General features: G+C 39.8%; 1 protein-coding gene across 1 annotated transcript; it reads left to right on the top strand.

Annotated features, from left to right (window-relative positions):
* The first annotated feature begins 22759 nt into the window (after nt 1–22759).
* LOC137280783 (E3 ubiquitin-protein ligase Midline-1-like) lies at nt 22760–48717 on the top strand. Its single transcript, XM_067811990.1, has 10 exons — nt 22760–23055; nt 24456–24553; nt 24757–24886; nt 25392–25462; nt 25591–25684; nt 25823–26905; nt 28011–28096; nt 28451–28508; nt 29263–29316; nt 46280–48717. Exons 1-10 carry the CDS (start codon nt 22782–22784, stop codon nt 46972–46974), a joined length of 2643 nt encoding a protein of 880 aa, XP_067668091.1. The 5' UTR covers nt 22760–22781; the 3' UTR covers nt 46975–48717.
* The last annotated feature ends 23372 nt before the right edge of the window (nt 48718–72089 follow it).

The raw sequence follows: 72089 nt of genomic DNA, 5'->3' as shown, positions 1-72089 counted from the left end.
TGTAGACTGACCCACTACGTCATGTATGTATGTGTGTACTGTAGACTGACCCACTACGTCATGTATGTAAGTATGTACTGTAGACTGACCCACTACGTCAAGTATGTAAGTGTGTACTGTAGACTATCCCACTACGTCAAGTATGTAAGTGTGTACTGTAGACTGACCCACTACGTCAAGTATGTAAGTGTGTACTGTAGACTGACCCACTACGTCATGTATGTAAGTGTGTACTGTAGACTGACCCACTACGTCAAGTATGTATGTGTGTACAGTAAACTGATCCACTACGTCATGTATGTAAGTATGTACAGTAAACTGATCCACTACGTCATGTATGTAAGTGTGTACTGTAGACTGATCCACTACATCATGTATGTAAGTGTGTACAGTAAACTGATCCACTACGTCATGTATGTAAGTGTGTACTGTAGACTGATCCACTACATCATGTATGTAAGTGTGTACAGTAAACTGATCCACTACGTCATGTATGTAAGTGTGTACTGTAGACTGATCCACTACGTCATGTATGTAAGTATGTAATGTAGACTGATCCACTCCGTCATGTATGTAAGTGTGTACTGTAGACTGATCCACTACATCATGTATGTAAATGTGTACAGTAAACTGATCCACAACGTCATGTATGTAAGTTTGTACTGTAGACTATCCCACTACGTCATGTATATATGTGTACTGTAGACTGATCCACTACATCATGTATGTAAGTGTGTACAGTAGACTGATCCACTACGTCATGTATGTAAGTTTGTACTGTAGACTGACCCACTACGTCATGTATGTAAGTGTACTGTAGACTATCCCACTACGTCATGTATGTAAGTGTGTACTGTAGACTGACCCACTACGTCAAGTATGTAAGTGTGTACTGTAGACTGACCCACTACGTCATGTATGTAAGTATGTACTGTAGACTGACCCACTACGTCATGTATGTAAGTTTGTACTGTAGACTGATCCACTATGTCAAGTATGTAAGTATGTACTGTAGATTGACCCACTACGTCATGTATGTAAGTGTGTACTGTAGACTGACCCACTACGTCAAGTATGTAAGTTTGTACTGTAGACTGACCCACTACGTCATGTATGTAAGTGTACTGTAGACTATCCCACTACGTCATGTATGTAAGTGTGTACTGTAGACTGACCCACTACGTCAAGTATGTAAGTGTGTACTGTAGACTGACCCACTACGTCATGTATGTAAGTATGTACTGTAGACTGACCCACTACGTCATGTATGTAAGTTTGTACTGTAGACTGATCCACTACGTCAAGTATGTAAGTATGTACTGTAGACTGACCCACTACGTCATGTATGTAAGTATGTACTGTAGACTGACCCACTACGTCAAGTATGTAAGTTTCTACTGTAGACTGACCCACTACGTCATGTATGTATGTGTGTACTGTAGACTGACCCACTACGTCATGTATGTAAGTATGTACTGTAGACTGACCCACTACGTCATGTATGTAAGTGTGTACTGTAGACTGATCCACTACGTGATGTATGTAAGTGTGTACTGTAGACTGACCCACTACGTCATGTATGTAAGTTTGTACTGTAGACTGACCCACTACGTCATGTATGTAAGTGTGTACTGTAGACTATCCCACTACGTCAAGTATGTAAGTGTGTACTGTAGACTGATCCACTACGTCATGTATGTAAGTGTGTACTGTAGACTGATCCACTACGTCATGTATGTAAGTGTGTACTGTAGACTGATCCACTACGTCATGTATGTAAGTGTGCACTGTAGACTGATCCACTACGTCATGTATGTAAGTGTGTACTGTAGACTGACCCACTACGTCAAGTATGTAAGTGTGTACTGTAGACTGACCCACTACGTCATGTATGTAAGTGTGTACTGTAGACTGACCCACTACGTCATGTATGTAAGTGTGTACTGTAGACTATCCCACTACGTCAAGTATGTAAGTGTGTACTGTAGACTGATCCACTACGTCATGTATGTAAGTGTGTACTGTAGACTGACCCACTACGTCATGTATGTAAGTATGTACTGTAGACTGATCCACTACGTCATGTGTGTAAGTGTGTACTGTAGACTATCCCACTCCGTCATGTATGTAAGTGTGTACTGTAGACTGATCCACTACGTCAAGTATGTAAGTGTGTCCAGTAGACTAATTCAGTACGTCATGTATGTAAGTGTGTACTGTAGACTGACCCACCACGTCATGTATGTAAGTGTGTACAGTAAACTGATCCACAACGTCATGTGTGCAAGTGTGTACTGTGCACTGATCCACTACGTCATGTATGTAAGTGTGTACTGTAGACTGACCCACTACGTCATGTAAGTGTGTACTCTAGACTGACCCACCACGTCATGTATGTGTGTACAGTAAACTGATCCACTACGTCATGTATGTAAGTGTGTACTGTAGACTGACCCACTACGTCATGTATGTAAGTGTGTACTGTAGACTGACCCACCACGTCATGTATGTGTGTACAGTAAACTGATCCACTACGTCATGTATGTAAGTGTGTACTGTAGACTGACCCACTACGTCAAGTATGTAAGTGTGTACTGTAGACTGATCCACTACGTCATGTATGTAAGTGTGTACTGTAGACTGATCCACTACGTCATGTATGTATGTGTACTGTAGACAGATCCACTACATCATGTATGTAAATGTGTACAGTAAACTGATCCACAACGTCATGTATGTAAGTTTGTACTGTAGACTATCCCACTACGTCATGTATGTATGTGTACTGTAGACTGATCCACTACATCATGTATGTAAGTGTGTACAGTAGACTGATCCACTACGTCATGTATGTAAGTTTGTACTGTAGACTATCCCACTACGTCAAGTATGTAAGTGTGTACTGTAGACTGACCCACTACGTCAAGTATGTAAGTGTGTACTGTAGACTGACCCACTACGTCATGTATGTAAGTGTGTACTGTAGACTGACCCACTACGTCATGTATGTAAGTGTGTACTGTAGACTGATCCACTACGTCATGTGTGTAAGTGTGTACTGTAGACTGATCCACTACGTCATGTATGTTAGTGTGTACTGTAGACTGATCCACTACGTCAAGTATGTAAGTGTGTACTGTAGACTGATCCACTACGTCATGTATATTAGTGTGTACTGTAGACTGATCCACTACGTCATGTACCTATTCATGACGTTGTGGAGCAGTCTACTGTACACACTTTCGTACATGACGTAGTCGATCAGTCTAGTGCACACACTTACATAGAAGACATAGTGGATTAGTCCACAGTACACACTTACATACATTGCTCCGTATCGGAGAAAGGGACATAATGCTAAACAAAAATTTCATGCATCATTTTCCGTCAGTTGTGACAAGTATCCGTCAAGAAGAAATGCAATCTTTTATTCATTGAACTGTGGTAGTTTTTAGAAAAAAATAATTGCCACTGTTTCGTGCAGTAAGAAAAATACGGCACCTAAATTTTAAAAATTACTTTGAGACACCGATTTACGATCGTGACGAGTATCAGCAGTGTGTTAGTTTCAGTTTTGTTTTCAAAGCGTGATGGGATATAAGAAAATATCAACATTTGTTCAGTTGTGCTTTCATGCGATCCTGATGTTAATGGTAATGTATTTTACGGTCAGTTTCGACCACTGACCTTATGACAGACACTTCAAATCCAATTAACTATACAGGTTTTTGACTGAGAGCAAATAAATACAGCAAACACTAGTACATTCCTTAACCAATTGAAATTTTCGTTAGCAGTGAATTAAATCATTGACTGATTGCCACTATAAAAGATTTTGCCTGTTTGATTTAACAGTGTCATTTGAAACGAGTCTGCTGGTTGAGGTTAAACCTCATTTCATGTATATTTTTGCTAGAAAGGGGGATACTGATCAGACTGTTTGCATTTTGGGTGAGTTTCTCATCCCCTGACAAGAGAGACGACGGCCAAAAAATATAGATAGAAATGTAACAAGAAGACAACGTCATCAAGCGAATACCTTTACTTTGATCTGATGAGATCAAGTAGTGCTTTCATGGTTTAATATACGTCAGGTATCTTGATGCTGGATATAGACCTTTACAGCTGATGTATGTAATGCTTGAATTCTTAAAGTAGAAGGAGAACATTAAAAGGTTTTAATACAAAGCAAAACAGAAACACAACAACAGCAAAAACAAACAAAAAAAGACTCATTTTATGCAGAAATCGAAAAACTACCAAGAGGCACCATTTTACCACCAGACCTTTCTAACAAAATATACATCTGGTCGACCCTACGGGTTGTGTCGCTTGACCTGATCAAGCGAATAGTAAAGCCTTGAGCGCAGGGGCTGCTGGAAATAATACGTCCTGGATCCAACAAGCGTACACGGGTGTCCATAGACATATAAAGAAGGATAAATGGACATCAGTGTCCGCTTGTTGAACCACAGGCAAACTGTAGCCCAAATGGGTTGAGCTGCACAGAGAAAATGACCAGTCTTCTCATATACGATCGAAGCGAGCAAAGGTTGGCAACGTATTTTCATGTCAAAATAAAATATCGCCACCATCAAAAGTATATAATACTAACGACAATAGATAAGACAAATAAACCCTAACCGGTTCATTATCAAATTAGGCAATATGGTATTTCTTTTTAATTTCTGCTTATTCTTGTTCCGTCACTCCGTTCACCCGGAAGCTGGCAAGGGTAAAGGAGGCGAAGAACGACCTGAATACCACGAGTGCCGCTTAAAATGTTGAATAACATATTTCACGTGAGTAATTATTAAACATGGAGTAGGAAATGTGAGAGTACAACCAAGTGAGGAAATGGAAGTGTACCTTTGATAGTGGCGATATTTTATCTTGAGCTGAAAAAGATTTTTTGATCCGAAGCGAGGAAAGTACTTTACCATCCTTGGCTCTCTTCGTTCGCATATATGAAGACTTGTGATATTCTCCATGCTGCGAAACCCCATTTGCGTTACTGTTTTCCCTGTGGTTGAATCCAGGACGAATTAGTTTAGGCAATATAAGCTCCAGTGGCACTGCGTGACCGTGTCACAGCTGGTAGAGTCTATAAGTGTGAAGGGGTGCGCCTTGGTCAGCTGATTGCCAACATGTCCGAACAGCCGACACAAGGTCCTTTGGCATCTCAGTGTCGACAACATCTCAGTGATGTCCATACTTTCTCTGAACAAGTACCTACAGATGGCTTCATCTGTCCTATTCAGGTTTTTAGACAGCGAGCAGCAGCAGTCAATCGGATTCTGAAAGCAGCTGACTAAAGTTTGTAAACCAAACTAGAGAACTTATGACTGTAAAATCAATTCATTTAAAAGATGAAATAACTGTGTCTTTTCAGAAGAGTTGTTTTCTGGACAAGTTCGGTAATAAATCCATGTATGCATGTTTCACACGAACGCGACAATTAGAACATTCTCTGCTCCCCTATTTAATGAAGATGACTCGGCCAGCCTTTTTGGTCATTTGACCTCCGGGTTCATGCATATGTAGAGTAGCTAAGGTCAAGCTGAACAACCTGTAGTACAGGTTGCTGTAAAATTAAAACACGAGGACAAAATACATGTATCCAAGGTTACAGCACAATCAAAACGAAATGGTATCAGCCATGTAACTAATTGTTCTCTTTGTTCGTTTCAGCCTGGCTTGTGATCCAAACTTTTGTGTTCACCGGGTTCATGAAGAGACGTACTGTGACCCTGCAGATAACACCTCGTACTACGTGTGCGACAATGGCGTTGTAAAACACTCCATATGTCAACCCGGTCTTGTGTACCGCATAGACTACTGCGCCTGGCCTAATGAAGGAGCCTGTGTCCCAAATTCCGTGCCAGATGCGTCGCAGGGAACAGTGCTAAATGGCGTGTGTCAAGCTTCCGTTTCAACCGGAAACAGCGCAACTACGTCACAAAACAAGGAAAGTAAGAACAATGAATCTATGGGCGTCACATTCAATTCGAGCTAATCCTGTTCTCAATTTCGTTGTTTTCTAATGCAAGTATATCCGGGCGCGCTATAATTTTAGCATCGTTATTCACATGTTGTTTATTGACACCGTATAAAGAAATACCCGTGCGATAGAACGGCTGCCTGTAAACAATCAAGTCAGGATCATATCTGCTGATTAACATCATGAACATCGTCCTACGCAATTTGAAGTGAGTGAGTAAGTTTAGTTTTACGCCGCACTCAGCAATATTCCAACTATATGGCGGCGGTCTGAAGATAATCGAGTCTGGACCAGACAATCCAGTGATCAACAACATGAGCATCGATCTCAGCGGTTCGAAACCAATGACATGTGTCAAGCATGTCAGTGAGCCCAACCACCGTTAGTCACCTCTTACGACAAGAATAGTCGCTTTTTATGGCAAGCTTGGGTTGCTGAAGGCCTATTCTACCCCGGGACCCTCACGGGTCACGCAATTTGGATGAGATTAAGACATCAAAATACTCGTAGGACCTAACGACCAGATTTCGTTATTTGCCTCTTAGGACAAGCATGTGTCGGTGAAGATCAGTTCAAACCACATGCATGTGGGGTAGCCTAGTCGTGGAAGCGTTCCTTCGAGACCTGGGTTCCATTCTCTACATGGTAGTTTGCGCGAATATTGCTAAAAGCGTCGTGAAATTGTACTCACTCTAACCATTCACTGTAACCATGTGTACAAGAGAAGGACTTTTCATTGAGATTAACAGCCCGTTCCACTGAGTCTTACTTTTAAGTCCTACTTGTGTATAAGGTCTTCTGTTACAAAACCGGGTTTCTGTATTGCGACTTGGGAAAACTAACCTGAACTGACGCGTGCATAATCAATCTCAGACGTAAAATATCAACACATACGAATGCACTTGAATCCTTCATGTTTACCGGAAAGGCCTTAGTGGGTTCGACTAGGCAGTGTTCCCTGGAGAAGTCCCACTCGCTGTCTGGGCTGCTTGTAGATGGGTAATTCCAATTACACAGATCATCACTGGATTGCTTGGTCCAGACTCGAATACTTACAGACCGCCCCCATGTAGCAGCAGCGTTAGGAAAAATCTCACTCATTCTTGGAACATGTGTCATAACTATTTGAAACCTTAACAAAACAAAATCAAACCTAATTGTGTCAAACGAAATGATGTCTTGATGAAAAGGACAAAATGGAAGATGATGATGATGATGATGATGATGATGATGATGATGACGACGACGACGACGACAGAGAAAATTGTATTTGTAACCATGGTAATCCTCAAGTTTCAGGTGCATTTCGTTAGGATCAGTACAGAAGACATTCTCATCAGAGGAGTTCCTGTACAGTCCTCCAGACGCTAAATACTGCCACGGCCACACACTGTGTGGATCAATCTGTTCACTGTAGCTGTACAACATCATGAGCATCGATCAGTGCATACACACACACACACACACACACACACACACACACACACACATACATACGTGTAGTCTCAGGGGAAAACGATGAATTTCCCTTTAAACAAAAAAGTAAATCCTATGAAGTGAAATTAAAATTGAGAATCCTCACAATCCTTGGATAAAGAAAAGTTGATTAACAAACGATCAAAGTTTCAAATTGCTGTATTTGTTTGTATTACATGGGGGTATATACGTTACATGAAACACCGAGAACAAGAAGGGTTGGGCTAAATTGACGCTCATCATGTACCGTACGTGCATTTGTTTCACTGTTGCCACTGCAGCTTACCCCGGAGTGTGATGTACTCCAACGCAATATCCCAGAAATATTGCGAAAACAGTCGTAAAAGCACATTCACTCACTCACTGTACTGACTAAGAGATACATTTGTTGAATTTGTATTGATGTGTGAACTCGGTTAATTGTTAAATACAACACGATTCATGGCATAGTATACATATATACTAGTGCCTAAATATCGGTATATCCCTCGCTCTCGCTCGGGAAATACCAACATTTAGGCACTCGTGTGGTAAACATAGTATGCCATGGGCACGAATGTGATATTCTGTTTATTACCGAAGTCGTTAAATCGAGGAAAATAGACGAAAACACTACTTTCAAACTTAGTCTGGCTCCCCGTCGTCGCCGCATATAGAACGCAACGTCACAGAAAAACCGTGACGTCGTGGCATTGTTCATGACGTCACCTTACCATGACAAAGTGATATTTTGCCCTAGCTCTCTGGATGCCGTGGGGTTTTTTGGGGTTTTTTCAGGCGCACATTTTCGCAAGGTTTGAAAATTGAACGTTGTGCGTGGTCTATGAAATTACACAGAAATGTAGAATATTTGATATCCTATTTATATTTAATTCCTATCCGTTGGTATAAATATAACTGCGACTGCCTCAAGGGTTTGAGAAATAGACACTGCTAAATGTTGTCCAAAACCTTTGTGTGCGTTGAAAAGAGTAATTTCTCCGTTTTCTATCGTGCATCAATAAAGACAACTCTGCTACGATTTTTTTGTAATTTGTCATCTTTACGGAAAGTGTGAGGGAAGAAAATACAGCCTAATGTCTGAACGACATAAGTGTACATGAAATGGATTCATGTGCTAATGAACAACGTTATACGCTCAACATTAAAATGTCACCGGTTCCCAATTGCACAGAGCGATGCACATGATGTTGATCACTGGATTGTCTGGTCCAGACTCGATTATTTACAGACCGCCGCCATATAGCTGGAATATTGCTGAGTGCAGAGTAAAACTCAACTCACTCACTCAACATTAAATGTAGTCCGCAATAAATGTAAAAAAATCGATTTTCTTCTAAGATGTCAAACGTCGACAGAGTTGTCATGCACGCATAAAGATAAGGGGACATAACTCCGCTATGCTTTACATTAGTTCAATGCATCTAAGATCACATGGAGAGAATTAGCTGTGGATACAGACAGTACATTTTCGTTATGAATTGCTCACAGTGAACCAAACTATTCCAATACAAAGTTCCCCAATGTGAGCGGATACCTTTTGGTAGGTTCACAATTTATAAGAAAAGATGCCAATTTACTACATGTGAAAGCTGGTTTTGATGGCCCTATCCGATACATAAATTAGTTCATAGATTCCCATATTCTCCTGTTTTTGTAGATGCATTTTGATTAATTTTGAACCATCATTAACGGAGTAACAGACACATCATCAAATGTTATGACATAACTGAAAATAATGCGACCTTTTAGTTGACGTCATGGCATGTTTTGTGCATTTTGTGACGTCGGAAAAAAAGACGACACTGGTTTCCTGATTAGTATACATCTCACCGAATTTCCTCTGAATATGTAAAATGTATGTTAGAATTTAGCACTCTTTAGACAAAACATAAAATGAATGGTTTTACCATTGAAATAGTGTGGTGAATATACCAACAATTAGATGGTTTTACTTTCATAACGTATTGTGAGCAACACGCGCACCTGTCTGGCATCAATTTAGCGTGAATGAAAATTTCACAACACCTGAATATTCATTGACTATTGAATACATTTATGATATACCTCTGTCATCTTATGATTATGTAATTATTTCTCTTTATGAGTATGAATGAAAAGTACAAAGAGATTGCTTTTTAGTATGGAACTTAGAATATGGACGTAAGGTTTGTCCAAATTACGACATGACCTGGTTTAAACAATATTTTAAAACAATTTTCGTATAAATATTGTTTGAATTACATATCCTGCCATCCAAATATATTTTAATTGAATTTGAATTGACTTTTTTATCGAAAAGAGTTACAATGAATCATTAAACGTGTTTTGACAAACGCGTACGTGGTCAATCAATTTTCATAATTGTTTTGTCTATTAAAACGACACAAACAAATGCAATGAACAAGACAATTCCTTTAAATACGTGTGCCTATACATTTCACAAAATGTAAATTTCAGCAAATCATTTTCATCAATATTATCACTTTTACTTATAAGCTTGACTTAAATGTTTATTAACCTGTTCATATAAAACTGCAATATTAGTCCCAACGCAATGAATATTGTCCGTCAGAGGAACTAAAGCACATGTTGCAGTAATATCTAAGTGTGATCTTCTAACACTTGTGTAGAGGCTTAAAATGTGGTACAGTACACTTACCCAGTCAGTTTCCCATGTAACTATTATTCAAACAATCAAAAGCTTTCAAAGTATGAAAACGCACATCCTATATCCATATACGATATTTTGTTGAACAAGGATATATGTAGGTACGGAAATTAGTTTCATGACAAAATATCTGAACGAAACCGAAAATATGCATCATAATACTGAAAGTGTAACCGGAAGGATATGGTCATATGTGTACTCTCGTTCAAACGACCTTCACCTCAAAGAAATTATCTAATATGGACAACACTGTTGACGTGTGACATCAGTACTGATGACCAATTTCTTTCAAAATGGCGGCTTCGCTCACAAGAGTACGTAGGATTTTGCGAGGATTCTTTCCTTGATTCTGGGATCTTTTGTACATACATGTGAGAGGTAAGTAGTCAGAATTACTCTGACCATCAGTATATTGTTATATGTATTTATCGTTTACATTGTAAATGACGGAAGAAGCCGGAAATGCCGATAAGTACCGTTGTCGTGGCAATACTAGCGCGATTTTGCGTCAGTCATGGCGTCACGCTACACGGAAACTTTAACAGTTTCCTATGTATTATCAAATGATTTCAGTGTATCTACATTTAATTTTCTGTTTCTTGCTACGGTATTCTTCCCCTGAATATTCTAAGCGTATTGAGGCATTGTAAGCAATGATTAGACGGCTGGATGTCGGAAAACATCAGGAAATGCTAAGCCCTGTAAAATCGGAATTTTTAGTTCTTAAATTTCAAACAAACGCATGCGCAGTTTTTTTCTGGCACAACGTTCGTTCTCATGCCCAGTTTCGTTCGTTTCGTTTTATCTAGACAGTTGGTATTGGTGACAAAGACCATGTGTAATTTGACTCTACGATGTGTGGGGAATTCAATGATGCATTTGTCGCAGCTAACGATAAAGTATACGTGATGTAATGGACGTCTCAATACCGGCCTTCTCGAAACGTGATTTTGTAAACACTATCCCATATGGCGGAAAGCGTACTTCGTCGTTCGTGTAAATGTATCCTGCGTTGACTGGCGACGTTTCAAAATTATCATTACTGGCTACATGAAAACTTGATATCAGTGATCATTAATATGCTATTTTTGAAACTCAATGTTCACAGTATTTATCCGATTTTTAATTTCAAAGCATACAGCAAATAACGCTCTGAATCGCAATTTTGTATAGGGTGAAAAATGGCGACATTTGCGATGAATCCTATTTTGAAAGGTAATCTTAAGCACTTTAGCTTGGTCTGAGATAATAGTGGATAGTATCATAAAATAGGGAATTTCTTGCAGAATCCCAAACTGTGAAGTATTATGTGTTTGGTCTATTTAGAATTTTATTGGACTTCAAAGTGAGGGTTGAAGAGAAAAGACATTTATTACTCGCCCGTTGAAGATACTGCAGTGTAATATTTTCACTTCAGTATTACACTAATGTGATAGCGCTTGACGTATGACGTCAAAATGGTTTAAAGTTCTGACGTCACAATGCTAATGTTGATGTCGCGATTTTACTAGACCTTGCTTGACTCTCGGAAAGCTGAGAGTCCTCAGACTGTAGGCAATTGTCAATTTATGTTGGTGATTAATAAACAGAATACTACACTGGCTTCCGTGAAATACCATTTTTATGAAACTCGTTAGGATTTAGTATCAAACTTTCGCTCGTTTGATACCAAATCATTCGTTGGTATTACACGGAAGGTCGTTTAGTATCCTTTATATATGTCCCTGTGGCATCCAGGGGTTAGGGCATCGTATGGAAAATATTATTCCCGATATGTTCGCTCTCGCAGGTACTAAAATAACATTGTACATGTGGAATGCAGTGTTAAACTGACCCTTCCACTAGACATTGTAACAAAGCAAGCCGTGTATCGGGATGTATACTCAGTTGCAAAAGTAACGACGTAGTGTATAACTCACAGAGGATTACGAATACCTGTCACCTCATCATATTGACTGCAGACATGCATTGATTCACACCTGTCAATAACTGGAGAACTGGTACAAATTATCTGTATTTATTCTACACTTATTGATTTCATCATAAACCAGTTGAGGTGCAAACGAAATAGTTCCAGATATTTGTGTGTTGTGTGTTGATAGATAACTTGCTTGGGCTGCTCACAATGAGCTTTTTGATGGCGTACCAACAGTTCAGAATACAACGGTTGGTTTAGTGGAAACACATTAGATCGTGGAGTTGCCTGTACGTAGAGCCCAGGTTACAACAAGTTCTGAGACTATGAAGATTCTAGCGCTTGGGTTATCCGAGTAATGATGATCAGACTGCGTGCTTTGAGCACAAGCTAGCCTGGGAAAGGCGCGTTACAAATCTTCTCGTTACCCTCATTACATTTTGGGAAACAGTTCAGAGATACCAATTGGATGAAGCTAATAGTGCTTAGGAACTCTGAAAGACAAAACTACAATATGATGAAAAACGTGTGACCTATGCTCTTTCTTGTCAGAAAAATCATGTAAATTTCAAACATTGTGGGCGAGGTGGGTGAGCTGGCTAAAGCGCCAGGCTTGTCATCCACAACCCCTAGTGTGCACTACAAAACCCTCTGCACAAAAAAGAACCCACGCGTCCGTTAGTATATGACCAGATGGTGGCCACATGAATACGTGCATACACCTAGTTGCGGGTATAGCAACGTATAGTAAACTTGGACAAAGTACTGTCACTATGTGTCCCAGTCCACCCAGCTGTGAATTGGGTACCTCGTTATAGGATGAGACAGCCACAATAAACTCGGTGCGCCTAGAGGCAGCCATTCTCTCCCCACAGAGGTTACTTGTCATATCTTCCTACGAACATCTGTTCTAATACGGCCATATGTCGCGGTTCTCATAAAATCCCCTAGCGGTAAAAAATGTCAGCAGATTTATCTCCCTTTTTTCTGTCCAATCAGAACACGTGTTACATCGACTTAGATTCAACTTGACAAATGCAAGCAATGTGGAGAAACAAAAATGACATGACGGAGTTCTGTCTAGAAGAAACGTTTGAGTATCGCGATCGGGAAGAGGTTCTATTTTTCACGATGCATTAAGAAATTACCGAGATCTTTTGAACGATCACTTTTGAAACAAAGTTGCTGATTGCACTACTAAATCTGATTGCCTCCAATCACGAGTCTTGAACACTCGCACCATGAAAGGGTCGTATTAGAACAGAGGTTACGTAGGAAGATATGACAAGTAACCACTGTGGGAAGAGAATGAGAGGCAGCAAGAGTTGTATACTCCCCGGTGAGTTGAGAAGTTGGGGATATTCCATTTTCCGAGCATTCCTCCTTCCAGTACGAATTCATATGAGAAAAGGTAAATGATAAATATATATCCACACAGATGAAACATTTCCAAAGGAATGGAATAAACTGTCACATTAATATTGCCATTAATTTTTCATCATCGTCTGTTTCCCACTTGTATTCATAATCTGCACTTTGTCGATGTTGTAAATCCAGTATCCCTTACAACCACTGGATGCGAGTAGAAGAGTTCGAATCCAGAGTGAGGCTGTCACAGAAAAGAGTTGATATCTTCCTGTCAGCAGCGCGCATGTCAGTGGGTGCAATGTCTTCCTCGTAAGGTCCAAAATACCCAGAGCACACACAGCCGCCCCAATGGCTGCCAGGAGAAAACAATATATCCATAAAATCTGCGCACGTTTAGCACGTGTCATTGGTCGTACGCAGAACACGTAACCATGGAAATAACACGCTCCGCACCAGCACTTCAAACAACACTCGTCACATTCCTCGGGGCTGCTGGTTGACCACTGCCGCCTTGGAGTGAAGATAGCGTTGTACTCACCACTGAAGGTCGCGCTGCTTCCGAGAAACACGGAACTGTCCGAGGCGAGTCCGCCAGGTTCATTTGAGCTGTTTGTCATGATGGGAAGTTTCACATCTCCGTATTTTGACACTGAAATGATAAGAGGGAATATCGAATAATCAGTGAAACATATTCCACTGACTTTAACCTATTTCATTTTGTCCATACACTACCCGTGGAGATCCTGGTTAGAATTGGTCTTCAGTAAACCATGTTTGTCATAGGAGGCGACTAAGGGGATCGGGTGGTCAGGTTCGCTGACACATGTCATCGTTTTCAGGTAGTAGATCGATGCTTATGATACTGATCATGAGATTGTCTGGTCCAGACTCTACTATTCATCCGCCACCATATAGTTGAATTATTGCCGACTGCGACGTAAAACTAAATTTACTCACTAACTCATACTCCGTTCATTTCATGAGGATTATAGTCTAGTGCGGATCTTCTGCAAACTGGGGATTGGGTGGTCAAGCTGGGTGTCTTTTGGATTGATCCAGAAGGCGCCCGTCACAATATCAGTCGCATTGTCTCGTACACTCCATTATTTTAAAGGACGTTATAATGAAGACTACTGTAAGGGACATGTGCGATAAATACCCGACATACTTTGTATCCAGAGGAGAGCAGATGAACCTCGTTATACAGTGTTACCACAGTATAGAATCGGCCCATGTGTTAGACGCGGTACAAATATTTGCATGCCCCACATGTACAGCTGAAGAGGCGGTGAAGGCCCGACATTGTTAACCGTTTCACTGTACAGCGGAAGCTGGACAATATCACCCCTGGGTGTACTTTCACAAAGCACTAAGGTAATCGTAAGTCACTAGGGTATCCTTGGGGGAACCATAGTAAAATATTTCTTCGTGAAATGAGCCCCATGACTGATGTATTTGAAATTTGTTCTTGGCTGCACAAGACGCATCGAAAATACAACATGATACACATAAAACCGCGTATATCGCATATTTGAAATAAAACACACACGGACGGCATGAGAACACACCTGTACCCCACTGAAAACAGGTACCAAATCCAAAAACACATAAACCGCACTCTATCACCCGTGCCTCTCTCAACTGCACATCTACCGATTTGATACAACTTGTACCGCGATGTATACTGTGTCAAAACACAATCTGTAATAAAATAAAACCCGTGCCACGATACAAAATGTAACATAGTTCAACATGTGCCACGATACAACCTGTTAGATAGTATAACATGTGACACGATAACACCAGTCCACAGCAGAAACAGTAACAAAAATTCAACATATACTACGACTGAACCTGCAACACAGTACAACAGGTGATACAATACAACCATTGCCACGGCACAAACTGAAATAGATTTCAAAATATACTACAGTACAACTTGCACCGTGGTACAAGTGGAACATAATGTCAAAGCTTCACTAAGTGACAAAACATAAACCTCGGCAACACATGCCTCATCACACCCATTGTAAAACACAAACATACCAGCACTAATGTACGCTAAAGATCCGCTTGTGAACCACAATACGTCAGTCCCTTCGCGTAACACGAAACGATCTGTAATTGTCCTCAAATAGGCCGACGGTTTGATGTACCGAGTGAGTAAATGAGTTTTAAACCGCACTCGCCAATATTCCAGCTATATGGCGGCGCTCTGTAAATAATCGAGACTGGACGAAACAATCCAGTGATCAACTGCATGAGCATCGATCTGCGCATTTGAGAATCGATTACATGTGTCAACCAAGTCAGCAAGCCTGACCACCCGATTTCGATAGTCGCCTCTTACAACTAGCATAGTTGCCTTTTCTGGCAAGCATGGATTGCTGAAGGCCTATTCTACCCCGGGACCTTCATTGGTACGAGACATGGGTTTCACGCGCTGTACCCATGTGCGGAATGTACCCGGTGCGAAGATATCCGTGTGTTGAGTGTCCTCGACAGCCAAACGGAACTTTCACAACGAACTTGATTATATTTCACGTTTTTAAAATTTGTCAGTAGAACTGAAACCGCGATACATACATTTCACCATCTAGCGTCTACCAGGATGAGGTTCATAGTAGACTAAGTTCCTGTCTCCTCCAGCGTGATTAGTGCGTTCCGGTTTCTGTCGCTTGGTGATAACTCCAGAAGGACTAACACTAGTACTGTTATTCAAAAGCTGTTATTAATTCTATGCAGTGATCACGAGAGATTATTCACGAGGACCGATAGACTCAGCTGATATATACACGTGATCAACTCCCTCTACTACTGATATGACAACCACTGAGCTTAATCGTGATACGAACCCCTTGATAACATGGTGTTCTGAGGGCATGAATGCATGATTTAAAAAACAGATTAAAAAAACATTTTTTACATTGCTTCAAGTAGGCAAGCCCATCTATGACCTGTGTCATGTTATGTACCTCTGTTAAAAACTGACTAAATACTGCTAAACGTTACCAATGTAATGGCCACTAAGAAACGAAATTTGTTATACCGCAACGAGCAAACCGACTGCATGAAATCAAGCACACCCTACCCTTTGCCTATGTCAGTTTTCGGTATGCCTTTGTACACGCATACGCTGTTGATTGAGAGGAGTGTTTGCATCTAAAAACACACCTCCGACGTGAATATTGAGGACACGGTGAACGCTCAACTGCTAAATAACGAACTGGAATCCCCTAGTTCTCAGAAGTGAACAGTTCGCGGAAGGGATTTGTGTGTTTGAGGGTCTATTTACGTGAGCAATGGCCCACTTATCGACACAGCGCGTTCTGTGGCGGAAATCTGAAACGATTATTGCGCAGCACTATAAACTCTTGAAAAAATGGGGAACCAGAACTTTCAGTTTGAATTTGAAGTATAAACTTTGACAAGCTTTTCAAGGACAGACATTTTATGAAGTCACCACCAGTTCTCTACAAACAACGCTTGTGATATACGTGCACAACACAGTATTCTCATACACGTGCACATGATATCATGCTTGATAAGGACGATAAATCACCAGATACTGCATCACACAGTTGTTCGTGTCTTGTTTCTGTCCTTTTTTATGTCTAAATTTAAAAGTGCTACACATGCAAATTTCACGTCATATGGCAATTATCTTTCAAGAGCGATTGCTGTACAATCAACTAGGGTCATAAGGAAGTGCAAGTGGTGATGCACTCTCAAAACATTCACTGATTGATTTCGATATATCTTCCGTTTTTTCAGTCGTAAATTAATGATATGGTGACACAAATATCTCAGGTTGTAAAATTGAATTCTTTATCTTAGTATTATTGTATTCTATAGTAATTATGGATTTCTGACAAAGTGAGTGTAATAACACAGAACTATTATCTTTTTAGCCTTCTGTAGCGCCTCTGTCAGCAATATACAATTTCTGTGGCTGTATTAAAGTATTCCATTCCAGACAATCTCTCACGGTCGTGCCGGCCTGTATATGGACCGTATACAATGAACTATCGGTATAACGGTCTCAAGGTGACCACTTAGTGCTCGATATAGACGTAGTGCCGTACACAGTTCGACCAAAGTACACATCAAGTGACCGGTACAACATAACCCCCCCACCCCCCACCCCCCGCAAAAAACAAACAAACAAAAAACAACAACAAAAAAACAGTTGCATTGTGACGTTACAGTAGGGGAATCCCCGTGGCCGAACTCGGGTCAACATTGGACAGGGAGCACTGATTCACTCGACTGTTGGTTGTTATTCAGACCGTAATTCGTTAATAATTCATGCTGTTTTGTCTTCAACACTTGCTTTTATAGAATGGTTCAGATACCAGGGTAATTGTTAAATCATAGACTCTGTTCAACTTAAAATTCATTAAATTCACTGATCATCATGTAATTGTGCAGAAGGTGTCAGATTCCCTTTACATCTGCAACTGATGTACCTGTTGTCCAATATTGATGTACATTGACTATACTTCCAATTCATGGGGTCAGTGGGGTACAGTGAGTGAGTGAGTTAAGTTTTACGCCGCACTCAGCAATATTCCAACTATATGGCTGCGGTCTGAAGATAACCGAGTCTGGGCCAGACAATCCAGGGATCAACAGCATGAGCATCAATGTGCTGAATTGGGAACCGATGACATGTTTCAACCAAGTCAGCAAGCCTAACCACCCGATTACGTTAGTCGCCTCGCCAATGGGGTAGACTAGTGGTTAAAGCTTTCACGTATCATGCTGAAGACCCGAGTTCGACTCCCTCATGAGTAAAACGGGTTCATGGCTGATGGTGGTTTATAAGAGGAAGTAAGTTGAAGTTAAAGTATAAAGTTCTAAAGAAGCGAAGATTATAATTGTTTTGAAAAGAATTCTCTCTACTCCCGACATGGATTAAGCTTCCCCGTCTCACCCCACATTACAGGCCACAATGTCAGATTTACATCATGCTCATACTTCTAGCCAGTAGTGGACGCACAGAACTGATATCCACGTTGACAAAAGATTGTGTTTGCCTATGACAAGATGTCGACTATGTAAATATGTTTATGAGGTTGTTTGAAGAAAGGTAGCCTCGTATTTTTCAACAGTCATGACATTCCTCTGAAACTCAAAATTAGAATATTCGAAACGTCATTGTCATAAAGAGGGATGTGGTAGGCTAGTGGTTAAAGCGTTTGCTTGCCTCGCCGCACATACACGTTCGGTTCTCAACATGGGTACATTTCTGGTGCTCACCTGAGTGAATTTGCTGGAATAGTGTGGCGTTCAGCTATTCTCACTAGCCCACGTTATTGAATGCATTTGAGGAACGTTTTGATGTTTGTAGAAATATTTGGCTCGGGATGTATCTGGCCATTTCAGAGCAATTCATTCACAGCTTAGATGTTTAAGTTGAGGCTAGTCGTTATAATGACATCGCGTGTAGACAGAGGATGTGTGTGGTTCGCTATGGGATGTATCTGGCCATTTCAGAGCAATTTATTCACAGCTTAGATGTTTCAGTTGAAGCTAGTCGTTATAATGACATCGTGTGTAGACAGAGGATGTGTATGGTTCGCTATGGGATGTATCTGGCCATTTCAGAGCAATTCATTCACAGCTTAGATGTTTCAGTTGAAGATATAATGACATCGCATGTAGACGGAGGATGTGTATGGTTGTTAAGGGATGTATCTGGACATTTAAGGGCAATTCATTCACAGCTTAGATGTTTCAGTTGAAGCTAGTCGTTATAATGACATCGTATATAGACAGAAAATGAAAATTTGCACGCATACATACATACACACACGCACGCACACACACACACACACACACACACACACACACACACACACACATACATACATACATACATACATACATACATACATACATACATACATACATACATACATACATACATACATACATACATACATACATACATGTATGTCGATGAAAGGGATCGGATGACCAGGCTTACAGTCTTGGTTGACACCTTTTATCGTTTCCATACAGCCCAGATCTATGCCCATGCTAGTGGATTGTCTGGTCCAGACTCAAGTATTTACAGACCACCGCCATATAGCTGGAATATAGCTGTTTTAACTGTTCACCTATGAGGGTATTTGATGTGAAGAGTTGACGGGGGAATGAAGTGTCAGGAACTGATTGATAGAATAGCTTCAAAATACTTGGTCTAAAAACAGTATCAAGGTTCGTGCAGTCATGTAACCGATGTACCCGCCATGACGCAATGCCCTCGTTGTTAATACAAGAACCTGTTTCTCTAAACCTTAGATTTTACGACACGTCTTCTCCTGCCAGGGGGTACACAACTTCCCCGTCGTCACAAATAACTCATCTCAGCTCATCGTATTCTTTCTCATCGTTTCATATCGTTTTCCATTGCAGTGTTTCTTTTCGGTTTCTTATTCGTTTTGCATCAGAATGTAAATACATTAAATTTTGTATTCCACTATTACTTCAGTACAACTGATCGCTTGTCCCTTTACTAGTCTTATACAAAAGGCAGAATCACCTACAGTGGGGTACATATATTGTTTTGATTAAAGCGTCAACATTGAATGTTGTTATCATGATAACCAAATGTCTCCTTCACAATTTTAATAGAAAAATGACTAAACCAAGCTTTTGAACCTTCCAAAAAGACTTAGTAACATTTTATGAAATGCCAACGTTTATTACATATTCATATTGTAATTTTGCAAGTTTTCATGCCTGTTGGTATTCTTTTCATGTATTGTTAAGAAACCCTCTACAGTGATTCCTGAAAATTGAGTACATTATATATGTGAGTGAGTGAGTTTAGCTTTACGCCGATTTCAGCAATATGCCAGCTATGTGCCGGTGGTCTGTACATAATCGAGTCTGGACCAGACAATCTAGTGATCAACAACATGAGAATCGATCTGCGCAATTGGGAACCGATGAAATGTGTGAAACAAGTCAGCGAACCTGACCCCCCCCCCCCCCCCCCCCCTCCCACCCCCGATCCCGTTAGTCGCCTCTTACGACAAACATAGTCACCTTTTATGGCAAGCATGGGTTGCTGAAGGCATATTCTACCCTGGGACCTTCACGGGTTACATTATACATGTATGTGTATGCAATGTATATGTATGTATATGTATGTGTATGTATGTGTATGTAAGTATGCGTGTATATGACATGTGTTTGTGTCTGCGTATTGAGCCAAAAAGATACTTCACATTCTTTCTTCAGGGCACTATAAAAGAACAAGAGATGGTAAGATGGTTAAATTGTTATTTCATTGCTGAGATCTGTGTGATGTACTCGATACACTGACAGTGCTACAATCAGTTCCATTAGGCTACACCGCCGTTCCAAAACATGGGTTGTCTAGAATGTCAAGTCACAAGAATAAAAAATCGAAATGCGTATGGCCGCTCCGCGCATTCACCACTGCCAAACACCGTCTTCTCATCGACTGCCTGATGCTTGTGAACACGTGGTTGGGGATTCTGCGCCATTGCTCTTGCAAGGCAGCGCCAAGTTCCTGCAAATTCTGAGGTTGGTTCCTAAGACCACGAAGCCTTCTCCCAAGTGCATCCCAAACGTACTCTATTGGATTAAGGTCAGGGGACCTCGATGGCCAGTCCATGACGTTGTTTCCACCGTTTTGAGGGAAATTTCGTGTCAACATCGCGGTATGCGGCCGAGTATTATCATGCTGGAACAGTAGACCTGGGCCATGAGCCGCCATGAGAGGAACGAGTTCAGGGGTGAGCACCTGGTCGTAGTAAGCAGCAGCTGTGAGATTTCCATGGATGACCAGAACTTGGGAACGGTTGTTCCCGCAGAAAGCACCAGACACCATGCAAATTCTGACCCTAATCTCTCGACTTCCTGTACACAACATTGGGCATACCGTTCACGACGTCGTCTTCAGACTCTATGCCTGAAGTCTGCGAATCTGAGGGTAAACCTGGAGGTGACGTTGGGCTCACAGCAGACGTTGACGTTGATGAAACGGCGTCAGTATTGGTCCACGATATGGACGTCGAGAATGGAGATTAGTAGCCCGCAACCGATTTCGAATGGTCTGTGAGGACAGTCGGCCTCTAAACATCTCAGCCCTGGTTCGTGTAGCCGGCAGAAATCTGTCATGTAGGTGCCGTAGGAAGATTTAACGGTCTTCTGCTCGTGACGTCAGACGTGGACGACCAGACCTTGGGAGACCAGAAGTGCTGCCAGTTTGTTGTAGACGACCTCGCAAGTCATACACAGTGCGACGGCTGCATACCATTGCTCTTGCGACGTCATTAACTGACCTTCCCGCTTGGACCATGCCAACGACACGTTCACGTTGCGCATTTGACACTCGTGGCATTTAAAGTAGTACCGTTAGAACTGTGGTTTAAAAGTGATTTTTAAAAAATTCTTGAGGCCAGTGCAAACACATGCACATGAAGGAAACTTCGATGTAAAGGTCACGTGATCGACTGCTCGTGCAAAACCGGATTTGGCACTAACATCATTTGCACGACGAATGGATGGGTTTGAGTGGGTTTTGCCAACGGTTTTCTTCAGTCGAAACATAGGGATCCCATTTCGGATACATAGATGTTGCATCAGAGAAAAAAATATTCATTATTTTTTTCAATTACAGTTTGTGAAGTTTCTTTTTTGACTCAGTATATTTCGTAGGTATGCATATGTTACACATTAGATATATTATACAAAATCTATGCATGTGTATTTATGTATCTGTTGCTAGTACATTAACTACAGTAGCACAGCAATAGCTTCTGATGCACAGTTGATCTATGACAATTCACACAAGATGGCAAATGTAACTTCAAATGATGGAGATAAAAAATGAAAAGAAAAACATTTCCTTTGCCAAAATTCTGCACAAGATCGGATGTATGATGGAAACTACATGTCGTCATAGGCGACAGAAAATAGGAATCACGTTATCTTCATTTCTATATTTGATGTTTGTACGTCTGCAGAAATCAGTTTTTGTGTGGTTAATGGGCACTATCAGCGACTTGTTGGAACATGTATTGAAGGAACTGCTTTAATAGTCTTTGACTTGAAATGAAACAATGTCAAAAACAGCGAAAAGCAAACGCACAATGTTAGATTCAGATCTTCAACGCAACTTGTGGCAACGTTTGAATAAAACAGTGTCCTGGAGTGTTTCAGCACCCATGTTTCTCGCTGTTTTCAATTCAAACTCAACCCCAAGGAATACTGAAACGGTTGCTTCACTGCATGATCCACATATGCATGTTATTGATAAGATGTGATTTTCTTGTTACAGATATATACAGACCACCTTGGATAACACAATGGACCTTCCCCAGGTCCTCACCCTGCAGAAGAATCATCTGTATCTGAAGGAGAACCTGCAGGTTGACCCTGTGCTGGATGCCTTGTATCAGGAATGTATCTTCACACAGGCAGACTATGATAGGTGTCGACAAGCTGGGACAGAGAAATGTCAGTTGGTGTTGGAAACGCTGAAAAAGAAGGGAGTAGAAGGTTACAAGACACTCTGTGCTGTCCTCGACACCACACAGCATTTCATCAAGGAAAGACTTGATAATACCTCAACTGAAGCAGGTAGGCAAACCTTCCACGGGTTTCTCGATGAACGTACAAGTATTGCTAATCATCTAATCAGTAAGGAAGCGGAATTGTGAGCATATCAAGTGAAGTAACACGTGGAAACGGTCAAATATGTATCATGTGATATGCATACAATGGATGATTTAGGTATGTCAGTCCGCAAATTTAGAGCTGTACTAATGGATACCGCTCTGTCTTGAATACAAACGTTTTGGCGACACTTGGCTGGTACGTCCATATATTTGAGCATTTGGGCACCTTCAGCGTGACCCACCAGCGTCTCCCATCGTCTTTTGTCGAATCATCTGCCTTCTATACGAATGCTGGTGAAATCCTAAATGCAACAATCTGCTTGTGACCAACGAACCGCCAACGATTACCACTCCACTGTTGATCAGCATGTTCCCTGGGACAGGTTATTCCTCATATTTATTGACTGACATTGCTGATGTGCTTTGAACTAGCGCTTCACTCTATAATGTCTGCCATCAGCTCCCTGATGTGCCTGTACTCGTGCTTCACACTGCATGACTATAATGTCTACCAGCAGCTCCTTGTTGTGCCTGTACTCCTACTTCACCCCGCATGACTATAACGTCGCCCATCCGCTCCCAGATGTGCATGTACAAGGTGCTTCACACTGCATGACTATAATGTCCACCAGTAGCCCCTTGATGTGCCTGGACTGTTTCTTCACACTGCGTGACCGTAATGTCTACCATCCGCTCCCTGATGTGCCTATACAGGTGCTTCACTCTCCAAGACTATAATGTCTACCATCCGCCCTTCATTTCTTCCTGCAATTGTCGAGGAAGGAGGGAGAGCGCATCAGTAGTCCTAAAATGATGGCTGTCGCTGGTTATTTTAGCGACGCTTCACAAAAAGATTACAAATGACTCAGGTCTCGAACAACTTCCACAATTTCTGCAACAAGCAGTATTCCAGTTCTTGACTAAAGTTTTTGCTTCCAAAAGTTGCGATAACGGGATAACGGATTGAAGATGTCTTCTCCCAGGCAGAACCTGTTTCTCTCTTTCAGGCTGTCTGTTTCAGTTGGCAACAGCATACAACGTACTGAAATGTTCCAAACACACCCAATAAGATTCAGGTCTTGACTTTTTGTCGGCCAAGTGTTCTCATGTAAACCGCCCTTGTGATCATAAGATGATTGTCAAAATGGGGTACTACAATTGTCAATCGTCTCTAACATGTCTCTTCGATATCTATGGCAATCATGAATGCCTTTCACATTTCACAAATTTCCGTTTTCAGTCATATGATAACCGATACACTAAAACCGAAACACACATGTAACCAAATGCAAAATGCCCCAGAATATTCCCGGCTACGTTTCATTTGATAAATCACGTGACACAATCTCTTATATTTTTCAGGTAACACAAATCTTGTCTTTGTTCAGAAGGACAAACTGGAAGCTATGTACACAAATGAACTTGCTGAAAAAGAGGGAGAGATAGCTGACTTGAAATCTGTAAGTTAAATGCTCGCTGTCTTGTGAATAGTTGAAAAGTGATTACACACCTTTAGTCTTTCCCAAAGATAATGAAACACGAAACATACTCTGTCAATAACTTTGAATGTCATATAAGACTTGCAGCCGGATAAAATATCCGGTAGTTTGTTCACAAGAAGTCGGTATTTATTTGTTTTCTGGGCTCTCACGTCTGTTTTCAGGCGATAGAAGGACTTGAACAACAAGTTGAACAAAACAACGTTGATCATGCTGAACTGGCGGAAAGAATGAAGAATGAAAGTGATGAACACATGTCAGAGATAGTAAAGAAGAACGAGGAAATTGAAACACGTAAGTTGATGCTTATGTATTACAATATATATATTACTAACAAACAAATGTGATAACTATTGTCCTGAGTGTATTGCATGTGAAGGCAACAATAGAAGCATGTGACAGTCAAACTGGTTTTGTTTTTTTGTGAATAGAGATTTGTCAAAAATATAAATCGATGTCGATGTCAAGCCTAATTGTTCCTATGTTGATAATGACTATCCTTTACAAAATTGGACACTGATATGCGAGTGTGATCCTCGTGATATCATCTGTATTATAATGTCATCATTTATTTATTGTGTCAATAAAATATAGTGAATAATGTAGTAAGTAATGCTTAACATGTATTCGCCATTTCGATAATATAGTTCATATTGTCAGTTTTGATGGTGATATGCGCAATATTGCAGGTTGTAATATTTCTGAAAAGAAAGGAAGCTTTTTGCATAAAAGTGACCATAAATATCTCGAAGGTGACAAACTGCTATTTGGTTGAATCCTATCACTTTTGTCGTTTCAGTGAAGACAGCATTGTCAAAGTTAAATCGTGAGTTGCAGCAGTCTCGTGCAAAATCTGACAATGTTGAGAAGGTGGGTAGATGATAATTTAATGCACTTTAGGTCGTAATCTGGACAAAGTCTGAAATAAAAAGAAACCAGTACATGCATAACAGAATAAAACAAGGACAAATGAGATGCAGCGATATCTGTCTTTTCAGGCACTGAGGGAAGAACAGGAGGCATATGATGCTCTAGTGGGTGTTCCAAGGTCACCAGACAGGGTGGACAATACAGAGCAAGTCCAACATGCAGGTACATTAGACAGATCAATAATCGGTCATGTATATGTGTAGTCTGGCAGGAAACCAAACACCACCACGAACAGCTGACTGCCAGACAATAAAATGAATATGTGTCTAACTACGGTTCGTGTCATTTGTATGGTTCTAGGTTCCCCTGAGACAATGTGCCTGTTTTCGGCTGTGTCCTGTTGTGATGAGAGACAGCTTCGCCTTCTGCCATGCCTTCATTCTGCCTGCAAGCCATGCCTTGATCACCAAGCTACACAGACGGAAGAGAAGTGCATACACTGTCCTTCCTGTGGCCGTCAGTTCACGGTGGAGCAGACAACAATAGATCATGTCAGACGCAATGAAGCTGCCTATAAAGTCAACGCTGATGGTGAGATGAAATGCAGCTACATCGATGAAGATCATGATGCAAAGGCTGTGGTGTACTGTCACCAATGTGATGACAAGCTCTGCTCTGAGTGCCATAAACACCACGACACGCCGAAACGGAATCGAAATCACAGCGTAACGGCGATCAACCAGGCAGAGAATATCCTTATGAGGCCGTGGCTGAAAGAACCTTATTGTAACGATCACCCTGACAACAAACTACAGCTGTATGACCACACGTGTAAGAAGGCAGTCTGTCTTATATGTGTGCATGGGGCCCACAAGAAGCACGAGAAGGAAGACCTGGATCAGGCATATGACGTAGCGAAGAGTCAGCTGGAGGAGCAAGTGAAAAAACAAGAAGATAAACTGCGATATGTCGCTAAAGGTGTGAAAACTGTCAGGGGTCACCAAACTGAGTTGGTAGCGACACAAAAAAGACTGGAGCAAGCTGTAACTAAAGTTTGTAAAGCTGTCGCTGTAAAGTTTCTTCATCGACAGAGACAACTCATGCGGGAAATTCAAATGAGTCTCCAAGCCCCAAACGAAACGGTTGAAGAGAAACTTGACTCTTTACATAACGTTCATACGTCAATAGTATCAGCGATAGACTACACCCAGAGAACACTTGAATCTACAAGACGAGAAGAGCTCATTACTCTAACAGATGTACTGCAGACGAAATGTGATGAAAATCTGAAGTGGATGCTTCCAGAAGATGACACACAAGACACGAGAATCATCCTTTCCTTTCAAGGACAGAAAGCTCTTGAGGAACTTATTGCCACATTTGGTACTCTCGTCACAAGTCTAAACATGGATCATATTCCAGATTCTCAACCTACCTTACAAGGTAAATACATAATCAAAACGATTTACTCTCACGAAGCATGGACCAGTGTCTCACTTGACTAACTGAACAATTCCTTAGAAGATTCATCCCATTTGAAAAGTCTTACTTAAAACATACTGCTTGTTAATCAGCTATATTACTGCTCCACATATGCAAAGAAATGTAATACTTTCAACCGATTGAATAATTATGCTGAATATTACTTGCAAAGTGACAATCAGTTATGGATTGCGTTTTACATTGGTCTAGTCTGTATTCTATTATATTTACATAATACTCATGAGGACGAGTTAATCGTTTGACTAATAGAACTGAAAATTTGTTTTTATCATTCATTCATATAAATAGTTTATACAGAAATCAGAATTCTTGTAAATCAACTATATAAATGTTGCAAGCATGCAAACCATTATAATACTTTCAACTGATTTCATTTTTAATATAAGTTGTTAAGAGAGAAAATCATTTACCAAATGCTTTTGTAAATTGTTCTGGTCTGCATTCGATTTCAGATTTACTGACGATGATAAGGAATGAACGAGAAACTATCATGGTATGATGTCATCACACAGTAAATGTAGTCTCCAAAATACGCACGTTTGAATAGATGTGTGTGTATGTTTATGTATGTTTGTGCGTGCGTGCGTGTGTGCTTACGTGTGTGTATGCAAATAGGGTGGGTGGGAGTGTGGGGTGATTATTGTGTGTGTGTGTGTGTGTGTGTGTGTGTGTGTGTGTGTTTAGGTCTGGTGAATGAATAGACGAATGCATGTGGACACACACATCTTATGCCCCAAAAGTGATCTGTTTAATGCACGTGTTGTTGTTTCAGGTGCATGAAGAGAGGTGGCAACAGCTTCAACAGATGATATGTTGCATCATCCCAGGTACATAGCCACACGATGATGCAGAATGGCAAAGCTACATAGCAAATAACACAACTAACGTTCAAACTTTACAGGATATAATAGCCCATGTGATTAAATCGTAAATATATGGAAATATAAACGTGTTTTCTATCGACTTAATCTTGCGTCATATTATGGTATTCTTTTGTAAACACCATACTATCAAAGGCAATATGAATAATTTTGTCTGTGAACAGAACTCAAAGGACTAGACAGCAGAATGGCGAGATTACAGAAACCTGAACAACTGACATCAGAGGAAGTATATAGCATTGTCACAAAAGTAAGTCCAATCTTCCTACGAGGATTCTGGATAACAGGTCTTCAGTATACACTTCTTGTCGCAAGGGACGTTTCCGTGAATTGAGGGGGGGTGGGGGGTGTAGGGAGTGGGGGGGGGGGGGGGGTGTTGTTCCACCTTTCAACTTGTGTGCATGTTCTTGTAACATGGTGGTATTTACGTGAACACTTTCAAACTCACCCAGGCATGGACCTGGATAAACCGGCTAACCCTTTCAATAATGCATGGATATGCATTCTCTGATTTTAAACTACATGACATGGATGAATAGCAAGTGAATATTGTCACATATAGGGAGTTTCCGTGTATTAACGAATCAATATCAATTACTTTCAGCTCATAGTCGGAGCATGCAACCCTGGTGAGGGAATTCCTCATGGTATCACCTTGCAAGGTATGTGCACTCTGATGTATTTTCGTACTACCAGTAAGGCGTGACATGCTTTCTCTGTTCGCAAGCAACAGGTACCCTCATTAATCTTCAACAAGTCGTTCCTTAAGTTTCTCTGCTGTTGTGTCTTGAGGACCCAATGAAATCTCAAGACTACATTTCAAGACTACAAAGACTCTTGATGTTCCAAGACTGTGAAATGTGTAGCAGCTTGAAAGGAAAACTGCGCTTTCTGCAACTGTATGATTAAAGTGTTTCGTTAATTTACGCTGACGATTCCAGCGTGTGCATCACACCATTGTTTATGGTGCAACTGTTATCTCTGACGACTTGCAACCCGTAAAGGTCCGAGATAGAATAGGCCTAAAGCAACCCAGGCTTGCCATTAAAGGTGACTATGTTTCTCGTAAGAGACGACTAACGGGATCGGGTGGTCAGGTTCTCTGACTTGGCTGACACGTCATCTTCGCAGATCAGTGCAACTTGGGAGATCAGTGCTCATGCTGCTGACCACTGGATTGTGTGGTCCAGACTCCAATATTTACAGACCGCCGCCATATAGTGTGGCGTAAAACTAAACTCACTCACTCACTGACGACATGGATCAACTTGTGGCATGTCCATATCACCCTGGCACCCCCTGATATGAATTACATTATGTAAAGGTGGTTTAACCACAATACATAGACGAGGTATCTTGTTGCAATTGCTTTATATCTTATCAATGTGTCATTGTGATATAACTTTTCTGTAACAGGCGATGCAACATTGCACAACATAAGAGAGGATCGCAGTATCAAATTTGTCATCTGTAAGTAAATCCTAATCATCAGGAGTTTGCTGTGAAAAGGAAAGTGAGTGAGTGAGTTAAAATTTAAAGTCACTTTGGCATTATTTCAGCCACATCGTGACTAAAACAATAATAGTCAAGTAATTAGATGCATTGAATAATACTGATTCATATATGTATATATATATATATATATATATGTGTGTGTGTGTGTGTGTGTGTGTGTGTGTGTGTGTGTGTGTGTGTGTGTGTGTGTGTAAGCTTTACAGTACCTCACCCATACAGCATATAATACAAAATATAAATGAAGCATGTGTCGTCATCCATATGAACTATCATATAATAACATATGCATACATATCATTACATCAAATACAACTATCATATAAGTAAACATGAAAAATAGAGTTATGGTTTGTTGTGTCTGACTAGCTCTTTGTAGAAACACTGAACATTTGTGAGAAGGTTTTTGACAGGTTAATTACTTTCTGTTAAAAAATTAAAAATCAAGCTTTGTGTTTTATGATAAAATCGTGGACGGATTCAACTATTTTCTGGTTTTCACAGTGAATAAGTTATTTTCCGTTCACCGAAGTCATCATAGACCACACTGAGAAAAGGTCGATCTTCAAGCAGTAAGGAATACCATGATAGCGTATGGAGTACGTGTGTCTTGGTCATCTCCTCCGTTACCCCCTCCCCCGAATCAACACCCCACCAGGGCGTGTAGGGCTTGTCTCGGTGGATAAAAAGGGACTCCTGTAACCCCATATACTCCTAATCACAATGCTATAATTTGTCGTTTTTGTGTATCCGGTTTTGTGTATTCTGTAATATTGTATAGTACTGGTGAAGTGTTAATCAAAGCAATATTTTACTTGCTAAACGAACCACATTCTTTGAGAATCAAAATGTGTTTTAGGCACATTTCCAAAATTGAAATGCAGCATGCACACAATAACTAAATTGGAAGGAATATCGTGCCGGACAATGTTTTCCAGAGCACACGCACTTAAATGTCAATGTCTTTCAAACACTAATATGTGCAGGTCTTGCAAAAGGACAAAGCAGGTATGCTTGACAAAGTTCTTGCAAAGGAGGTTTATACACAACACCAAAACCAACTGGTCAGCTCGACGCCTTATAAAACAATCAATTCGAGATTTCCTTTGAATGTGAGATATTTGGCTGCGCGTCTTGCGCAATCTGTCTTTTTCATCCATATACACTCACGAACACCTGTTCATTTCAAAGCTGGTGTCCCCTAATGACCTAATGTGATCCATGGATGAATTTTGTATATGACAAGTAAAATACACTTGAAAGCGGCAGCTGTTTTACTCCAAGAAACAAACCAGCGGACGAGACATGACTTTTTCGGCGCAAATTGTCGTAGGCGCTTTGCGGAAATTACGTAAGTGAACGCGGAAGAAACAGAAAGCGTCATCGTTCCGCTCAGTTTCCATTGTCTTTGCCAGTTATGCTGAGATACTCAACAAACTGAGATAAAAGTCAAAATGATGAAAAAGTGGAAATCTGTGTGTGGATTAGAACTTGAAAATCACTCATGAAGTCTTTGACAAAGTAATATCTGTTCAGGTCATGATCATTTGGACAAAAACCACGAAAGTTCTATATACAACTTCTTATAAGGTAAGCAGCATTTCGGCGTAGCTGTTAAACTCGTTATCAAGAAAGGGATATCTTACAGGTGGTCCTGTAAGTTAAACCTTTGTTTTAGGTCGAGGTCAAACTCGTTTGGTGTAGTGACAACGGTGTTGTTTTATGGGATTAGACACGGATTTTCTATAAAAAATGTAAAATGTGTGTCCTCAGGAAACGACATAAGACACGTGTACCAGAATGTAAGTGAATCGATGTTAGCGAGTTCAATCAGTGACTTCAGTTAATAAAATGGGCTTTCAATTCACTCCTTCCATTAGTAAAATAGTTATTTAGTTTCTTGATAAAATTGCTTGCAAGGTGAATGTTGAAAATGACAGTTTTCAGGATCATTTTAACAATTTCAGTTATGGCAAATGCGCTGCTATACTTCACTTTTCGTCCTACTTATTTTACGGGAAGATACCTTTGTGTAAACGGTTATATGTTCATTTTGAGAACTGGTAAAAAGGGAGAATATATCTCGTGAAAATGAATTTTGAAAGATTGCAGATCAACAGTTCTAGTTGTCTCAACAACATAATTTCTAAAATACTTAGAGACCACAATCACGAAAGGCAAAGTAAATCTTTTCGAGTGTAGCAAAAATAGTGAAAATTTATTTAAAAAATAGAAAAGTAAACGCAAAGTCAATCTTGATTACATTACGTATTCCTCATAGCCCGATATAATGATTACACATTAATAGTATGGATACGTTAATCTATAGTTTAAACTAATCTCCTCAAGTAATCGGGACTGGATTGGCAAGCATAAACATACCTATCACATGCATATCAAAGCCACTCCATACCAATAATATAATTACATAACATATATGATAACAACACTTCATGTTCCGCTCGTCAAACTTCAGAATAAATTTACAGTTATCAAAGAAGACTAACAGACCCACTAGCAGTAAAAAGCAAAACAAAACAAAACAAAAACAAATAAATTAATGAATCCAAATGAATAGATGGAATACTAAAAACCACCAAAATATGCACGCCCCCTTTAAAAGGGCAGAGTGCAAAAGTGGCAAACCGGTAAAATATGCCAAGATTCAAACTCAAAACTATACAATCGTATTTTACTCGATAAATCAGAATGGTCTCAATGTCATAATGTGGGTAGTTACAGAATCGAAGCAAAATATTGTGCATATATGTATCATGAAATAATAATTTATCAACTGAATAATACATAAAAATACTCTTATGATATGTATAACATCACATTTGAGTAAAAAAATGCATGCGTTGAGCTTGTTAGATGTTTTAAAGATTAATGGAATAGGTAGAGAAGGACACCCCCACTTGGGAACTTGGGAGCAGAGAGACGTCACGGTTCAGTGGTTACAGCTATAGGGCCTTCTGTACTCTCTGCTCAATATATTAAGGGTGGTGATGTAGATGAAGGTTACGCAGGAAAAGTAGGTGATGTGGGTATACTACGTCAACAGGCAGCTGTGCAGTCAACCAGATAGTTTGTTGTTTTAACCTGTCTGACAATTGTTACGTCTGACCAGGGAGACAACAACAAGCTGATGTTAACACATGTGATCTAACGATAGTTTTGCGTTCTTTAGCATGTTTTTATTCTTTCATTCATTCACATATGTACTTCTTTCTTTTATTATTCCTTTCTCATTCATTCACATATGCACGTCTTTCTTTTATCATTTCTTTCATTCATTCACATATACTTCTTGCTCTTCATTCATTCATTCATTCATTGTAAGATTTCGACTGATGCAGTAAACTGGCTGAAGTACTGTTAAACGCAGCCTAAGTTGCGATGGAGACGAATCAGGTCACTGTGTGCATTGGAGCATGAGGAGGCGCATACTAATTAGTACAAATGGTGAAGAAAACAAGGGAGTGACCTACCCCTGTTGTAGGTTATTTCTGGTCTGCCACATAGGAGAATACCCCATAAAACCTCGGACGAAGAAAAGCCGGGACGGGCAAACGGGAATGACTAAAAATGGAGACCACACTATTAAAACGAAACATGCTAAACTGGGTAGGTACACTTAAAACTACTAGGTAGGTACATTTGGCGAATGTCAGTTGAATTGGCAAGACATATTTCAATACAGTTTAAAGATCTCACAACACCGTTTATTAGTGTGTCCCAGCATAGTCACTGGAGTTTGGTCACTCTTGATTAGGGCTTTCACAAATAACTTCAACTTCATAGATATAGGTTGAATTTTGTTATATTTATAGAATACCTAAATTCAAAGGAATCTCAAGGCTTAGTATTCTAAGTGTACTGTATATGTTGCTGGAAGTAAAGCTCTGTGTTCGGGACCCGTGAAGATCTGGTGTAGAAGAGGGCTTCAACAACCCATGCTTGCCATAAAATGCGACTATGCTTGTCGTAAGAGGTAACTAACGGGATGGGGTGGTCAGGCTCGCTGACTTTTGCTGACACATGTCATCAGTTCCCAATTGTGCAGGTAGATGCTCATGCTGTTGATCACTGGATTGTCTGATCCAAACTCGATTATCTACAAACCGCCGCCATATTGCTGGGATATTGCTGAGTGCGACATAAAACTAAACTCACGAAATTAAACTGAATTGTCATTAGAATTTCATCTATTTTTAAACCACATGTTTGCAAAATAAAGAAAACGAGCAAACGAAAATATTTTCGTCCACGAGCGAGATTAGTCTAATTAAGACCGGAATGATTTCATTTTTTTTGTCGTGATACTTATAAACACACTTTCATTTATAAATTTACAACCCCCAAGACAATAAAAAAAAACTATGAAAATTTATGTGGAAGTCCAGATTTTTGTACTTGTTACAAATTAGCAGAATTAAGTCAAAATGAGTTGAATTTTGTGCCATGATACTTACAAATATATCCTCATTCATTTACAACCTCCAAAACACAGGGAAAGATGTATTTTGAGTAAAAGTGATTATTCTGGCATATTTTTAAAAATGTTCCTGAACTCGCAAAATTAAGTCAAAATGAGTTGAATTTTGTGTCATGATACTCATAATGGCACTTTCATTCATTTACATCCTCCAAAACATTAGAAAAGATGTATTTGAAGTGAAAAGGAAATATTCTCGCTCATGGGCCCAATGTTTTTCGCCCATGGGCGAGATGTTTTTGAAAATCGGTCTCAATTAGCAGAATTAAGTCATAATGAGTTGGATTTTGTGCCATGATACTCATAAATATATCCTAATTCATTTACACCCCCAAGCCACAGGAAAAGATGTATTTTGAGTGAAGGCAAATATTCTCGCCCATGGGCCAAAATGTCTTTCTCCCATGGGCGAGAGTTTTCAAAATTGTTCTCATTTAGAGGAATTAAGTCAAAATGAGTTGAAATTTCTGTCCTGATACTCATAAATGTACTTTCATTCATTTACATCCTCCAAAAATTGGAAAAGATGTGTTTGGGGTAAAAGGAAATATTCTTGCCCATGGGCCAAAATGTTTTTCGCCCATGGGTGAGATTTTGTTAAATAGCTCTAAATTAACGGAATTAATTGAAAATGAGTTGAATTTTTTGACATGATACTTACGAACATACTTTCATCCATTCACAACCTCCAAAACATGGGAAAAGGTGTATTTTGAGTAAAAGTAAATATTCTCACCCATGGGCCAAATGGTTTTCGCCCATGGGCGAAGCGTTTTGAAAAATCACTCTTAATTAGCCGAATTAAGTCAAACTAAACTTAATTTCGTGTCAAGACAATAATAAATACAAGTTCATTCATTGAAAAGCTGCAAAGCCTGGAAAAAAACATGTAGTTTCAATGAAATTAATTATTCTCGTCCATGGGCCAATATGTTTTTCACCCATGGGCGAGATTGTTTAAAATCGCTGTCAGTTAGCAGAGTCAAGTCACAACAAGCTGAAATTTGTGTCATGATACTTATTAACATTTTTTCATTCATTTACAACCTCCAAAACATTTATTCTGGATGAAATTAAACACTTTCGCCCATGGGCCTACCCATTGGCCACTGTTCGCCCATGGACGTGCCAATGGGCGAGCGAGTTTAAATTTTGAGTTTTCGAAAAAAATTTTTTTCATTTGTTCATCCTTAGCACATATACATAACAGCTGCCTGTTTAATTTTGCGAAATCCCTTGTGAGAGAGTGGCCACAGTGCTGAGAGTTTCTGGACTTTTGTGAGTCCAGAATTAAATTGTGACGTGTTATATATAGAGTAATAATAATGAAAGATTGATTATATAATCCTGTCAACAAAGTACAGTAAAATGACTAGAATATCACAGATATACAAGTAAAACTAGAAATGAATTCTAAAATATTTAGCGATAGGGGATAACACAATATAAAAATAGGCTATAGATCGCCAACAACTGAAGGTAGATCGCCACACTAGGGACCAAGGGGACTTACAGTACATTTGCTACCTGCATGGACCCTAGTTGGATTTACATCATCCCTTCAGCTGATGGCGATTGTAGGAAATTTTAGCCAAAATTAAAAGAACAAGAATACTACATTTAAAAATCCTGGTACGTTTACACTGACTTTGAACGATGTGGGACTTACGTACTCTCTCAGGAGGACAATAATTTTACAATACTTCAACCCCCTTCGAGGGTACAGCCACAAACAGCTCAACTTCCTAGGCTAACTACCAAACATTAAAATACATCTATCTACAGAACATATTATTCAGAATTCAACTAATAAATCAATTTCCTTTAAAAATCCAATACTTAAATGAGAACTAACTGTGTTAAAAAGATCTTTAACTGTTTTAACAGTAAAATATTTCTCCCTTGTGATGGAAAACTCAACACAGTCAAGCAGTATATGCTTGACCGTGACTCTCTCATCACAAGGGATACAGAACGGAGGATTTGTGAGTATATCTAGTATGGCCAATGCGACATCGTCGCATGATGACCTCCTCAGATCTGGACTGACAACCCAAGTAAGTATAATCGATGTAAGGTTTTATTTCATGTAATTTATTGATACCTACTTGAGTGTCCCACCTCTTCTGCATCGGATCACGGATGTAAGTTCCAATGCTAGCTTTGTAATCCGAGTAAGGAACAAGAAGTGGTGTCACAGATTTGTTGAGTGCTGCCTTGGCAGCAAAATCGGCCATTGTGTTCCCAGAAATTCCTATGTGGCTGGTAACCAGCAGAGGATGATGTCGTATTGGCCAGTAGCAAGACCATTATATATTTCAATAATTTCTATTAAAAGTGGATGTTTACACGATAGGTTTTTAATAGCCTGAAGGCAAGAAAGAGAGTCTGAATAAATTATATACTGTTTATGTTTAGGGTGTCTTTCAATATGTTTAAGAGCCGTTAATATGGCATTAGCTTCAGCTGTGAAAATAGAGGCATTGCCCGGTATTCTAGACGATATTGTTGTAGAACCAATGACAGTGGCACAGGCCACAGCGCCACCGTCCTTGGACCCGTCTGTTTACAAGGATTTACCATTTACGTTTTAACTGATTATATCCTTGTTTGTATTGTAATTCATTTGTTTCGGATTTCTTAAACATTGTCAGGGTGAGATCAAACTCTGGCCTAACCAATTGCCAAGGAGGAGACGAAAGAAGACGGGAAGGAGCTAAATTTTATAGCTTAATGCCAGCAGCAGAAAGGAAAGGTTTAATTCGTATTCCAAGAGGCGGAATAAGAGAAGTTTTTTCCCACACAAATCCTCGAAGAGAGGATTAAAAACGCAGTTGTATGCAGGGTTGGATTCATTAGAAAACAGCTTTGTAAAACACTGCAAAGAGAGCTTAATACGCCGATGGTTCAAAGAAGGCTCATCGGCTTCAACATAAAGGCTGTCAACGGGAGATGTTCGAAAGGATCCAAGACAAAGTCTTAGACCGTGAATAGAATCTAAAAGTTTCAGGCTGCTTTTGCAGGCTCCGCCATACACAACGGAGCCGTAATCAAGTTTGGATCGTATAAGAGCTCGGTATAGTTGGAGGAGGGTTTTCTAGTCTGCACCCCACTTTGTATTAGATACAACCTTCAGCAAATCAAGGGCCTTCAGGCATTTATTTTTTAAATATTTAATGTGTGGTCGAAATGTTAAATGTTCATCAAATATTATGCCCAAGAATTTTGCTTCTTTAACAACTGTAATAGGTGTGTTATCTAGATATAGTTCGGGGTCTTTATGAGGTTTATACTTTCGGCAAAAGTGGATGCAATTTGTTTTGGATTTTGAAAATTTAAATCCATTTTCCATACACCATTTATCAATCTTATTTAAACAAAGCTGGAGTTGTCTTTCAATTGTTAGAAATATTAAAATAATCCACGAAAAGTGATCCATCAATTGAATCATTTAAAACCTTTGCTAAACTGTTGATTTTAATGCTAAATATAGTGACAGACAAAATACTGCCTTGTGGGACACCCTGATCTTGAGCATAATAATCAGACAAGGTATAAGCCACGCGGACTTGAAATTGCCTGTCAGCTAAAAATTCGGATATAAGTTGAGGCAGATGGCCTCGCAATCCAAAGCCATGAATATCTTTTAAAATACCGTGCTTCCATGTAGTGTCATAAGCCTTTTCTAAATCGAAACAGATTGACACTGCATGCTGTTTGGATACAATGGCATTCTTAACGAATGATTCCAATCAAACCAAATGGTCAATGGTACTTCGTTTTTCGCGAAAACCACATTGAATATCTGTGATTAAGTTGTTTGATTCTAAGTACCATATCAATCTGTTATTGACCATGCGTTCCATGGTTTTGCAAACGCAGCTAGTCAGTGAAATAGGTCTATAATTAGATGGATCAGTATGATCACGTCCAGGTTTAGGTATGGGAACAACTATGGCATCACGCCAGGATGAAGGAAATTTACCTGACGTCCAAATTTCATCAAAGATATTCAACAGAGTCTCTTACATGATCCTGGTAAGTGTTTCAGGAGTTGATAATGTATACCATCAGCTCCTGTTGTGGTATTATTAGCTTGTTCAAGAGCATTATAAAGCTCATGGATAGAAAAGAGTTCGTTATAATCTTCCCCGTCAAAAAGAATATTGAAAATTGATGGGTTTCTTCTCCTGTTGTTCTTGGTATTTTTGAAATTTTTGAACATAATTAGACGAGGAAGAATGTTTAGCAAGCGTTTCACCCAGTTCATTTGCGATATCGTATCAATCAGTTAACAACTGATCTCCAGATTTTAGATGGTGGATGCTTGATTTGGTCCCCTTACCTTTAATTTTCTGGATCATGTTCCAAATCTTTGACATTGGCGTTCGTGAAGTTATCCTTGACACATAACTTTGCCAAGACTTGCGTTTATTTTGTTTAAAAATACGCCGGGCTTTAGCATTTAGTATTTTATATTTATTTAAGTTATGGACCATGGGATGGCGACGGAAATAATGTTCAGCCTTCTTCCGTGCCTTCCTAGCTTGTTTGCAATCAGCCGTAAACCATGGTTTACGTATGTGAGAATTTGGAGAGGACTTTGTAATACAATCTTCAGCTATTTTGAGAAGTTCAGCAGAGAAAGATTCTATAGGATTTGCAACATCTGTAAAAGCATCAGGTGTTGGTTTACTAGTACAAAGAGTTGCATACAAATTCCAGTCAGCCTTGGTGAAATTCCATCTGGATGATGGAGGAACATCAGATGGACACAGAGCTGTGAGAACAGTAGGGAAATGGTCACTTCCGCACAGGTCATCGTGAACCGACCACTCGAATTCACCCAGTAAATTGGAATCCACTATTGACAAGTCCAGACAAGAGTAACTGCCAGTTCCAGGATGAAGATAAATGTGAGAACTATCATTAAAAATACATAAATCATTGTTTGAGAAAAACTCCTCTCAGATTTTACCGTTTGTATTGATGTTAGTACTACCCCAAAGAGGGTTATGACCATTTAAATCTCCCAGGATGACACAGGGCTTCGGTAGCTGGTCATATAATACTTGAAGGTCAACCTGTTGGAGACAAAACGAAGGTGGAATATATAAAGAACAAAGAGTAAAAACGATATTCAGGGTTATGCGTACAACGACAGCCTGGAGAGGGGTATATGAGGAACAGGACTGTGAATAACACCCTGCCTCACCATAACAGAAGATCCTCCAGTAGCTTTATAACCTGGAGGGGAAAAGTGATGGTAAGAAGTATATGATCTCAAGTTAAAATTATCTGTAGCTTTAAGGAAAGTTTCCTGTAAGCAAAAGGCTGATGATTTTAGATCTTGTATTAATAGCTGAAGATCATTAAAATTATTACGAAGTCCTCTACAATTCCATCGAAAAAAAGTAGTGGATGAAGTCATGGTGGTTCAATTGGAGATCGAGCACATGGAGAAGGTCTTCGCTGATCTGATAGCGATGGCGTGACCTCCATGTCCAGAGGTTCAAAAGTGTTGTGAACCTCTACAGGAACAGTTAAAGGAAGAGGCACTTCTATGTGCTTAAGTGCCCTAGTTTCTTTCTTTTTGAGTTGTTTCTGTTGTCTGTTCCTAAGACGTTCAGGTTTGTTTACCGATGCTGGCTGTACTTCAGGGTCTGAAAGAACTTCAGGTGCTGGCGATGTAGTGGTGGTTAGTGGTGTGGGAGACATTGCTGGAAGCATATGGTCAGCTTCAGTCTCTGTCTGAGTGGCAGCACCATTTCTGGCACCAGAAACACTGTACAAAACAGTTTGGTCATCTGAGACCCAGGTGATCGCAGTTTGACAGCCCTGATCAACCTCTGTACAAGGAGTAGAAACAGCTACTGCTTACGTTTTTGCAGACGACGTGTGACTTGTAAGTGGTAAAAGTTTCTTTGCTTCATTGAAAGATATATTGTTGGTTCAGTTTCAAACTTTGTGCTTGTCTTTCATATGCTGGACATGATTTGGAAAATGACATATGGTTACCATTGCAGTTCGCACATTTCATTTGGACAGTTGACATTTTCATGTTTCCCAGTACAAAGGGAGCAAACTGGGGAGCTGTGACATGACTTAGCTCCATGTCCAAACTGTTGACATTTGAAACATCGAAGCGGATTGGGAATATACACTTCCACTTCAATGTTAAAATAACCAGCTTTTATTGATTTTGGTAAGGACGTGAGACAGAAAGTAAACAGGTATGTATTCGTCCCAATGATATCATCACCTATTTTCCTAGAGAATCTCTTGACAGAGGTGACACCCTGGGACTTCATTTCAGAAGCAATTTCGCCTTCTGACATGTCAGCAAGACATTTTGCCCGATCACGTATGATGCCTCTGCACGTATTAAGAGTTTTATGAATGGAAACAGTAATCCCAGTATTCGCAAACTGACGAGTTGCGAGCAAATTAACAGATTGCTGTCTCTTTGCACATTCAACTAACAGAGAACCTGTCCTGAGACGTGTTACATTTCTCACTTCACCACATATTCCAGCAATGGCTATTGATATGGCAAAGTGTTTAAGGGTTGTCGATCAATTCCGTCCACAACTAGAAAGCGCGGCCAGGATTCACTACTGACTGCAGTAGAGTCATCATCAGAAGATGATAAACCATCTGTTTCAATATGTCGCCTTTTTTTATTTTGATCGAGAACCAGTTAGATTGGGGGTAGCCATAATGAAGAAAGGACATTGAAAGGATATTGGACAACCCTGCTCCCACCCACCATGGAGTGTCAACAAGGGCGGTGTTGAAGTGGAAACCAACTCCAAACCACCAGGGTTACAGGGTTGTTATACTCTAGCAGTACAGACACAGGTAGCTAAAATTGTCAAACAGAAGAAAAGTCAGGCTTGTTCCGCCCATGGCTATTATCTGAAGACACATAGAACCCGGAGGTCAGTATTGCCAGATTGGCCCATGAGCCACCGCCTTCTGGCATAGGACTCTAGGCATAGCAACAATTTTCAAACATGAGAGTATCACAAAAATATTTCGTGGAAAAGATACAAAGATGTACATAATCCACATTTGATGTTGACCATGCACAGGGCATGACATGACCAGCCGATTGGTAGAACCAGGCCAATTCTACCTCCCGTCTAGGTGAAGTCAGGGCCAAAGTGGTGTGTTGAGCGATAGGTACACGGTTGCAGGCACCTATTGCCCTCAACCACCAGGATCCCTTCCTCCACCGGCACAGGGTTGCAACACATGACCAATGGGTTGATGGACCAAATATTCCCCCGGGTCCACAACGGGGGTGTCGGCGAGCTCTTGGCGTTACCCAGAACCCACCCCGAGGAGGTGGCTCGCCACGGGTGTCAGTGGAAGGGAGAAACAGTCATGCAGAACGTAACACCACGAGCGGTCTGACAGCGGTTAATGTGGATTCAGGCATTGACGGATTTGTTATAGATGATGTATACTCTAGTGAATGTGTGTGTCTACCCCCGTGTCAACACGGCAACTAGCCTTTATATATATATTCAGTCATTTACTGAAAGTTCGAGCACTTACGGCCATCGCAACTCATGTGGAATGCCCTCGAATAATCTCCCAGTAGTAAACAAATAGAAAGTCAAGGGCAGATAACTCCTGCCGCCAAAATCCTAAAAGTGCTGACCACCTATTATACGAAATGTGACCCATCACAATTATTATTCAACACTAAACGTTGTGGCCCAATATTATTACTTAATTATTACTTAATTAATAACAAAATATACAGAAAATACACACTCGTAACACCCTCCACCTTGAGGAGTGAGTTAGTGAGTTTAGTTTTACGCTGCACTCAGCAATATTCCAGCTATATGGTGGCAGTCTGTAAATAATCGAGTATGGACCAGACAATCCAGTGATCAACAACATGAGAATCGATCTGCACAATTGGGAACCGATGACATGTGCCAACCAAGTCAGCAAGCCTGACCACCCGATCCCTTTAGTCGCCTCTTACGACAAGCATAGTCGCCTTTTATGGAAAGCATGGGTTGCTGAAGGCATATTCTACCCCTGGACCTTCATGGGTACCCCCTTGAGGAAAAGAATAGGAACTTTCTGTTACAATCATAGCAATAATAACATAATAACATGACATGTAACGATATGAGTAATATGAGAAACGTCTGGCAGAATTACTATGACAAAATGCAGAAACATACAGCACCATCAAGTCATCATACATTTATACCCTGGAAAGTGCATCAGCAGAAACATTGTCTTTGCCTTTAATGCGTTTGATCACAAGATTGAACCCTTGCAAGGTCAAACTCTACGTCATAGGTCTCTGGTTCATTATTTGAAGAAAAGTCTAGGGATTGTGATCAGTAAAAACTTCAAATGGCAAAGTGGTGGTACCAAGGTATACTTCAAAATGCTGTAAAGCTAACAAAAGGCCTAATGTCTCTTTCTCAATGGTAGAATAATTTCTTTGGTGCTTGTCAAATTTATGTGAGAAATAACAAACTGAATCATCCTCTTGAACCAGGACAGCACCTGCACCAACATCACTTGCATCAATTTGCAACTTAAATGTTTTCTCAAAATTCTCTGCAATACTGGAGAATTCATGAGTATGGCCTTGACTTTTTCAAATGCAGTCTGGCAACTGCTATCCCACTGAAATTTTACCATTTTCCCCAAATGGCTGGTAAGTGGAGATAAAAACATCTGACTAGTTTTGGCAAAACTTTCTGTAATAGCCAGCCATAAATCCAAGAATCTCATGAGATCTCTCATGAGGTACTGGAAATTGTACAGTTGCTTCAACTTTAGCATGAACTGGTTGTATCCTACCGTGCCCAACAACATGCCTAAAATTTCAACTTATGCCTTTCCGAATTCACACTTGGCGAGATTCACAGTTAACTTCGCCTCTGACAGTCTTTTGAAGAACGCATGAGTCCTTTTAAGATGGTCATCCCACTCCATGTCGTAATCGTTCCCAAATTTACACTTTGCCTCAGACGGTCCTTTTCAGATGGTCACCCCACTCATCCATGTAAGCCTTGACACAATCAAGGGCTGATGTGACATTGTTGACGAGTCTCTGGAACGTCGCTAACAGCATCACCTTGTATTGATACAGTCCATCTGGCCTAGCGAATGCCAATATTTTCTTTGAGTGGAATCTGCCCGAAGCCCTTCAGTAAGTCAAACTTACTTATATACTTGGTTTGACCAATGCGATCAATGCAATCGTCCACTCTTGGAATAGGATACGAGTCAGTTCGTGAGAGTGCATTGACAGCTTTCATGTCAGCACAGCAGCGCCAAATAGCTCCACTCTTCGGCACAAGAACACATGGTGAACTCCACAGACTGTCACTGGTTTCAATAATGTCATTGTCCAGCATGTACTTCACCTCTTTCCAAAGAATTTCACGCTTCAATGGATTCATCCTATAAGGGCGTTGTTTTACAGACATCACCTACATCTATATCATGGCTAACAACATCAGTTCGACCAGACACATCAAGAAATAAATGAGAGAACTCATAAATCAAATCTGACATCTGAACTTTCTGCTCAGGGGATAAATGTGATAGTTTCTCATCAAGGTGACCTAATACATCAGAGTTTCTCAACTTTGGTGAAACATTATCACTAAGATCATCAAAGTTCACACTGCTAACACAGTCATCAATGTTGTCAACATTTTCACATTTGTCTTTAGTACAATCAGTAACTGGGGAGAGTGCTGCAATATAATTGACATGTTTGATTTCTAACCTGTCATGATATTTCTTAATCATGTTGAGCTACTGCCATTGGATCCAGAACAATATCTTCTAGATTACCAGACAATAGTTCTATTTTTACAGCAGAAGCTAATGCCATATTAACAGCTCTTAAATATATTCAAAGACACCCTAAACGTAAACAATATGTAGTATATTCCGACTCTCTTTCTTGCCTTCAGGCTATGAAAAATATTTCTTGTAAGCATCCACTTCTAATTGAAATTATTGAACTGTATAATACTCTTGCTACTGGCCAATACGACATCGTCTTTTGTTGGTTACCCAGTCACGTAGGTATTTCTGGGAATGTGATGGCTGATCTTGCTGCAAAAGCAGCACTCAACAAATCTGTGACACCACTTCTTCTTCCATACTCTGATTACAAAGCAAGCATTAGAACCTACATCCGTGACCTGATGCAGAAGAAGTGGGACACCCAAGTAGGTATAAATAAATTGCATGAAGTAAAACCGTATATTGGTTACACCCACTTGGGTTGTCAGTCCAGATTTGAAGAGGTTATTTTAAGACGATGTCGTATTGGCCATACTAGATATACTCATTCATACCTATTGAAAGGTGAGGATCCTCCGTTTTGCATCCCTTGTGATGAGAGAACCACGGTCAAGCATATTCTGCTTGACTGTTGAATTCTCCATCATAAGGGACAAATATTTCAATGTAAAAACAATTAAGGACCTTTCTAACACCGTACGTTCTCATTTAATTCTTGGATTTTTAAAAGAAATTGATTTCATTACTGAATTTTGATTATTATGTTCTATAGATAGCTGCATTTTAATTCATGGTAGTTTAGATTAGTACCTTGAATTGTTGGTGGCTGTACCCTCAAAGGGGGTTGAAGTACCGTAAAATTATTGTCCTCCTGAGAGGGTACGTAAGTCCCTACACATTTCCTGTACGTTGAAACTTCCACTGTTTTTAATCGTAGTATATGTGTATTTTTAATATTTGGCTAGATGGGACTAAATTGCTAACAGCTGAGGGGATGATGTAAATCCAACTAGGGTCCATGCAGGTAGCAAACGTACTGTAAGTCCCTATTGTCCCTAGTATGGTGATCTACCTTCAGTTGTTGGCAATCTATAGCCTGATTTTATGTTGTATTGTCCGAATAGTGATATTAGTTTTATCTTTCCACGCTAGTTTTAATTCAAATTGTGATATTCTAGTTGTTTTACTGTCCTTCGGCGACAGATTGTATAATATACATATAATCCTTTTCTTTGTTAAATGTTCTCGTCACAATATGGCTGAGATATTGCCGATGTGACGTTAAATATTAACTCACTCACTCACTTAATCATGTTGACATGACACAATCTCTTTTGTTTACGACGACCAGGTGTCAGGACAACATAGTCTGTGTCGCTAACCATTTTGTTAACAACATAGGGACTTTGAAATATATTGCTCTCAGTGGCTGACCAGGAATGGGAAGCAAAACTAACACTTTCTTGACTCACAAGGGGACTATGTTGAAAAACAAATGTGGTTCATACCAATATTTTGTGTTTTTCTATGCAAGGTTCAAAACTTATTGACATCCCCTCGTAGATTTGCTGAATGGGCTTTACCTCCTCTTGGACTCGTTGCCTAAGTCTAGTGAGAAGTCTGCTCTCTTCTTCATTTACTAGAGGATGGTGGTTGTGTTCTGATAGGGAAGATATATGGTCACCGATCGTGCTACACCTACCTTTACACTTATCAATGATACACTTCCAGTGAGTGGCTACCTGTCTGACAACATGTACTTATGGCCATCATGTAGTACCTGTCTTCCTCCTCTCAGAGACAAAATGAAATCTGCCTTCTGTAGGTTTGTGACTATCAGTGCTTCCCAAACTACCATTTTATAGGGCTACAATGAGTTAGAGAAATAAAAGCAGAGAAGTGAGTTGCGAGTATTAGATAATTGAATCATATGTACTCTCCATTTTATTTTAACTAAGTTGTAATTTCCTTTAGATCTTCACTAAATTTCTTAGTCCATTGAACACCCCTATAACAACACTGAAACAAGATCACTTTGTCCACTTTCTCAGAGATGTAGGGGATTAATGACTAACACCACCCTTGCCAGGAAATCTCATTATGAGGGTAGGGGTGCATTGTTTTTGTGGGCCAAATGAGATGTGGGCGAGTAGAGGTGTGACTAAACCCTAGCCGCACTGTACGGGAGAGTCCAGTGATATACAATGATATACAATAAGTCCAATCATATACATGTGCATATGAATACAGAATGTGTTGTTTTCTCCGTATATGTACCAATAAAATACCTATTAAGAATTAATTTCGTTATATAAGCCAATTACAATGTTTGATACTGTTTGGATAGACTTCAAGCAATGAAGCATTGAATTATCCAACGCCCTGTTTTTTCCCCTTTCCCCGTGATTGTCGGATTATAAAGAGTTCACTGTATATTGTATTGATGATTGTTATGTTGTGCACAGTATCTTATTGAATGCATTAGGAACAGTAATTGTAAAAATGGCAGTCGATCATTTAGTGCGCTGTTTTGGAGTCATGGGACAAACAATACAATGATATATTGTAGGAAGTACAGTTGCTAAATTGAATTAAATAACAATTCTATATTTGCAGGTCATAACGTGCAACTGGACGCTGGTCGAGCCAACACACGCTCGTGCCATGTTAATACAAACGGTGAGCTGGTCAACTCGAGGCCCGACACACAACACACGCAGAGTGGCAGACTACAGAGATTGTGCGGCACATGTAGCTGCGCTCCCATCCCCCTTCCTCCAACCCCCTCTACTGTCACACTTGTCCTCCCCACAACACGATACTGGGAGGCCCACTTCGGTGTGGGTGTGGTGGAAAGAGGGTGGTTGTGGCCTGTTCTAGAGGTGGGTGTTGCGGAGGAGAGCCAGGTGGACAGTATGTGGCATGTTTGTGATCAGCGCCGCTCCTGGTGTGTCAGTGTAGTGAGCTGTGACACGCACCCGGGGAGTCTCTGTACCAGGTTGTATCTGGCGGGGGTGTGGGTTAAGTGTTACAGAAACACAATGTCTGACACACCCGGCACACGGTCCACCCTCCACTATGGCGTTGTGTTGGATTTCAAGAGGGGTAGAATAGGATTTATTGACGTAGACAGGTCCGTTGTTTTAGGGAGGGTTGATGTGACGTTCAAGGAGGATCTCCTCCCTATATTTACTGTCGGTCGGGATCGTCACTACACAGTAAACATGAAGGTAGTCAGTGGGGAGAAGATCCTCATGTCCGACACCAAGAAATCACTCATCAATAACGTCCTGGACAAAGAAATAAACTAAACATGACCCAGTGTATACTTGTAAATATCACACATCTTTTTCAGACAAATTCAATACAACAGAACTCAAATAAGCGGACACAGAAGTTAGCCGTTCATGTGTTGTATGTTGTGTACAACAATCTAACAAGGTTAGCTAAATATGCCGGTTTTCTACTTGACTGTTTTCATGCGTGTACTACCAGCATTTTGCATCCACTCAGGAGTATGTTTATGATTATTACTATGTTTATGAAACATTTCACACATTTATGGGGCATGTCACAACAAACAACTGAGTTGATGATTGAGTAAAGAGTCTTTTCAAATCATGAATATCTTGATATTTTTTATTTCCATGGTAAAATAGATCCGTTCAGTTAGACAATAAAACTGACTGAAGCGGATCATATGATGTCCCAGTTTAAACGTGAAATATCATTTTGTGAGGAAAGAAATTCAGTTGCTAAACTGACCGTTTCTTTATTCTAATCAGTCAAGTTGTATTTGGAAATAATCTAACTTCCCCGCAGAAGATTTGTTTTGTTTTTTTTCTGTCTTTGTTTTTTGGTGTTTTTTTATTTTTTATTTATTTTTTTTTTTTTTGCCAATGCACCATGATCACACATTTTCTTTATTGCCAATGTACCATCATCACAAATAATGTCAAATACACAATCCTGCCACATAACACATCGCGTTTATTACAACCTGTCTCCCGATGTACATTTATACGTGTGTACAAAATTGAAGGTTTATGTGAGATTTCCTGTTATGAAACACTGGGTCTCCTTTTAACAATGGAGTGTGTAGAGATGGATGTGCCATTGTTAGAATTTCACACCAATCTTAATACCGGGATTTAGTTTTGGTCAGTCTGACATGAGTTAATCTTATAAAACACATTCCGTCTATCCCCGTTGTGTTGTACTCAGTTGTGTCAACTCCTCCGGTAAATTACAAGGGTTAACGAAGGGGACCAGAATTCCGCTTTTGGGAACTGTTTGTATTCAACTACTTTACGATGTCAAGTCGACAAGCTGATAAATGTATGCATTGATTTTCTAGCTTTCTTACAGCATGCATATGATAACATGGCTGATGTTCATTGTGTAAAATGTGTTAGGTATGGACTTAGGTATATACTATTTTAGATGCATTGTACTAAATATTTTTAGTAATTAAGCATCCAGTCTAGGCGGTTGCCAACAAAGTTTAGGAACAGAAATAATCAAGGTGCACAGTTAACCCATAGCAGTCTTGACGTTTTTTTGTGAATTAGGTTGTCATATGCAAGCACTACGTTTGCATTGAAGAAGTTAATAGTTTTGAATACGAAAATATTATGTCTTGTAAATCATTTGCAACACTACATGTTGTATATCATATGTTCAAATTCAAATATCAGTCAATCTGCATCTGTATAAGCCTTGGAACACAAGCAAATTTGATTTCAAGCTAAATTTATCTATTTTATCTTAAGGTAAAAACTTAACCTGAGACAACCCATTTTCACTGTCGAAGATGAAGTCCATGTCGTGTATCATGATATTACCATGAATTAATTATATGGTCCTTAAAAGTAAGAGGACGCTGTATGTAACTCAAGATTTTCGTGGAATTACAATTTGTAAACTGTTCCCCAACATGTATTTCCTTACAGTATGTTACTATCACTGCCGTTTCCATCCCCTATGCAAGCTGCAAACAAACCGAATTTGTACCATATGTCTTGAGGCTTAAATGCAAAATAAAACACTGTCTGCCTGTCTGTGTCGCTGTCTGTCATCATTATATCACATATACTGAACAATAAAAAGTAAGGGTACTGGATGTACCCTGTATGGATATATAGTACTTTTCCACATATGCACTGGCAAAGGCTAGTGGTAGGCTCCCAAAGAGAAACATATGAAGATTTAAGTCTTTGAAGGGCATTTAGAAGTGAAATGCATAAGGATGAAGATTATCCTGATGAAGGAGTAAGCATTAACTCCGAAACGTTGTGTTCTCATATAAAGAAGTTGATATCCATAAATCTTCATCCTTATGAAGATTTGTTTTGAATAATGTATATACGTGGACATGAACAACGCGTATATATACATCCTGCAGGTCCATGTCTTGGTTGTCAAGTCAGAAGTACCGAGCTTACATCGATCTTGTTCCATACATTACATGTGCTGATATGTACTAGATATGACACTGGGAATGAACTTCACATATCGTACATAAGCATTGTGTCGTACACAGTACACACTTACATACATGATGTGGAGAGTCAGTCTCCAGTACACATACATACATCACGTAGTGAGTCATTCTACAGTACACAATTACATACATGATGTGGAGAGTCAGTCTTCAGTACACACTTACATGCATGACAGTGGGTCAATCTACAGTACCCACTTACATACATGACACTTAGAGTCAGTCAGTAAAATGCGTGAGCTAGTTGGTCAGTCTACAGTTCCCAGCTAAGACAAAACGTTTCTAAAACGTTTTTCAAGAAGTTTTTCATCGAAATGTTTCATAAAAACGTTTGGATAATGTTTTTAGAATGTTTTTAAAGATTATTTTGAAATGTTACGAAAATGAAAGCGAACGTCTTCTTAAAGCTTGATTGAAACCAAGTCACATTTTAAAATTAAATTTTCCTAATAAGAATTCTCCGGTCTCCGCAGGAATGTACATTAACTTGAAAATAATATGAAATTACACCCGTACAAAATATTTGCAAGGAATTTTAAAAACTGTTATGAACATTTCGTCCAGTAAAAGGTATGGCATGTGCTTTTATTACTGTCACGTGAGTGAGTGAGTGAGTGAGTGAGTGAGTGAGTGAGTGAGTGAGTGAGTGAGTGAGATAATATTGTACGTCGCATCGGCAATATCTCAGCCATATCGTGACGAGAACATTTAATACTGAAATGAAATATATGTCTATTATAAAACCTGTCAACGAAGGACAGTAAAACAACTAGGATATCACAGAGTAGAATATAAAACTAGTAACTATACCTAAAACAATTTATCTACAGAGGACAATACAAGATAAGCATGGGCTATAGATTGCTAACAACTGAAGGTAGATCACCGTACTAGGGACCATGGGGACTTACAGTACCTTTGCTACCTGCATGGACCCTAGCCGGATTTACATCATCCCCTCAGCCGTCAGCAATTTGGGAAAATCTAGCCATGCAAATAAAAAGACACTTATACTATGATTAAAAACGTGGAAATTTTGAATTTACTTTGAATATTTGTGGACTTACGTACCCTCTCAGGGGGACAATAGTTTTACAGTACTCCCTTTGAGGATACAGCCACTAACAAGCACAGTTATAAATTTAAACTTCCAATAATAAAATTATTTTCTATTAAAATTCAGTCAATAATTCTTTTGAAAATGCAATGATTAAATGAGAGCTTGTGTCATTAAAAACATCCTTCAGAGTTAAAATACTGATCCCTTGTGATGGAATACTCAACACAGTCAAGTAGGATATGCTTGACTGTGATTCTTCCATCACAAGGGATACAAAACGGAGGATCCTCACCTTTAAGCAAATATTTATGTGTATATCTTGTGTGCCCAATACGACATCGTCGCATGATGACCTCTTCAAATCTGGACTGACAACCCAAGTAGGTGTAACCAATATACGGTTTTATTTCAAGTAATTTATTGATACCTACTTGAGTGTCCCACTTCTTCTGCATCAGATCACGGATATACGTTCTAATGCAAGCTTTGTAATCTGAATATGGAATAGGAAGTGGTGTCACAGATTTGTTGAGTGCTGCTTTTGCAGCAAGATCAGTCATCACATTCCCAGAAATACCTACGTGACTGGGTAACCAACAAAGACGATGTTGTATTGGCCAGTCGCAAGTTAGTTATAAAGTTCAATAATTTCTATTAAAAGTGTATGTTTACATGCACCTGAAGGCAAGAAAGAGAGTCTGAATAGATTATGTACTGTTTATGTTTAGGATGTCTTTGGATATATTTAAGAGCTGTTAATATGGCGTTAGCTTCTGCTGTAAAAATAGAACTATTGTCTGGTAATCTAGAAGATACTGTTCTTGATCCAATGACAGTGGCACAAGCCACTGCGCCACCATCCTTTGACCCATCTGTAAATAAGGATTTATAATTGCTATATTTATGTTTCAACTGATCATATTCTTGTTTGTATTGTAATTCATTAGTTTCTTATTTTTTAAATGCAGTTAATGTTAGGTCGACTTGTGGCCTAACTAATTGCCAAGGAGGAGAAGAAAGAAGTCGGGAAGGAGCTATGTTTTCCAGCTCAATGCCGGCGGAAGAAAGAAAGGGTTTAATTCTGTGCCCGAGAGGTGCAACAAGAGAAGGCTTTTTGTTGTACAAGTCCTCGTAGTTATATGCGGGGTTAGATTCGTTAGAGTATAGCTTTGTTATACATTGTAAAGATAATTTTATACCGCGTTGTGTAAGAGATAGTTCATCAGCTTCAACATATAGACTGTCAACAGGAAAGGTTCTAAAGGACCCAAGGCAAAGTCTTAGACCTTGATGATGAACAGAATCTAATAATTTTAAGTTGCTGTTGCAGGCTCCACCATATACGATGGATCCATAATCAAGTTTAGAACGGACAAGTGATCGATATAGATGGAGGAGGGTACCTTGATCACCTCCACATTTAGAATTTGATACCACTTTCATCAAATCAAGGGCTTTCAGGCATTTAGTTTTCAGAGATTTAATATGAGGCAGAAACGTTAGGTGTGAGTCAAAAATGAATCCCAAGAACTTGGCTTCCTTGACAACTTTAATGGGAGTGCCATCTAGAGATAGTTCAGGGTCTTTATGTGGTTTGGACTTACGACAAAAATGTATGCAGTTAGTTTTCGATTTAGACAATTTAAAGCCGTTTTCAAGACACCATTTATTTATTTTGTTTAAACACAACTGCAACTGCCGCTCTATGGTATGCATATTTTTACCACGACAAGAAATATTAAAATCATCCACAAATAACGATCCATCAATTGAATCGTTTAAACCTTTAGATAAACTGTTTATCTTTATACTAAAAAGAGTGACTGACAAAATACTGCCTTGTGGAACACCCTGATCCTGATTGTAATGATCAGACAGGGTAGAACCCACGCGGACTTGAAATTGTCTGTTATTTAAAAATTTAGCAATGAATTCAGGCAAACGACCACGCAAATCGAAATCATGTAGATCTCCCAGAATGCCATACTTCCAGGTTGTGCCATATGCCTTCTCAAGATCAAAGAAGATAGACACAGCATGTTGTTTATTAATCAGCGTGTTTTTCACAAATCATTCTAAACGCACTAAGTGATCGACTGTACTTCGGAAACCACATTTACGGAAACCACATCGTATATCTGTGATAAGGTTATTTGTTTCCAAGTACCAAACAAGTCGATTATTTATCATGCGTTCCATGGTCTTGCAAACACAGCTAGTTAATGAAATCGGACAATAATTGGATGGATCCGTATGATCACGTCCAGGTTTAGGTATTGGTACTACTATAGCATCACGCCATGAAGAAGGAAATTTCCCGGATGTCCAAATACCATCAAATATTGATAAGAACGTCTCTAAACAGGATTCTGGTAAATGCTTCAGGAGTTGATAATGTATGTTATCAGCTCCTGTAGCAGTGTCATGAGTTTGATCAACAGTAGTGTGGAGTTCATGAATAGAAAACGTTTCATTATAATCTTCTCCATTATCAGAATTAAAATTAATAGTTTTCTTTTCTTGTTGTTTTTGATATTGCTGAAATTTAGGTGTATAATTCGAGGAGGAAGAATGTTTAGCGAGAGTTTCGCCCAGTTTATTAGCAATATCTGATTTATCAATAAATAATTGATCTCCATGTTTGAGATGATGGACAGTGGATTTAGTACCTGTACCTTTAATTTTCTGGACCATGTTCCATACCTTGGAGATGGGTGTCCGAGAATTTATTTTGGACACATAATTTTGCCAAGATTGGCGTTTGTTCTGTACGCCGTGCTTTAGCATTGAAAATTTTGAATTTATTTAAATTATGCACCATGGGATGGCAACGGAAATAATGTTCTGCTTTTTTCCTTGCCTTCCTAGCTTGTTTGCACTCATCGTTGAACCATGGTTTTCTTGTGTGGAACTACAGAGGACTTTGGTATACACTCATCAGCTATGGAATTCAGTTGATCAGAAAAGCATTTAATAGCATCGGGAACGTCAATAAAACGTTCAGGTTTAAGTTTTTCAGCACACAGTGTTTCATATAAAGTCCAGTTAGCCTTTGTAAAATTCCGCCTTGATGATGGAGGAACATCAGATGGAGTTACAGCTTTTAATATAGTCGGAAAATGGTCACTTCCACACAGGTCATCGTGGACTGACCATTCAAATTCATTTAATAGTTCAGAATTTGTCAGTGACAAGTCGAGAGCAGAATAGGTCCCTGTACAAGGGTGTAAATATGTGTTGGAACCATCATTATAAATACATAAATCATTGTCAGAACAAAAGTCCTCCAACAACTTACCTTTAGTGTTGGTACCCGTGGCGAGCCACCTCCTCGTGGTGGGTGCTGGGTAATGCGAAGAGCTCGCCGACACCCCCGTAGTGGACCCGGGGGGATATTTGGTCCACCAACCCGTTTGCCGTGGGTTGCGTCCCGTGTCGGTGGAGGACGGCATCCTGGTGGTTGAGGGCACTGGGGCTTTTAACTGCGTTCCATTGCCCAACACACCACTTTGGCCCTGACTTCACCTAGACGGGTGGTCGAATGGGCCCGGTTCGACCAATCGGCTGGTCATGCCAAGCCCTGTGCATGGAGTATATATATCATTGCACAAATTTTATTTGGATTTTTACTTTCGGTCTTGGCCTCTTTGTTCATTGAGCTTTTCGAATTTTAAAATGCATTTTTGAAGTTCTGAACTTTTGCCTAGAGTCCTATGCCCAGAAGGCGGTGGCTCATGGGCCAATCTGGTAGACTAATTATTTCTAATTCTTCTGCTGGAGTATATCATCCGGGTATCCTTGGTGCTGTAAGCTGGAGGCCCGCTTACTTTAGCATTGTCCTTGTGATACTCCGTGGTGGGTGGGGAGCTCGGATGATGAACCATATTACACTAACCATGGCTTATGAAACTCCAACCCAAAAAACAAAACGTCCACTTGATATTGACCCCGTTGATACTGACCATAGACCGTCTACATCGATTGAGTATTGGCCACGTTTCATTGTGATTGAGACTCCTGATAAGACACCTTTGAAGTTGAACCCCTTTGCTGTATCCAAAGGTATTCAAGGCATTGCTGGGGATGTGAAGAACATAAGACGCTTACGTTCGGGTGCCCTGCTAGTCGAGTGCGGGAAAAAGCAGCAAGCAACAAATCTGATGAATATTAAATCTTTCGTGGGCATTCCCGTCACGGTTTCTGCACACAAAACCTTGAATACAAGTAAAGGTATCGTGAGAGATAGAGATCGATTGTTTGATGACATGTCGGAACTTGATATAGGGTCTGAAATGAAGGATCAAGGTGTACTATATGTCAAGCGCTTTTCAACTCGCAGAAACAACGAAACCGTCAAAACAAATACGTATCTGTTTACTTTCTTATGTCCAAATGCTCCAAAATCAGTGAAGGCAGGCTACTGCAACATACAAGTTGATACCTACATCCCCAACCCGCTCAGGTGTTTTAAATGCCAGAAATATGGACACGGTGTATCTACCTGTACATTGTCTGTTGTGTGTGCTCACTGTGGTGAGAAGACACACACAACAGAAGATTGTGACAGCGATTATAAAAAATGCACCAATTGCTCAGGCGACCATTCGTCCTTTTCTAAACAGTGTCCTATTTGGAAAGAGCAAATGGAGATCAATAAAATAAAATTCACTCAAAATATATCTTTTTCGGAGGCCAAAACACTGGTAAAGAGATCTGATCTTACAGAAAGTTATGCAACAGTAGCAAAAACATCATCGGTTTCTAGCTCTAAAACAACATCAACCACAGGCTGCCAAACTACCTTGACTTGGGTAAATGGCGATTCTCCACTGCATTATAGTACCCTGCTATATCATCACAGACTGAGGAATCACTTCCTAGTACCTCAAGGTCTTCTGATCACAAATCATCATCTCAGTCACACTCAAAGTCTCAATCGACATCTGATAGTCAGCAAACGGTGAAAAGTAAACCGAAGCCAAAGCCTGATGCTTCAAAACATCAAAGTGGTAGAACTCCTAAAGGGTCACAGAACAAAATTCAATTGTTCAATAAATACGGGTCTCTTGAAGACATGGACGTTTCTGAAAACGTCCATTCAAGGGCACATAGCTTGTAGCCCTCTAAAAGAGTGCGGGGTAGATCTCCAACAAATCCCCCCCAAAAGATAGTTTATTCCAATAATATTGTAAAGTGGAACTGCAGAGGATTGAGGACTAATTTACATGAATTACAGCTATTAGTCCAAGATTTTACACCTTCAGCATTATGTCTCCAAGAGACATATTTAAAACAAACAGATACATTTGACCTTCGTCACTTTAATACATATCATTGTTTTTCACCTCCGGGTGATAGAGCCACTGGCGGAGCATCCATTCTAGTCAGACAAAACGTTATTCAAAGCCCCGTTTCACTTAATACTAATATGCAGGCTGTTGCAGTGAGAATTACTTTACATGTAGCATTTACGCTATGCTCCCTCTATATTTCGCCATCTTCGACATTTGCCAAAACTGATCTTCAGGTTCTATATGACCAACTCCCGAAGCCCTGTATTATAATGGGAGACTTAAATGGGCACAACCCACTCTGGGGTAGTGTAAGTATAAACACTAAAGGGAAATTGTTGGAGGACTTTTGTTCTGACAATGATTTGTGTATTTATAATGATGGTTCCAGCACATATTTACATCCTGGTACAGGGACTTATTCTGCTCTCGACTTGTCAATTACAAATTCTGAACTATTAAATGAATTCGAATGGTCAGTCCACGATGACCTGTGTGGAAGTGACCATTCTCCTACTGTATTAAAATCTGTAACTCCATCTGATGTTCCTCCATCATCAAGAAGAAATTCTAAAAAGGCTAACTGGACTTTATATGAAACACTGTGTGCTGAAAAACTTAAACCCGAACGTTTTATTGACGTTCCCGATGCTATTAAATGCTTTTCTGATCAACTGAATTCCATAGCTGATGAGTGTATACCAAAGTCCTTTGTAGTTCCACACATACGAAAACCATGGTTCAACGATGAGTGCAAACAAGCTAGGAACGCAAGGAAAAAAGCAGAACATTATTTCCGTCGCCATCCTATGGTGCATAATTTAAATAAATTTTAAATTTTAAATGCTAAAGCACGACGTACTTTTAAACAAAGCAAACGTGAATCTTGGCAAAATTATGTATCCAAAATAAATTCTCGGACACCCATGTCCAAGGTATGGAACATGGTCCAAAAATCTAAAGGCAAAGGTACTAAATCTACTGTCCATCATCTTAAACATGGAGATCAGTTACTTACGGATAAATCAGATATCGCAAATAAACTGGGCGAAACCCTCGCTAGACACTCTTCCTCTTCTAATTATTTACCTAGATTCCAGCATTATCAAAAACAACAAGAAAAGAAAACTATTAATTTCAACTCAGATAATGGGGAAGATTATAATGAAACTTTTTCTATTCATGAACTCCATACTGCTCTTGATCAAGCTCATGATACTGCTACAGGAGCTGATAACATACATTATCAACTCCTGAAGCACTTACCAGAATCCTGCCTAGAAACTCTTCTAAATATTTTTGATGAGATTTGGACATCGGGTAACTTTCCTCCGTCATGGTGTGACGCCATAGTAGTACCAATACCTAAACCTGGACGTGATCATACGGATCCGTCCAATTATCGACCTATTTCACTAACAAGCTGTGTTTGCAAGACCATGGAACGCATGATAAATAATCGACTTGTTTGGTACATGGAAACAAATAACCTTATCGCAGACATACAATGTGGTTTCCGAAAAAACAGAAGTACTGTCGATCACTTAGTGCGACTGGAATCATTTGTGAAAAACGCACTCATTAATAAACAACATGCTGTGTCTATCTTTTTTGATCTTGAGAAGGCATATGACACAACCTGGAAATATGGGATACTGAGAGATTTACATGATTTCGGTTTGCGAGGTCGTTTGCCTGAATTCATTGCTAAATTTTTAAATAACAGGCAATTTCAAGTCCGCGTGGGTTCTACCCTGTCCGATCATTATAATCAGGATCAGGGTGTTCCACAAGGCAGTATTTTGTCAGTCACTCTTTTTAGCGTCAAGATCAACAGTTTATCTAAAGTTTTAAACGATTTAATCGATGGATATTCATTTGTGGATGATTTTAATATTTCTTGCCGCGGTAAGAATATGCATACTATTGAACGGCAACTGCAGCTGTGTTTAAACAAAATTGATAAATGGTGTCTTGAAAACGATTTTAAATTTTCTAAATCAAAAACCAATTGTATACACTTCTGTCGTACATACAAACCCCATAAAGAACCAGAGTTATTTCTCAGTGGTACCCCAATCAAAGTCGTCAAGGAGGCCAAGTTCTTGGGACTTATTTTCGACTCACATTTGACCTTTTTGCCACATATTAAAATCCCTTAAAGCCAAATGCCTGAAGGCACTCGATTTATTAAAGGTTGTTTCAAATTCAAAATGGGGAGGGGATCAATCTACCCTTCTTCACTTATATAGATCACTGATCCGATCTAAACTTGATTACGGCTCCATCGTATATGGTGGCGCTTGTCAAAGCAACCTAAAACTACTTGATCCTGTTCACCACCAAGGCCTAAGACTTTGTCTTGGTTCTTTTAGAACCTCTCCTATCGACAGTCTATACGTCGAAGCTGATGAGCCTTCTCTCAACTTACGTCGTATCAAACTATCTTTACAATACATTACAAAATTAGCTTCTAATGAGTCTAACCCCGCATTTAATTGTGTTTTTAATCCTCTCTATGAGGATTTGTACAACAAAAAGTCTTCCCTTGTTCCGCCTCTTGGGCACAGAATTAAGCCCTTTCTTGCTGCTTCCAGCATTGAGCTGAACCATATAGCTCCTTCCCGTCTTCTTTCTTCTCCTCCTTGGCAGTTGGTTAGGCCACATGTTGACCTAACATTAACATCACTTAAAAATCAGAAACTAATGAATTACAGTATAAGCAAGAATATAATCAACTGAAACATAAATATAGCAATTATAAATCCTTATTTACAGATGGGTCCAAGGACGGTGGCGCAGTGGCTTGTGCCACTGTCACTGGATCCAGAACAATATCTTCTAGGTTACCAGATAATAGTTCTATTTTTACAGCTGAAGCTAACGTCATATTAACAGCTCTAAAATATATTCAAAGACACCCTAAACGTAAACAATATATAATCTATTCTGATTCTCTTTCTTGCCTTCAAGCTATTAAAAATGTATCATGTAAACATCCACTTTTAATTTAAATAATTGAATTGTATAATAATCTTGCTACTGGCCAGTACGACATCGTCTTCTGTTGGTTACCAAGCCACGTAGGCATTTCTGGTAACGCAATGGCTGATCTTGCTGCCAAGGCAGCACTCAACAAATCTGTGACACCACTTCTTATTCCTTACAGTGATTACAAAGCCACCATTAGATCTTATATCCGTGGTCTGATGCAGAAGAAGTGGGACACCCAAGTAGGTATCAATAAATTACATGAAATAAAACCGTATATTGGTTACACCTACTTGGGTTGTCAGTCCAGATTTGAAGAGGTTATTTTAAGACGATGTCGTATTGGCCATACTAGATATACTCATTCATACCTTTTAAAAGGTGAGGATCCTCCATTTTGTATCCCTTGTGATGAGAGAGTTACAGTCAAGCATATCCTGCTTGACTGTGTTGAATTCTCCATCACAAGGGATAAGTATTTTACAGTTAAAACAATTAAGGATCTTTTTACCAGCGTTAGGTCTCATTTAATTATTGATTTTTTAAAAGAAATTGATTTTTTGGTTGAATTTTGAAATTATGTTGTGTAAATAGATGTATTTTAATTATTGGAAGTTTGGATTTGTAACTTGAATTGTTGGTGGCTGTACCCTCAAAGGGGGTTGAAGTATTGTAAAATTATTGTCCTCCTGAGAGGGTACGTAAGTCCAAAAACATTCACAGTAAATTTAAACGTTCCACTGTTCTTAGTCGTAGTATATCTGTATTTATAATTTTTGGCTAGATATGTCTAAATTGCTAACAGCTGAGGGGATGATGTAAATCCGACTAGGCTCCATGCAGGTAGCAAAGGCACTGTAAGTCCCCATGGTCCCTAGTATGGTGATCTACCTTCAGTTGCTGGCAACCTATAGCCTGATTTTATGTTGTATTGTCCGAATAGTGATATTAGTTTTATCTTCCCACGCTAGTTTTAATTCAAATTGTGATATTCTAGTTGTTTTACTGTCCTTCGGCCACAGATTGTATAATATACATATAATCCTTTTCTTTGTTAAATGTTCTCGTCACAATATGGCTGAGATATTGCCGATGTGACGTTAAATATTAACTCACTCACTCACTTAATCATGTTGACATGACACAATCTCTTTTGTTTACGACGACCAGGTGTCAGGACAACATAGTCTGTGTCGCTAACCATTTTGTTAACAACATAGGGACTTTGAAATATATTGCTCTCAGTGGCTGACCAGGAATGGGAAGCAAAACTAACACTTTCTTGACTCACAAGGGGACTATGTTGAAAAACAAATGTGGTTCATACCAATATTTTGTGTTTTTCTATGCAAGGTTCAAAACTTATTGACATCCCCTCGTAGATTTGCTGAATGGGCTTTACCTCCTCTTGGACTCGTTGCCTAAGTCTAGTGAGAAGTCTGCTCTCTTCTTCATTTACTAGAGGAAGGTGGTTGTGTTCTGATAGGGAAGATATATGGTCATCGATCGTGCTACACCTACCTTTACACTTATCAATGATACACTTCCAGTGAGTGGCTACCTGTCTGACAACATGTACTTATGGCCATCATGTAGTACCTGTCTTCCTCCTCTCAGAGACAAAATGAAATCTGCCTTCTGTAGGTTTGTGACTATCAATGCTTCCCAAACTACCATTTTATAGGGCTACAATGAGTTAGAGAAATAAAAGCAGAGAAGTGAGTTGCGAGTATTAGATAATTGAATCATATGTACTCTCCATTTTATTTTAACTAAGTTGTAATTTCCTTTAGATCTTCACTAAATTTCTTAGTCCATTGAACACCCCTATAACAACAAGATCACTTTGTCCACTTTCTCAGAGATGTAGGGGATTAATGACTAACACCACCCTTGCCAGGCCATCTCATTATGAGGGTAGGGGTGCATTGTATTGCCTTAAATGACATCCATTGTTTTTGTGGGCCAAATGAGATGTGGGCGAGTAGAGGTGTGACTAAACCCTAGCCGCACTGTACGGGAGAGTCCAGTGATATACAATGATATACAATAAGTCCAATCATATACATGTGCATATGAATACAGAATGTGTTGTTTTCTCCGTATATGTACCAATAAAATACCTATTAAGAATTAATTTCGTTATATAAGCCAATTACAATGTTTGATACTGTTTGGATAGACTTCAAGCAATGAAGCATTGAATTATCCAACGCCCTGTTTTTTCCCCTTTCCCCGTGATTGTCGGATTATAAAGAGTTCACTGTATATTGTATTGATGATTGTTATGTTGTGCACAGTATCTTATTGAATGCATTAGGAACAGTAATTGTAAAAATGGCAGTCGATCATTTAGTGCGCTGTTTTGGAGTCATGGGACAAACAATACAATGATATATTGTAGGAAGTACAGTTGCTAAATTGAATTAAATAACAATTCTATATTTGCAGGTCATAACGTGCAACTGGACGCTGGTCGAGCCAACACACGCTCGTGCCATGTTAATACAAACGGTGAGCTGGTCAACTCGAGGCCCGACACACAACACACGCAGAGTGGCAGACTACAGAGATTGTGCGGCACATGTAGCTGCACTCCCATCCCCCTTCCTCCAACCCCCTCTACTGTCACACTTGTCCTCCAAACAACACGATACTGGGAGGCCCACTTCGGTGTGGGTGTGGTGGAAAGAGGGTGGTTGTGGCCTGTTCTAGAGGTGGGTGTTGCGGAGGAGAGCCAGGTGGACAGTATGTGGCATGTTTGTGATCAGCGCCGCTCCTGGTGTGTCAGTGTAGTGAGCTGTGACACGCACCCGCGGAGTCTCTGTACCAGGTTGTATCTGGCGGGGGTGTGGGTTAAGTGTTACAGAAACACAATGTCTGACACACCCGGCACACGGTCCACCCTCCACTATGGCGTTGTGTTGGATTTCAAGAGGGGTAGAATAGGATTTATTGACGTAGACTGTATTGTCCGAATAGTGATATTAGTTTTAAACTTTCCACACTAGTTTTAATCTCATTTGTGATATTCTAGTTGTTTTACTGTCCTTCGCCGACAGGTTTTTATACAATACATGTATTTCATTTCAGTATTAAATGTTCTCGTCACGATATGGCTGAGACATTGCCGATGTGACGTTAAATACTAACTCACTCACTCACCTTTAGTGTTTGTAGTTACATTACCCCAGAGTGGGTTGTGTCCCTTTAAATCTCCCATTATAATACAGGGCTTCTGCAGTTGGTCATATAGAGCCTGAAGATCATTTTGGGCAAACGTCGAAGATGGCAAAATATAGAGAGAGCATAGCGTAAATGCTACATGTAAAGTAATTCTCACAGCAACAGCTGGTTTGTGATCAGAAGACGACTTTGATGTACTAGGAAGTGATTCCTCAGTCTGAGATGACATAGCAGGGTACAAAAGATGTGGAGAATCGCAATTTATCCAAGTTAAGGTAGTTTGGCATCCTGTGGATGATTTTGTTATTTTAGAGGTAGACTCCGATGATGTTTTTGCTACTGTAGCGTAACGTTCTGGAGGATCAGACCTTTTTACCAGTTTTTTTTTGCCTCAGAAAAGGAGATATTTTGAGTAAACTTTATTCTGTTTATCTCCATTTGTTCTTTCCAAATAGGACACTGTTTCGAAGAAGATGAATGATCGCCTGAGCAGTTGGTGCATTTTTTGAAATCACTGTCAAAATCTTCTGTTGTGTGTGTTTTCTCACCACAGTGAGCACACACAACAGACAATGTGCAAGTATTCACGCCATGTCCATATTTCTGGCATTTAAAACACCTGAGCGGGTTGGGGATGTAGGTATCAACTTCTATGTTACATTAACCTGCCTTCACTGATTTAGGAGCATTTGGACATGAAAAAGTAAACAGATAGGTATTAGTTTGGAATGTTTCATTTGTTTTTTTCGGGTTGAAAAGCGCTTCGCATACAGCACACCTTGATCTTTCATTTCACATGCTATATCAAGTTCGGTCATGTCAGCAAACAATCGATCACGATCTCTGATGATACTTTTACTAGTGTTCAAGGTCTTGTGAGCAGGGACCGTGACCGGAATGCCCACAAAGGATTCAATACTCATCATATTGGATGCTTGCTGTTTCTTGCTGCACTCAACTAGTAGCGCACCCGAACGTAACCGCCGAATGTTCTTAACATCCCCAGCAATACCTTGAATGCCTTTAGATACTGCAAAAGGGTTCAGCTTTAATGGGGTCTTGTCCGAGTTAGAATTCACAATCCAAACTTACAGATCACCAGTAGTGCCAAAGCCGAAATTCAAAACAATTCCAAATAAAAATCTGTGCCAAAGACACATACACAGTCCATGCACAGGGCTTGGCATGACCAGCCGATTGGTTGAATCGGGCCCATTCAACCACCAGTCTAGGTGAAGTAAGGGCCGAAGTGGTGTGTTGGGCAAATGAAACGCAGTTAAAAGCCCATCTGCCCTCAACCACCAGCATCCCGTCCTCCACGGACACGGGACGCACCCCACGGCAAACAGGTTGCCCAATTTAGTCGCCTCTTACGACAAGCAGTGGGGTGCTGTGAACACATTCTGTCCCGTGTCCACACGGGAGAAGAGCACTTAGCGTTACCCAGCACCCACCACGAGCAGGTGGCTCTTCATGGGTGCCTTACTGTCACTTAATTTTGTACTAAAATACTCACTGTAGATCCAACATTGTATTGTAAATATAATCCCCCGTTTAATACTGTGTGCCTTCTCTACGCGGACATCTTGCTGTCTCGTGTCAAGACTCAGGAATGTTCCCAGATACTTTTCAGGTCTGAGCAGAAACCCATGTATTCAAAATCGGACTCATTACATGGTGGGCCAGAAGTCCCGTCATGCCAATGGACGCAGAAGACTGTACATTTTATTCTCGTGACAAGACAGAACGACAGATTTCTTAAGGAGGTACGTTGAGGATGCCCCAATTCTTCCAGTGGCATAGCACCTGAGATGGTTGTACGGGAACGGCGGGGATGGAAGACTTCGATTGTTCTAGACCAGCTCTTTCCTCCTCTTGTAAACCTGGAAGGATGTCCTTTTCCAAGGGAGCCTGTTATATCTAGAGGAAGGAGGAAACGGATCCTAGCCGCCCAAAGAGCTGGCATGCTTCATATCCCTAGTTCTCTGCACTCCGGAGTACTTCGACTTGTTAGATTAGCGCTGAGACGTGTCTGTCTGATGACAGTGACCAGAACATCTATGGACCTGATTATCATAGTCTTTTGTTAGTCGTGAGTAACTGTCTTGGCAATGTCCTTGATTCTTACGCCAAAGACTGTGGGTGCCAACCAAGGAGAGCGTAGTAGTGGCTTGTTAAAGCTGTCGCCCCATAATGATGCTGCCAAAAAGGCTTAATAGTCTTCTTGGCAGGTGCAGTCTAGCGGATGTAGAGACCATTTGCCCCTGTATAAACTGTTGATCCTTCTTTCGAGTGACGAGTGCGGAGAGGATCATCCCGTCCTCTTTAGTCTCCGGGTTCCGTTGATAGCAGGACAGCATGCAAGTCCAAGGAAGGTTCTTTGAGTATGTGTATCCAGCTGTGATAGACATATATCATCCTCACGGATGGCGCGGGTCTGGGCTCTAGTTGAAGGCTGCAGAGAAGCTGTTGGAAACGGTAGATATCGGTGCTATATGATGGAAGGCAAAAGGAAATCATCGTCCACCATTTTGTCAGTGAAGACAATTACGTTTGCCATTGATAAGTATATATATATCGCGCGCGCGCATGCAGCCAGCCTCATCTTCCCACGTTCGGCGATGCCCAGTATTCGTAGTATTAAGGATATTGCACTGCGGTGCGTCGTTTGCCATAAATGTGGGGCCACCAAAAATCTCACTCACTCACATTATTTTCACAATTAACACAACACTCGGGAATTTTTTAATGTATGGTTGCATACAAAGAGCTGTATTGGACTTTCTCATTCAAACATATAAGTATGACATGATTTAAATAAACATAGAGGGTCTAGATTCATTTGTTCTCTCTTTATGGGAGGTGACGTTGCGGTAGACTTGTGGTTATAGATTAAATTCACCAAAGGCCTCAAGCTGAGCCTGCTGTCCTTTGTTCCCTCCGTATTATTCCCATAATATTGTTAAAGCTCCGTAAATCTCCATACATCAACTCACTCTATCTAGCACACTCGCTCGTTTACTCAGTACCTCACTCACACACTCAGTCGTAGGTTTCAATCCGATACCATAGTATTCAGTTTGTCACCTATGAACTCGGATATTTTACAAAGAATGTACGTCCGTTAAGCCTCCCTTACCACGCTAATTTATCTGTTGTGATGTAAGTAGTCACTTTTCACTTATATGAACTATTGTAACCCGAATTGTGTCGGCCTGCAGGGAAACATGATGCTTAAGTGCATTGTTTATAACACACCAGATGTATTTAGAGGTTGTGCTGTGAGATTGTATTTCCTCCTACATTGAAAATATTGCGCAAACGGGTGCAGGAGGCGCGACACCGAGTAATTGTCAATAACAATACGATGACAACCCACTATCAAAACTTGTGTAATCCCTTGCTGGATGTAACATCAGTTATGTAACTACTTCCTTGATGGCCCTACATAGTTGTTAGATAGTTGATTAGCTATTGATCAGGAAGTCAGTTCCTTTCGTTAATAATTGTACATCATGTGATATTGATCCAAGGTAAAGACTACTCAAATGCTGTGGTGTTTGCGTATTGCACGATGCATGAATGTACAGATGACAATTTTTCTATTATATCTGAAACAGTGATGCTTGACGCGTGTAAGCTGATACCATGGAAACACCTAGTGTTGCAGTCTTTTCTCGTCCATGGAGAAATGATCGAAAACGGTAGCAGATTGACAATGTCAACTTGACACAACATAACCCTGACCAACTGTCCCTCTCCTACACAATAGCAATTTAAAAGTCATGCTAAGGTAGGGAAAAGATATCCTTCAGGGTGGATTTATTCCTACCTCAGTATCGATGTACTGAACCGCAAAGAGAGGGTCATGACTATGAAGTTTCCTTAAAGCACACAATATTTCACTGTAACTAACAGTCAAAACAGAGACTGAGTTCAAACTTTTACGGTTAACATATTTCTGGCGACTCACATTTAGCGGTAAGACACAAACACAAATCACGCCCACAGTGTGGTACAATTTGTGTCTTATGACCTGAACAGTTACGTCATTCTCTCACCCCAGACACAGATTCTGGAACACCACGGTGCCAACTCTCTGATTCAGACCGACCAGTACCCATGGTGGCACTACGATGCTTGGACTAATACGTGAGTCTCTTTCAATACAATAACCATTGGAAAACAGTTCCCCACGCTTTTGCCATACTTTTATTCTGCCATCTGCAATCGAAACACAATATCGCCTTCATCAGAAAGTATAGTTCTCCCTTGTCGATAACAACAATTCCCATGCTCAGTTGCAGATTGTCGTCGGTTTTGGCATTGATGAGCGGCGAGAGCGGGAGCACTGAGGATTCACGTTGTGATGTTTCGGAAGTGTTTCGCTCACTGTGTGGATGGCCTTGAATGATGATATCGCTCTTGCAGTAGGTAGAATGTCGTACCATGAACATGTAAATGATTTGCTACGCCCTGTGTCGTCTGACCAACTTGCAATGGTCCCAAGTCTTAACGCAACTGATATCTCGTATGTCTTGACGTACGTGCCATGCCACAACATAGTTATCTCAGGCGTGTTTGGGACATACTTTTACAAGAATGTCATACAGAACCTTTTACCATGTCTGCCTCTTTCGGTGCGTTTGGAACGTCTTTTTTCAACAGATGTTGGTAATAAACGCAAATTTGGATTAAAAAAAGACGGGTTAACAAATCGGTACAATCATAAAAAAGACACCACCTTGTAAGGATAAAAATTTAAAATTGGGTGTGAAAAGTGACGATTCTTTTGTGGTTCAGTATATATATAATTTAAGTAGTAAAGGACGGTGGTTAATCCCCTGGATGCCACAGGGACATATATGCCCTTCCTCTACATACCTCACTTGGAAGCCCAATAAAATTCTAAATATACCATGGTCAGACTAGCTGACTTGGTTGACACATGTCATCGGTTCCCCATTGCGCAGATCGATGCTTATGTTGTTGGTCACTGGATTGTCTGGTCCAGACTCGATTATTTACAGACCGTCGCCATATAGCTGGAATATTGCTAAGTGCGACGTAAAACTAAACGCACTCTAAATATACCACGCATATATAAATACTTCACAGTTTTGAATTCTGTGGGAAATTCCCAGTTTCTTGATACCATCCACTATTATCTCAGACCAAGCTAAAGTGCTTAAAATCGTCTTTCAAAATAGGCTTCATCGTAAATGTCGCCATTTTTCAAACTGTACAAAATCGAGATTCACAGCGTTATTTGCAGTATCTTTTGAAATGTGAAAATCGGATAATTACTGGGAGTGATGAATTTCAACAATAGCATATTAATGATCACTGATATCAAGTTTTCATGTAACCAGGAATGATAATTCTGAAACGTCACCGATGTACCCAGAATCGGTTGGGATGTTGGGATGAAAATACACTTACACGAACGCCGAAGTGCGCTTTCCGCCATATTGGATAGTGTTTACAAAATCACGTTTCGAGAAGGCCGGTATTGAGACGCCTATTGCATCATGTATTCTTCATAGTTAGCTGCGACAAATGCATCATTGAATTATACAAGCATCTTAGAATCAAATTACAAAAGGTCTTTGTCACCAATACCAACTGTCTAGACAAAACGAAACGAAATATACTTTGTAAGAAAACGAACGCTGTGCTCGAAAGACAGCGCTTGACTGAACTGTAAACAAAGAAAAATTCCAATTTTACACTGCGTAGCATTTTCGGAAATTCTCCAACATCCAGCCCTCTAATCATTGCTTACAATGGCTCAATACGCTTAGTATATTCAGGGGAAGAGTATCGTGGCAAAAAATAGCAAATTGAAAATAGATGCAATGAAATAATTTGGTAATTCATAAGAAACTGTCAAACTTTTAGTGCAGCGTGACGCCATGACTGACGCAAAATCACGCAGAACGACAACGGTACTTATCGGCATTTCTGGCTTCTTCCGTCATTTACAATGTAAATGATAAGAACATATAACAATACACAGATAGTCAGAATAATTCTGATTACTTACATCTCACATTTATGTACAAAAGATCCCTGAAACGAGGAAAACGTCCTCGCAAAATCTTGTGTACCCTTGTCAGCGAAGCCGCCATTTTGAAAGAAATCGGTCATCGGTAGTGATGTCACACGTCAAAATGTTGTTGCACATATTAGGCAATTTCTTTGAGGTGAAGGTCGGTTGAACAAGAGTAAACACAATGCCCATACCATTCCGATTGCACTTTTAGTATTGTGATGTATATTTTCCGCATCGTTCAGATATTTTTTCATGAAATTGATTTCAGTATCTACATATATCCATGTTCAACACCATATCATGTGTGGATATAAGGTATCCGTTTTTATTCTTTGAAAGCTTTTGATTGTTTGAATAATATTTACATGGGAAATTGACTCAGTAAGTGTATTATACCACATTTTAAGCCTCTACACAAGTGTTGGAAGATCACACGTAGCCATTACTGCAACATGTGCTTTAGTTCCCGTCATGTGCAATATTCAATACGTTGGGACAAATATTGCCGTTTCATATGAACAGGTTAATAAACAGCGATTTACTTCCAACTTATAAGTAAAACGGATAATATTAATGAAAATGATTTGTACATTTTATCAAATGTAGGGGCACACATACTACTATTTAAAGGAATTGTCTTGTTCATTGTATTGGTTTGTGTCGTTTTTATAGACAAAACTATTATGAATATTAATTGACCAGGTGCGAGTTTGTCAAAACGTTTCATGATTCATTATCATTGTTTTTCGATAATAAAGTCAATTCAAATGCGATTAAAATATATCTGATGGCAGAATGTCTAACTCAAACAATATTTATACGGAAATTGTTAAAAATATATAAATCAGGTCAAGTCTTAATTTGGACAAGCCTTACGTCCATTTTCAAATACTTCTTTACTGAATAAGCGATCTCTTTGTACCTTTCATTGCATACTTATGAAGGGAATTGATTTCATAATCATGAGAAGAAAAGTCTTTTTCCTAAATGAATACTCAATGAATTTCATTTACGCTAAATTGATGCTAGGCAGATGCGCGTGTTGCTCACAATAAGATATGTAGTTAATTGTTGATATATTCAGGACACTATTTCAGTGATAAAACCATTCATTTTATATTTTGGCTAAAAAGTGTTGAATTCTGACACAGAAGCCGAGATCTTTTACACATTGAGTAGAAATTAGGTTAGATATATACTAATCAGCAACTTTTTCCGACGTCACAAAAAGCATGCCGTGACGTCAACTAAAATGTCGCATTATTTTCAGTTATTTCATTACGTTTGAAAATGTGGCTGTTACTCCGTTAACAAAAATGGAAAATTAATAAAAATACATCTACACAAACAGGAGAATATGGGAATCTAAGAACTAAAATATGTATCGGATAGGGACATCCAAATCGCTACTGCCTGCATCTTTTCTTACACATTGTGAAACTACCAAAAGGTATTCTCTCACATTGGGGAACTTTGTATTGGAATAGTTTGGTTCACTGTGAACAAAACATCACGAAAATATACTTTCCATATCCACAGCATATTCTCTTCATTTGATCGGAGTTACATTGACCTAATGTAAACCATAGCTGAGTTATGCACCCTTATCTTTATACGTGCATGACCACTCTATCGACGTTAGACGTCATGGTAGAAAATCGATTTTTGACATTTATTGCGGGTCATTTTTGATTTTGTGAGTATGACGTTATGCATTAGCACATACATCCATTTCATATACACTTATGTCGTTCAAATATCAAGCTGTATTTTCTTCGCTCACACTTTCCAGAAAGATGCGAAATGAAAAAAAATCGTAGCAGAGTGCTTTTATTGGTGCACGATAAAAAACTGAGAAATTTACTGTTTTTGAACACACATAAAAGTTTTGGACAACTTTTAGCAGTGTCTATTTCTCAAACCCCTGAGGTAGCCGCAATTATATTTATAGCAACGGATAGGAAATTAAATATTCTACATTTCTGTGCAATTTTATAGCCGTACGCAGATCCAGGACCACGCAAGCGCAAATCTCGTACAACGTTCACTTTTCAAATCTTATGAAAATGTGCGCTTGAAAAAAAACCCGGCATAGAGGGGGTTAAAACAGCCACTCGTCATGACGATGACACGTGCTTAATGTCCCATATGCGTATACTATGTCAATTCTGTAATCTAATATTTGTTTGAGTATTTGGGTCTCCTTGGAGCTGCAAGTCAGTGATATTGCGTGTACTGTTCATTCTCTCTATAACAAGCAAAACATGGATTGTGAAAGAAAAGAAAAGAAAAAAAACCCCAGCAAACAATCTATTGGAATATTGGCCACGTTTCCCTTTTAGACCGTAGACAAAGCGCCTCTCTAAAACCGATCGATTCTGTACATCATCAATGTTTATGTTTCTGCATTGGATCTTTGAGAGACCTTCTGCCATATATGGCACCTCGCGGTTGGTGCTGCTGTTAGAGCTCGCCGATCCCCGTGTGGACTGGGGCACATACTTGGTCCACCAACTCATTTCCCTTGGGTTTTGGCCCTGTGTCGGTGGAGGAAGGGAAGGGCCTGTAACCGTGTTCCTGTTGCCTAACACACCACTTTGACCCTGAATTCACCTAGACGGGTGGTTGAATGGGCCCGGTTCAACAATTCGGCTGGTTACGCCAAGCCCTGAGCATTACATTAAGTAATCTTGCTAAAATTGTACCATGATAAATGTAAGTCTTGGTGATTTTTACATCTTCAGAATTTCAAAATACTTACTTTCATGCTCTTGCCGAAAGTCGTATGCCGTGACTCATAGACATTCTGGTAAATTGTGCATAATTCTTCTGCTGGAGTATATCATCCGAGTATCCTTGGTGCTGCAAGTCCTCTGCTGTCCTCTTGAAAATGACCTTGTTGACAACGACCCCAGAGTGTCCAAACCAATTGATTACTGGCAACGATTTGTTGTCATGGACACAAATGATCTGACACCATTAAAATTAAACCCTTTTGCTGTGCCTAAGGATATCCAAAGCATTTGTGCATGTCCAATGTGAAGAACATTAAAAGATTGCGTTCTCGTGCGCTGTTGATTGAGTGTGGCAAAAGACGACGGTCAACTAACCTACTGAACACCAAAACTTTTGTTGGCATTTCTGTTGCCGTCCCTACTCAAAAGACCCTTAATAAGAGCAAGAGAATTGTTTGAGATCGTGAGCGACCGCTAGCTGACATTGTCTCTGAGATTAAGGATCATGAGTACTCTATGAAAACAGCCCGTAAAATGACACAACAAAACACCCCCACGTATTTCTTCTCTCTAGCTAATGTACCCAAATCACTGAAGACAGGTTATTGTAACCTCAATGTTGAGACATGCATACGTAACCCTCTTAGGTGTTTCAAATTTCAAAAGTTTAGGCACGGTGTAAATACTTGCACATTGTCTGTTGCGTGTGCTTACTGAGTGACAAGACACCACAACAGAAGATTGTGACAGTAATGCAAAAGGGAACACCTATCATTCTCTAAGGACTGTCCTGCGATGCCCGTAAATATTTAAGTGATATTTATGATGAAGATATAACCAATGTTATATCGGATATATCAAGGCCTTGTTCGAGTACGTTATGTATATCTCATGGAAACCACAAAGAACTGATTGGCATATATAAACGATTAAGAGGGGAACGAGAGTGGTGTCCTCCGTTATCAGGACATGTTCCTTTCAGTCAGGCGGTCAAGACTCTGCATGTCCTGTTTGTCCGGTCAGCTACTTCAAAGGAACAGAAAAGGACTGGTACAGCAGTATTGGTTGCCTTGACCTAGATTCGAGCATTTAGCTCTGAACTCCAGATTTTCTTTAAAGGTAAGATTTGTACACAGCTCGAAGTTTGCCTTGAATCTGGGCATTCTGGAGCTTTCACGAACTTCTTTCTAATTAGTATCTCATTTGGCAAGGAGCTCGATGTCATCCATGTAAAGGAGATGAGTAAGGGGGATCTGTGGGGGTTGTATTATTTAGTATTAGATGTTTATTTTTGCTTTGAAAACTGTGTGAGGTTCCTCCAAGGTTCGAGCAGCAGCATTGACACAACAATTAACTTCTTGTAATGAACAGTCCGCAGAAAGTTTTATAGAAGTAATGCCATTTAATAAATCAATTTCATGTTTGAAAAAAAGATATATTTGTTGGTTGAATTGGCCTCCGTTTTTCTAAAGATATATCAGATAGTTCATCATAAATGGAAATGAGTTCACTAGGTACCAAACCAAGGACACCGAGTTCAGTGGGGAGTCTGAGGAGCGTGTACAATGCAAGTGATGGAAGGGTGACATTTCAAATTCGAGGTCC

The sequence above is a fragment of the Haliotis asinina genome, chromosome 4 (assembly GCF_037392515.1).
Source record: "Haliotis asinina isolate JCU_RB_2024 chromosome 4, JCU_Hal_asi_v2, whole genome shotgun sequence".
Lineage (NCBI taxonomy): Eukaryota > Metazoa > Mollusca > Gastropoda > Lepetellida > Haliotidae > Haliotis > Haliotis asinina.
Note: the sequence above shows the minus strand (reverse complement) of the source record. Positions and strands in the feature narration are given on the sequence as shown.

What these genes read in the sequence shown, in the direction of transcription:
- LOC137280783 (XM_067811990.1), top strand. Translation starts at nt 22,782, where the DNA reads ATGGACCTTCCCCAGGTCCTCACCCTGCAGAAGAATCATCTGTATCTG. An exon ending in AGATAGCTGACTTGAAATCT is followed by an intron (nt 24,554 to 24,756) that starts GTAAGTTAAATG and finishes GTCTGTTTTCAG; the next exon opens with GCGATAGAAGGACTTGAACA. An exon ending in TCATGGTATCACCTTGCAAG is followed by an intron (nt 28,509 to 29,262) that starts GTATGTGCACTC and finishes TTTCTGTAACAG; the next exon opens with GCGATGCAACATTGCACAAC.